We start from the raw sequence: 72,089 nt of genomic DNA on the forward strand, positions 1-72,089 counted from the left end.
TCAGAATAGGTGGTGTTTAAATACAAAACTGAAAAACACAGACTACAGATATGACGTAGACGATTAACAAGAAGTACGAATGGTCAAGTGGCCATTTTTCAGTTTTGTATTTAAACACCACCTATTCTGATTCTGCCAAATCTGGGCTATCTGTTACACTCTGTATTTCTTGAGTTTTCCTTTTCAGATTTTCTCTGTATCCTTCACCAAAATACAAATCACTAACTTTCTGTTTTATTTATTTCCCTTGAAATTATCTCAAGTCATGAAAAAAACCAAAACAATTAGCACTGTGATGTTTTGAATTCCTTTATGCAATTGACACAGAGAGGATAAATTATCATATAGGGATTGTCACAAAATATGCCCACAGAGATATTCTGTATTACCAGATAGAGGAAGCAATAGTTTCAATAGTTTATTGTATATAAATTATGGCTGAAGTTTTCCAATAAACATCGGTCAAGGCATAAATAATCCTTAAATTGATATTTTAACAATAAATTCTAAAATAATAGTTCTTTCTGATCTAAGGACAGTGAATAATTTTGGGTTGGTTAAATAAAACTTAACTTGTGTCCAAGTCACCAGATATTTGGCTTACATCTAGGGTACGTACAATGATTCAAAACCACCACACTCAGAATCAAGCAATAAAGTCAATGAATGTGTCTTAATAAATTTCATTTTCTAGACTGTTCCAAAGAATCCTGAAACTACAACTTACCAGCTCTCGAGATAAGGTAAGGTGACCAGTTTTCTTCCAAAGCAAATTCAGGAGTCTCCCCAGGTATATTTTAAAACTCAGTAGAGGAAGAAACTGATGTCTTCAGCATTTATCTTGGCAACTACTCTTTATCGCTCCTCAGATAGCACTTTATGGCATTCTCCGGGGGAAATGAAAACAAAGACAATACACATGGTTCTTGTCTGATTCCAAAACGGCTTTACCTGGGAGATACCTAACTTGCAGAAATTTATTGCAGTGTATCTGTGAGGTTACAAATTCCCATTGGGATAATTTGACCAATGTGAAGCTGAACTTTTATTTTTTAATGTTTAAAAATGTTTTAACTTGGGGCGCCTGGGTGGCACAGCGGTTAAGCGTCTGCCTTCGGCTCAGGGCGTGATCCCGGCGTTATGGGATCGAGCCCCACATCAGGCTCCTCCGCTATGAGCCTGCTTCTTCCTCTCCCACTCCCCCTGCTTGTGTTCCCTCTCTCGCTGGCTGTCTCTATCTCTGTCGAATAAATAAATAAAATCTTTAAAAAAAAAAAATGTTTTAACTTTATTCCAATACCTAAAAATAATTCTGTTAATCAAGTGAAATTTTTCCTGTGTGTATATGGAAACGAAGACCAGCTCATATTCCATTTAATATGGGTGTAGTTATACAGAAAATCTGATAACCTGAAAGACCTGGCACTTCAGAAAAAATTAGAAAGCAAAGAAAACTCTGGGTTGTAGATAAAAGGAAAACATTAATGTTGCCTCGATTTACAGTTTGCAGAGGACGCTAAATATTTCAGCAGGCATCTCCTGTTGTCTAATAAAAACTTTTTATTTTATTTTTTAAAGATATTATTATTCACTTGAGATAAAGAAAGAGAGAGAGAGAGAGAGCAAGCAAGCATGTGTAGGGGGAGGGCCAGAGGGAGAGGGAGAAGCAGACTCCCCACTGAGCAGGGAGCCCAATACAGAGCTCCATCCCAGGACTGCAAGATCATAACCTGAGCAAAAGTTAGATGCTTAACCATCTGAGCCACCCAGGCACCCCTAATAAAACTTTTTGATAAGTTACCACAATCTGTTGTCTTTTCCTTTTCCTTCCTTGGCTGTTGACTTTTCTGTCAAAAATTCATCCAAGCAATCCCCTTATACACCACATCCCTGGAATGTAAGATATTCCCAAGTCTTTTTTTGTGCTTTATTTATTTTTTAAAAGATTTTATTTATTTATTTGACAGAGAGAGAGACAGCCAGCGGGAGAGGGAACACAAGCAGGGGGAGTGGGAGAGGAAGAAGCAGGCTTCCCACTGAGGAGCCTGACTCAGGGCTCCATCCCAGAACTCCGGGATCACGCCCTGAGCCGACGGTAGATGCTTAACGACTGAGCCACCCAGGCCCCACTTTTTGTGCTTTATTTTTGTCTTACAATTGATTTCTCAGTAACCATATCCTCTCTGATACAATTTTTCTCAAGAGCCATAGGCCATATTCCTCAAATTTGAAATTTGGCAGTTCAGCAACTTTCGGTGCATAATTCAGGAGCATTAATTACATTTACAGTGTTGTGCAATGACCCTTACAGTATATTTCCAAAACTTTTTCATCATCTCAAACAGAAACTATGTACCCATCATCCTTCCCTCTGCCCCTGGTATCCTCCGATTGACTTGTCTCTATGAATTTGCCTCATCTAGATATTTCATATAAGTGGATTCATACAATATTTGTCCATTTGTGTATGGCTTATTTCACTCAGCATGGCATTTTCAAGGTTTATCCGTGTTGCGGCATGTGTCAGAATTTCATTCCTTTTTATGGAAGAATAGTAATCCATTGTAGGCATATAGCACATTTTGTTATCCTTTGTCTGTGGGTGGACACGGGTTGTCTTCACCTTTTGCCTATTTTGAAAAATGCTGCCAAGAACATTGATATATAGAAATCTATTTGAGTCCCTAATTTTAATAATTTTAGGCATATCACTAGTAGTGTTATGTGGTAATTTTACTTACAACATTTTGAGAAACCAACAAACCCTACTCTATGGTGGCTGGACCAGTTAAATTCCCACCAGCACTGTATAAGGGTTCCAAATTCTAGACATCTTTGGCAACATCTGTTTGTTATTATCATTGCTATTGATATCTTAGTATGGAGTGGTTTCTCATTGTGGTTTTCATGCGCATTCCTCTAGTAAATAATGATGGTGAACTCCATTTCATGGGCTTTTTTTCCCATTTACACATCTTCTTTGGAGAAATGTCTATTCAAGACCTTTACCTACTGTTTGTTTGTTCATTCATTCATTCATTCATATATGAGCCCTCCTATAGTACATCATTAGTTTCAGATCTAGTATTCAATAATTTATCAGTTGCATATAACACCCAGTGATCATCACATCACATGCCCTCCTTAATGCCCATCATCCAATTACCCCATCCCCCCACCCACCTCCTCTCCAGCAACCCTCAGTTTGTTTCCTATACTTAAGAGTCTCTCATGGTTTTTTTTTTCCTTCTCTGATGACTTCCCAATCAGTTTTACCCTCCCTTCCTCTAGGATCCTCTGTGCTGTTTCTTATATTTCACATATGAGTGAAACCATATGATACTTGTTGTTCTCTGATTGACTTATTTCACTTAGAATAATACCCTCCAGTTCTCTCCATGTCCATGTAGATGGTAAGAACTCATCCTTTCTGATGGCTGAGTAATATTCCATTGTTTATGTATATCACATCTTCTTTATCCATTCATCTGTCAGTGGACATCTCAGCTCTTTCCACAGTTTGGCTATTGTGGACATTGCTGCTATGAACATTGGGGTGCAGGTGCACCTTCAGATCACTACATGTGTATCTTTGGGGTAAATACCTAGTAGTGAGATTGCTGGGTAATAAGGTAGCTCTATTTTTAATGTCTCGAGGAATCTCCATCCTGTTTTCCAGATACCAGTTTACATTCCCACCAGCAGGGAAACAGGTTTCCCCTTTTCTACATCCTCGTCAACCTTTGTTGTTTCCTGTCTTGTTAATTTTAGCCGTTCTGACCGGTGTAGGGTGGTATCTCATTGTGGTTTTGATTTGTATTTCCCTGATGCCAAATGAGGTGGAGCATTTTTTCATGTGTCTGTTGACATTTGTATGTCTTTGGGGAAGTGTCTGTTCATGTCTTCTGTCCATTTCTTGACTGGATTATTTGTTTTTTGGGTGTTGAGTCATCTGATATGTCATTTGCATATAATATCCCATTCAATAGTTTGCCTTTTCGTTTTCTTGACTGTTTCCTTCACTGTGCAGAAGATTTTTATCTTGATGAAGTCCCAATAGTTCAGTTTTCCTTTTGTTTCCTTTGCCTTCAAAGATATGTCTAGCAAGAAGTTGCTGCGTCCAAGGTCACAGAGGTTGCTGCCTGTGTTCTCCTCTAGGATTAGATAGATTCCTCTCTCACATTTAGGTCCTTCATCCATTTTGAGTTTATCTCTGTGTATGATGTAAGAAAATGGTCCAGTTTCCTTCTTTTATATATGGCTGTCCAATGTTCCCAGCACCATTTATTGAAGAGACTGTCCTTTTTCCATTGGATATTCTTTCCTGCTTTGTCTAAGATTAGTTGACCATAGAGTTGGGGGTCCATTACTAGGTTCTTTATTTTGTTTCATTGATCCATGTGTCTGTTTTTGAGCCCGTACCACACTATCTTGATGATTAGAGCTTTGTGATATAGTCTAAAGTCTGACATTGTGATGCCACCAGTTCTGGTTTTCTTTTTCAACATTTCTCTGGCAATCCGGGATCTTTTCTGGTTCCATACAAATTTTAGGATTATTTATTCCAACTCTGTGAAAAATGTTGATGGTATTTGGTAGGGTTTGAAATTGAATGTGTAGATTGTTCTGGTAGCATAGACCTTTTAACAATATTTATTTTTCCAATCCACGAGCATGGAATGTTTTTCCAACTCTTTGTGTCTTTCTCAATTTCTTTTATAAGTGTTCTGGAGTTTTTAGAGTATAGATCCTTTACCTCTTTGGTTAGGTTTATTCTGAGGTATCTTATAGTTTTTACTGCTATTGTAAATGGGATTGATTCCTTCATTTCTCTTTCTTCTGTCTATGTGTTAGTGTATAGAAATACAACTGATTTCTGTGCATTAATTTTTATATCCTGCCACTTTGCTGACTTCCTGTATGAGTACTAGCAATTTTTAGATGGAGTCTTGAATTCCTGGGATGTATCATACTTGGCCTTGGTATCTAAGACTTTAAGTGTGCCATTGAATTTGGTTGCTAGTATTTTGTTGAGAATTTTTTCATCATATTCATAAGGAATATTGCTCAGTAATTTTCTTTTCTAGTGATTTTTTAATCTTTCTCTTTGGTATCAGAGTAATGGTCGTTTCTTAAGATGAGAAAGAATGTTCACTTTTTTCCCCTTTTTTTCAGAAGAGTTTGAGAAAGATTGGTGCTCATTCTTTAAATGTTTAGTAGAGTTCACAGTAGTTGAAACTATGATTACGGCTTTTCTTTCTTGAAAAGTTTTGGTTATGGATTCAATCTCTTCACTATTAGGTCTTCAGATTTTCTACCTCCAGAGTTAGTTTAGACAACTGGGGTGTTTATAAGAATTTGTCAATTTCATCTAGGTTGTGTTACTGTTGGTGTATAATTGTTAATTATATTCTCTTGTAATCCTCTTTATTTCTGTAAGGTATTAACACTGTCCCTTCTTTCATTTCATTTCTTTTTTTCTTTTCTTTCTTTTTTTTTTTTTTTTAATGAGAGAGTTTGCATGAGCAAGAGGGTAGGCAGAGGGACAGGGAGAGAGAGAATCTCAAGTAGGCCCCATGCTCTGCACAGAACCCAGTGTGGGGCTCAGTCTCACGACCCTGAGATCACTACCTGAGCTGAAATCAAGAGTCGGAAGCTCAACCAACTGAGCCACCCAAACGCTGAGTCCCTTTTATCATTTCCGATTTTAGTTATTTTTGTCTTTTTTTGTCAATCTACTTAATGCTTTTTTGTCAGTCTACCTTTTTTTTTTGTCAGTCTACCTAATGTTTGTCAATTTCATGGATTTGTGTGTGTGTGTGTGCACACATGTGCACACACTCACATTTCTTCTATCTTGCTTTTAGAGGATTCTTAATTTAATTTATTTATCTTACTCCTCCTTTCTCTTAACCATTGCAGCTCTAAGGTTACTGTCCTCATTTTCCTTCCCTCATTTCCCTTAGAAAGAATTTCTGACAAATTGTTCACCTCAAGTTCCATACAATAGCTACCCTTTCTTCTATAGCCAATGATGTTTCTTATGGGGCTTTGGATCTGTTTGCAAATTTGGGTTATGTAAGTGGGAGTTCATTATTGATTTTATTTGTTTCGTCCTACTAATAGAACCTCCACTTCTCTTTCTTCTGTTCTAAACTGATGGTTCAGATTCTCCACCATGTACACATAGAATTATGGTAATGTGACATCCAAAGATAGTTAACTTTTGATAAATATTGCTCTACTTCCATGTAACGTCTGCTTCAAAGGATTATCTTCCTCAACGTGGTGTAAAACGTGTGGGTTATTTATTCGCTTTCCCTTGTCTGAATGGTTTGTGGGACAATGGATGGAAAGATAAAACTTTAAGAATTGTCATTATCTTAAATGCCTTTTTCTAAGGCTTGTTGAGTGGAACAAGCCTTTTATTTATTTTCATTTTATTGATATCAATATGCAATACCATGTAATTTCTTCTTATAACTGCCTTATACAGTAATTTTGCAGTTATGGTCTAGATTATTCCACTGTCAATATCTAATGACATGCTTTTACATTTTTAAATGGAATGCCTTTTTTTATAAACACTGTTATTAATTTATACTTTGCTTTAATAGTGTTCAAGGAATGCTATTTACATTTTTATTATTTTGTTGCATTTATTGTGTTTTGCTGATGGGTTAAAATTTGGTCAATTTTTATAAGTGCTCATGTACAATTGAACAGATTACAATTGAGTGTCCATGCACTCAACAATAGGTCTTCAAAAGTTCTAAATGACATAATTTGTATATTTGACTTAACTTTTATAGAGTAGGACTCCCAACAAGAACAGAACACACACATGTTTCTCAGTGCACAGAGAAAATCTATCACAATTGAGCATTTGCGGGATTACAAAGCAAACCACAGCAAATTTCGAAGGACTCGAATCAGTCAGAATATTTTCTGTGAAAACAAAGAAACTAATTAAGAATGTACTAATTTATTCCTTAATTTTAACTTTGCTGAATCTCTTTGCTTTTGAGTTTCTCTGGTATATAGAACAGTGTTGGATTTAACTTTGTCATTGAATCTATTAATATAATCAATATGTTCTGTTTCCATTCTGTAGTATTGTATGTCAGACTTGGTATTTTACATCATATTCATGCATATACATATATACGTGGACATGACACTCATGTGTATATATAAATAGACAAATGTTTTTTCACCATTTAGTTTGTTTTGTTTGCGTTTTATTTTTAGGAAGGTTTCTATTTTTGTAAGGATTTTTATCTTTATGCTAAAATCCTTATATATTCTTAATACCCTTTGGATTTGTGTATTTACTCATTACAAATAAATTGCAATAAACTATTAACATTCTTTATTCTTCAGACTCAATGATTGTGTAAGTAATCAAAAGTTAACACATTACTTCTAGCTCAAAATAAATAAATGTAAAAAAAAAAGGATAAAGGCGAGTCAGTGCTTAAATGTTGTCAAGTGATTTACCATCTTTGAAAATTTGTTCCCTTGTCTCTGAAAGTAAGGTATGTGGAATGAATAATCCTCAAAGTATATTCAAGCTATGAACATGTTTTCTCTTTGTTTCTCTTACTCTCTTTAAAGCAATTAATACAGAGATTTTAGTGTCTTGATTTAAATTTTGGTGTCACCCTGCCATCTAGTGGATATTCTATTTGTTTCACTTGTAAGGAAAAGAAACTGCTATTTTGACCATATGAGAAAAAAATCCACCAATTGCAATGTAATTTGGTTGTAAACAAAAACGCAAATAGATGAGAACCAAATTTGCAATGTTGGAGGAAATTGAAACCAACGTTTCTTTCTCATTATGCCAACTTAGGATCAATTTTTTTTCTTTTTTTTCTTTTTTTATTGTGATATGTTAGTCACCATACAGTATATCATTAGTTTTTGATGTAGTGTTCCATGATTCATTGTTTGCGTAGGATAACCTTTTTAAAAGAGTGCCTCCTGTGTAATAAGAAATAATACCAGATTGGGATTTAAGAGATTCATTATCGAGTTTGCCTTAACTCTTTAATCGTTTCTGAAATATAGGCCATACCAGAAACCCCGTTTAGATCAGGGAATGATGAAGAAAATTGCCTGTAATTACTATAATTAAAAGTTATCCTAGATAGAGAGTAGTCATGGGCATATAATGTATATTCCCATTCTCAAAGGTATCTGTATCTATAGATACCTATTTATGTCTACATCTGTATCTATATAATTATATTATCATAGATGGATTTGGGAGGCTATTTTGAATAGAACTCCTTACTTCCTTTAATATGCTATCTTTATATATTTATATGCATTTGTATGAAAGGTCTTTTCGTTTACAGACAAAAATTAACAAAGCTTGAATTGAACCACATCTTTATGTTAGCAAGATCAGAGTATGCCTATTTAATTACTGTAATCATTACTTTCATTGGATGGGCAGTTAAACCAACCTGTTAGTATAAGTTCTGGGTTTTGCAAACCATAATGATAACTTAAAAACAATAGAGTATTTTGAGAACACCAAAATAAGTGACCTTTGTGAGAGAGCTCGACACCAATCTGAGGATTAGTCACAGAATATGGAAAATACAGAAAGACATCGTGGAGTTTTATCAGCATTCTTGCTCTAAAGTCACTCCTGCTGTCAAGAACATAAAGCTCCCTTCCTCCATCTGTCTACATGATCCATCAATGCAGCCAAACTGAACGCTGTGATTATAATGTTAGAACTGCATCAGTTTTATTCACAATACCTATACCTTCAATGCCAAGCTCTTCAGTATTCCATTCTTGCCCTGTTGGCATGAAACCCTATTGCAAGGTTCAACAACCCACACTAATCCCAATTGCATTCTTGACACAATCTGGCTCCTCTGATTCTCCAGTCTTATCTTGTACTGCTACCTGCATAAACTATTTCTACTCGATAGAAACATGAACATCCAAATTCCTACCTAGGCTCAGACTACCTCCTCTGATTAAAAAGTCTTTTATTTTTATTTTTTTCTCTTGTCCCTGTAATCCCATCCTAACATCACAGTTCAGACTGAAGTTCAAAGTCCTATTATGATTTTGCCAATCAGGAAAGATGTTGGAATTATACAATTATCTCAACTTCTAAAGAGTACCTCTAGTGTGCTCAACCCAAGCTTAAATTAAAACCAAACCAAACCAAACCAAAACAGAAAAACCTTATGCATAGTAACAATGCAGAAAAGTGCAGTATCTTTTCAAGCAAATTACTGTTTCCCTCATTATGTTGTAATTACATTATTATAAGTCACAATCTGGAAGCAGCCTAGGTCTCTCTATCGCTATGCAGAAGACATGTGCTTACTGATCTGGAAATAATTTTGAAATTTACACAATCAAGAAATAAATTTCTATTGCATAAATATGTCCCACACATCAAATCTGACTTACTGTTTTTTTCATAAATAAAATTTTAGGGCTGCCTGGCTGGCTCAGTCAGTAAAGAATGGGACTCTGTATCTCAGGTTGTGAGTTTGAGCCCCTCATTGGATGTACAGATTACTTAAAAATAAAATCTCAAATAAATAAAATTTTGTTGATACAGAACCATGCCTATTGAGTTATGCACTGCCTATGGCTGCATCCATGCTGCAACGCTGAATAGTGGAACTTGGGACTCTATGGCCCACGAAGCCTAAATTATTAACTGTTTGGCTCTTTACAGAAAAAGTTTGCTGACACCTGTCCTGTCACATCAAGTCACTGAGATTGAGATGTTTATATGTTAAGACACGGCAGCATCTGAAATAATAGATATATTATTCTTTCCATAAACCCAGATTATAAAATGAAAAATAGCGTAATAGCTTTTTTCAGTTTTAATAATAAATGTAAACATTGAAAAGTACCATGGTCCCATTTGGAAGAGTGATGCAAACTGTTAGTAGCTTAAGAAAATCAGCGGTTTTCATAGAAAATGAAGTTCACAATATAATGCTAAATTTTTAGAAGGATAATAAACAATATAACTATATAATATGATACTTATTGTATAAATTTTATATCCAGATACACACTGATATATAGTGTGTATAATTATGTGTGTATAACCTTATGGAGAGGGAAATCCACAAATACAACAAAGATAAGAGCATTTATCTCTGGATTGTTGCACAGAAGCCGACTTTGGTACATTTCTGTATTTTACAGGTATTTCAAGACATATTGTCTGGTTCAACATCTTTAAAAGACTGATGGAGAGGCACCTGGGTGATTCAGTCGTTAAGCATCTTGATCTCAGGGTTGTGATTTCAAGCCCCATGTTGGGCTCCATGCTGAGTGTGGAACATACTTAAAAAAATAAATAAATAATAAACAAATGACCCATGGATTAAAGTTCATGACGAAATGACTCCCCAGTCTTCAGAAGAAATCATATATGACCAAAATGTCACATGGGACGTTACTTCGTCTAATTGCCATGTTTGTGCCATCCAAGGCAACATTAGTATATTCTCAAGGGTTAACATCCCTAAGGTCTTGGCGGCATATATGTAGTTAGATAAGTTTGGTGTTAGGATTTAGCTTTTTGGTCTCCCTTTCTCTCTGTCATCTCCGAGTTTATTTTTAATAGATTAGAGGGAAAAAGCATTTCCCTGAAATATTCATTACAATGTCCTGAAGACTTCTTTTACTTTATTTTCAGGTTTGTTACTATTTTTTTTTTAAGTTGAATTCTCAGCAGTAAGTTTCCTGGAGTCTTTTTCAGTAAATGAATAAGCCAAATTATTCTGCACTCAGGTGAGTTGATTCATTCCTATTTTGTGTTACTTTAGAAAGAAAATAATGTGTGCTAATAATCTAACTGTCCTGAGACTTAGTTCAGATAAGTAGAAATACTCAGTTCTTTGTCTTTAACCACATTTATTATTATTCACTGTCCTTAATCACTAAGAAGTAGTTTTAGTTTTTCTGGATCATGATATTACCTGTCTTTATAAACACAAATTAAATTTTAGTTACAATAAGAATTGTATGTTGTCATATATCATTGGTAGTATGTATCATTCCTCAGATTAATTCTCAGAAGAAGAACAATTTTGAAGATAAGGCCCTATTTTATAATTTTATAGTTTTTAAATTGTCCCTTAGAGTGCTAGGTACATAGTGGATGCAATGAGAAAGCATGACAGATGTCACTGGAAAGGAAGGGGACGGTATGCAGAGCATACTGTGCTGTCCGTCAGCTGAACTTGGTGGACACCTCCCAGAGCTAAATGGGGGACTGTGAACTTTTACCCCAAGTCTGTTGGTATAAATACAGAGTGCGGGAGGTGGAGTGGAAAGTTACATGTGTGGAAAAGAGATGTGCATGAGAATGAGCTAAATATACATTAGAAATTACATTTATCTTTATCTTTTTTTTTTTTGAGTATAGTTGACACACAAGGTTACATTGATTTAGTGTGAGGTGTACAACAGAGTCAACATCTCTGTATGTTATGCTGCGCTCACCACAAGCGTAGCTACCCTCTGTCAACCATACGATACCATAACAATATCATCCGTGGATGGAGCTTATGCTAAGTGAAATAAGTCAGACTGAGAAAGACAAATACCATATGATGTCATTCATACGTGGAATCCAAAAAACAAAGCAAATGAGTAAACAAACAGAAAGTAAAATGAGACCTATAAACACAGAGAACAAACCGATGGTTGCCAGAGTGAAGGGCTGGGGGTATGGACAAAATAGGTGAGGGAGTGGGAGATACAGACTTCCGGTTATGTTTGTATTTGATGGGGATGATTTCCCTCTCAATCCCGAGCTGCTCAGACTTTCTTGCCACAGCCATATGGAACCAATACAGATTTTGGAGGAAGTATGTTCAGTTACAGAATTTGTATTTAATGAGTTTTATATTAAATTGAAAAATATTTTCAGGAGATGATGATAAATGTGGTGGAAGATGAAGTCACAAGTATCAAAGAACTCTTAAAAGAGCAATTGGAGAAGAAAACGTGCAGGGGTGTGGGAATGATATCTTTGTATATATGTTTTCCTGCATACTTGTAAGTCCTATATACGGTCCTGGAGGGTAAAATCATAGCAACTGAGTGAAAACCACAGAGACTTTAATTTCAGTTCATAATAAGACATAGAATTTTCACAGAATTCTATGTGGAATGGTCTTCCCTTCTATGCTTTGTGCTATTTTAGATTTCAGGAAGTAGTCAGGAAGTGACTCTGAGAATAACTAATTGCATTGGCAGAAAAAGGTGATTCAGTCATTTTGGAGGAATATGGGGGCAATTTAAGAAAAGAATCTAATGCTTCCTTTCTTCCCCCGAATGTCCTCATTTTATGCTAATTGAGGAAGTTTAAGTCCCTTGGAGCTTTGCTATTTCTACTTGTTTTGTAGGACTCAAGATGTGTTTCAGCGCATTCTGTGCGAAACTGATTTAATAGGGAAGCCTAAGTTCTTCAGCGTTATTATAAGCTTTTACCTCAATACATGTGTATTATATGCCTAGAGTTTACTCATTCACATACTCAATAACATTTACTGAATTAATAAAATACGAGTATGTGTATGTGTATCAAAAAGTATCACTTTTTGATAATGGTATAAAGAGTATGACCATGGCCATCAGTAAAGGATCAACTGGGGGTAAAATTATTGTAAGAAATTAAGAGAATAGGGTATAAGAAGGATTACATTTATGTTTATGAAACCAGCTCAATGCCAAAAAGGAAAAAAAAAACAAAAAACCCTAACCAAGTAACAACCACCCTGTACACTTGAGGAAGTCGTGACCCATCTTTGGAGGTTTTGTGGTAGACTAAGTTTGATGACAACATGGTAGAAAGATCTCCAGCACAATAAAAATAGTCTGTACACGTTATAAGTAAGTTTGTTTCTTCACACATTTCACCAAATACCTGGAATTACAATATACCCAGAAAGGGTAATAGATTTTTATGATTTTCCATAATTAGGTAAATGTGGCTGATCGAGTATGTTATTCATCCGCAGGACATAGCTAAAATATGGGGAGAGAAATGTGTGACTGCATATAAGTTCTCTGGAAAGGGAATTCAAAAATAAATGCAGCTTCAAGAGTAAAAACAAATGTAACTTGGTCATTTCTTTGGGTCATTAATTTTCTTTTGAATTCTAAGTTTTCATAGTTAAACAGGTTAAGCAGGGAAGAGATTGTAGACACTTATGATGTATTTCCTCCAAGACAAGCGTTTTAAGTAAACTCCGATTCATGAAAAACTAGACAGGTCCTTCTCAAAAAGCCAGCTGTCTATGAGGATCCTGAGTCTGATCATCTGAAATTTATCAAAGACAATTCTGTTTTTGTTCTTTCACCCCTGACTGCCTTCTTTTATTATTCTATTTGCACAAACTTCATATTCATCTTGTAATGGCGATATTAGTAAATTCTAGCTATTTTTTTAGTTTTTATTTAAATTCCAGCTAGCTAACATACAGTGTAATATTAGTTTGAGGTGTACTATTTAGTGATTCAACACTTACATAACACACCCGGTTCTCATCACAATTCTCCTTAATCCCCATCAACTATTTAACTCATCCTCCCACCCATCTCCCCTCTAGTAACCATCAGTTTGTTCTCTATCATTAGGAGTCTGTTTCTTGGTCCGCCTCTATCTTTTTTCCCTCTTATGATCATTTGTTCTGTTTCTTAAATTCCACATATGAGTGAAATCATATGGTATTTGTCTTTCTTTGACTGATGTCACTTAGTATAATACACTCTAGCTCCATCCATGTTGTTGCAAATGGCAAGATTTCATTCTTTTTTTATGACCAAAAATATTTCATTGTATATAGATCGACCACATTTTCTTTATCCATTCATCAGCCAATGGACATTTAGGCTCCTTCCATAATTTGGTTATTGTTAATAATCCTGCTGTAAACATGAGGGTGAACGAATCCCTCAAAATTAGTAATTTTGTATCCTTTGAGTAAAGGCCTAGTAGTGCAATGTCTGGATCAGAGGGTGGTTCTATTTGTAACTCTTTGAGGAACCTCCATATTGTTTTCCAGAGTGGCTACACCAGTTTGCAGTCCTACCAACAATGCAAGAGGGTTCCCCTTTCTCTGCATCCCTGCCAACACCCTTTTCCTGTGATGTTAAACTTAGCCATTCTGATTGGTGTGAGGTGATACCTCATTGTAGTTTTGATTTGTATTTCCCTGACGATCAGTGATCGTCGAGGATTTTTCATGTGTCTGTTGGTCACCTGTATGTCTTCTTTGGAAAAATGTCTATGTCTTCTGCCCTTTTTAAAATTAGATTGTTTGTTTTTTGGGTGGTGGATTTGATAAGTTCTTTTATATTTTGGATACTAACCCTTTATCCAATATCATCTCCAGCTTTAAAAATAAAGGTTAATATCAAGTATTTTCTACAATACTATTTATGGGTAATCACTAAGTTTCTCACCATTTCCTCACTGTAACCTGTCTTATCCAGATTTTCCTTCACATTTCTCTGAATCAGGTTTCTCGTTTTGCCCACAGGAACCAAGAAAACCAGAGTGCTGAAGCCACTTTCATTCTCTTGGGCTTCTCAGAATACCCACAACTCCAGATGCCACTTTTCCTGATATTCCTGACAATCTACACAGTCACTGTGCTGGGAAATCTGGGCATGATCGTGATCATCAAGATCAATCCTAAACTCCACACCCCCATGTACTACTTCCTCAGCCATCTGTCCTTTGTTGATTTCTGTTACTCCACAGCAGTTACACCCAAACTATTAGAAAACTTAGTTGTGGAAGACAGAACCGTCTCTTTCACAGCATGCATCATGCAATTCTTCTTTGCATGCATATTCGTGGTGACAGAAACATTCATGTTGGCAGTGATGGCCTATGACCGATTCGTGGCTGTTTGTAACCCTCTTCTCTACGTGGTTGTCATGTCTCAGAAGCTTTGTTCCTTGTTGGTGGGCACATCGTACTCCTGGGGTATAGTCTGTTCTCTGACTCTTACCTACTTTCTACTGAAATTATCCTTCCGAGGAAATAGTATCATAAATAACTTCGTCTGTGAGCACGCCGCCATCGTCTCTGTGTCCTGCTCTGACCCCTACATCAGCCAGAAGATCATTTTAGTCTCTGCCACATTCAATGAAGTAAGCAGCTTGATGATCATTCTTACCTCCTATGTTTTCATTTTTATCACTGTCATGAAGATGCCTTCAACGGGGGGACGCCACAAAGCCTTCTCCACGTGTGCCTCCCACCTGACCGCGATTACAATCTTCCATGGGACCATCCTCTTCCTCTATTGTGTTCCTGACTCCAAAAGTTCGTGGCTCATGGTCAAGGTGGCTTCTGTGTTTTACACCGTGGTCATCCCCATGCTGAACCCACTGATCTACAGCTTCAGGAACAAAGATGTGAAGGAGACAGTCAAGAAGTTAATCAACATTGAATTGTTCTGTAATAAAATGTAAAGCCACAAATGCTCAATAGTTCTTTTTGAGAGTACGTAAGAGTTGTTCAGTAATAGTATCACACAGAAGTCTATGATAACCCTTCACTTGACAGTCCACTATCTGTTCACACTAATGTTAAGTAAAATAACTTTAAAATTACATATATTAGGGATAAAAGATCAGACTACTTACACCGAGTTTTTGATTCATAAATTGGAATACAAAGGTTTCTGTGTCAATATACATGACCACATAATTGCTCAGGCCAAATTTCAGTTCAGTTTAAGTCACTTGAAGTATGAGATTTTTGAGATGGTTAGAAGAGTTATGGCTTATCACAAGGGAGTTTACTTCTTCATATAAAAGTAGAACATTAAAAGCTGTTCAACATAAAATCTAAATTTCTTTTTTTTTAAAGATTTTATTTATTTGGGAGAGAGAGACAGCGAGAGAGGGAACACAAGCAAGGTGAGTGGGAGAGGGAGAAGCAGGCTCCCCACTGAGCAGGGAACCCGACACGGGGCTCAATCCCAGGACCCTGGGATCATGACCTGAGCCAAAGGCAGATGCTTAACAACTGAGCCACCCAGGTGCCCCATAAAATCTAAATTTCTAAAAACAGAAATCATATTTAATTCCACAAGAACCATCTTGGTATTGGAAGATTCCCAGAAAAGCAAACATAAATAAGAAATATAGCTCCCTTAAAAGATCCATAATACAATGTAAATTATAATTGGTCCTATACCCAATTATAAAATATTTTCTATATACCAGCATTAGAAAATAATATACATTTTGGAAATATATGCCCATCACTCTAGTTTTTCTATTTATGTCAATGTGGTTCTGTTTTATTCATTTTTTCAAAATTGTATTGGAATAGTTTTAGATTCATTTTAGGTTGTAAGAAATGATATAGAGAGATCCCAAGAATTTTTTACTCATTTTTCCCTACGATCATATAATACAACCACCAGGTGATTAATAATGGTACAATGTATAGCTCTTACCCAGGCATCAATTATTTATTGATAAAAGAAGCAATCATAAATTCCAGAGGGTTGTAACAATAGCAATCCTTTAGAGGCAGTGACTACTGTAGCCCCACTGATACAGTGATACGAAGTGAGGGTCCCTTGAGAGTCAACACTGACCTAAGCAGATCAGCTAAACCTCAGTCTACAGGCCTGTATGTAGGTCATCTTTATTGCACTATTTGGCTGATGGTCTATGTTGTAAGTAGAGTCACAATAAAGTATGAAAAAGAAAAGCATATTTTAAGTGCCTGTCTGAGTCTCACCTGTTAACATTTTATGAGTTAAACAAATCACATGGCCAAGCCCAAAGTCAAGGTGTGAGAAAGACATCTGCCTCTTGTGAAATGGTTAAGTTATAAGTCAACAGTCAGGGTATAGGGAGAAGTGAAGAATCTGGCTCAAAATCCACCAAAGATTGATTAACACATTTCCCTCGTTGAACACATTCTTCCTTGATAATGCCAGGTAACTTTATGGCTTATAACAGATAACCCATGACTGGGGTGGGTTTCACCTAAGTTTTCTAACAGTCGACAGGTCACTAGATTGCTTTTAGCAAACGACTGGTTGAGATTAAATATAAGAACTCCCCTTTTCTTTTGTGCCTTACTAATCATGATTAAGGTTTACAAGAAAGAGTGTGGAGATGTCCATGTGTGGTTGGTCTAACTCAACCAATTGAACATTGCTTGTTTTCCTCGATTATTTATAGTTCTATTTTCATATGGAAATTAAGTGCTCTTTACCTTAATAATTTATGCTGAATCAGGTATCTTTCTTTTTTTTTATAATAATATTTTTTATTATATTATGTTAGTCACCATACAGTACATCCCTGGTTTTCGATGTAAAGTTCCATGATTCATTAGTTGCGTATAACACCCAGTGCCCCATGCAATACGTGCCCTCCTTACCACCCATCACCAGCCTATCCCATTCCCCCACCCCCCTCCCCTTTGAATCAGGTATCTTATGTAATTAAGGATGTGTAACAAAATTACCAACACTCATGGTTTAGCACAACAGTAACAAAGGATTTACTTTACTTTTTAATTATCAACCGGGGATCATAAGTAAATGATCCTATCAGGTACATTTAAAGTGTGTGTGCTTCTGTGTGTGTGTGTGTGTGTGTGTGTGTGTGTGTGTGTGTGTGTGTAGTTTAAGAAAGATCTTTTAAGAACACAAAAATAAGTTAGGAAGCTTGAGGGTGTATCATGAATATTTGGTATATTCAGTAAGGTTTCTAAGATTAAAAATAAGAATATATTATTTCTAAATGCTGTTTTTGAAGTTATGTAACCTGGAGTTTGGTACTTTAGTTAGTTTTCTGTCTTTTAGTGGAAAATAAAACAAAAACAAGAAAAAGAGAAGAGTTGCAAAATCCTTTTAGAACAGGATGTTCTTCTATTTTGTAAATGTTCTTGCATAGCCAATTTATTTACACAAATATAATGCAAAATGCATTTCAAAAAGCCTCAGGTTATACTTTCAGCCTGAAAGTTGACATTCTAACCATGAAGCTAAACATATGTTAAATACTATGTTAGTTCACCAATGGTTGTGTGAAGTGATGGTTCTGGGCTATTTTTCTTTCTACCAGTGGATTTATACAGTACTCTTCCTTTAAAATTTTGGACGCAGTAGGCATAAGTGTGACTTTCTCTTCTCTAAGTCCTGTGGCAGAACAGGTCAATATTTAATGCGATTTTCTTTCTTTCTTAATATGTGGCCTAGAAAGGAGGTACAGGAATGATATCAATGGACTTAAAAATATCAACACTATTGGGGCGCCTGGGTGGCACAGCGGTCAAGCGTCTGCCTTTGGCTCAGGGCGTGATCCCGGAGTTCTGGGATCGAGTCCCACATCAGGCTCCTCCGCTAGGAGCCTGCTTCTTCCTCTCCCACTCCCCCTGCTTGTGTTCCCTCTCTCGCTGGCTGTCTCTATCTCTGTCGAATAAATAAATAAAAAAATATATATATCAACACTATTATGTCTGTGGCTAAACTAAAGAATTCAGCTGGATCTATAGCCAAGATCAGGATAACTCACATATCCCCACTTTCCCAAACCCCTGCTGAAGGCAAGCATATCAACATATCACAACAATAAGTCTGAATGGTTGAATATAGAAACATATATAGTGTAATGTTAAGTATGCTTTTATATAAACACATGTAGAAGCACATAAGCAAAATTAAGAGACTAATAAAGCATATTATAGCAACTCTAATTATGCTGGGGTCATTGGGATATGTAGGATTATATTTTTTTCATGATTCTAATAAGTATAACATCTATACTGGGGCAAATTATTATTTTATTATTTTATTTTATTTTATTTTATTTTATTTTATTTTATTTTGAGAGAGAGTGCATGCAGGGAAGGGCAGAGGTGGGGGGGAAAGAATCTTAAGCATGCTGCATGCCCAGTGTGGAGCCCAAGGTGGTGTGGATCTTATGACCCTGAGATCATGACTCATGACCTGAGCTGAAATCAAGAATTGGACGCTTAACTGACGGAGCCACCCAAGTGGCCCAGGAGAAAATTATTTTTTAGGACATAAAGATCAACATGTCAATGATTTAGAAGAAATTAGAGTCCAAATTGCAGAAGAGAAAGTTCCCTCTAATTATTTTGTTTGTAGCTCATGACAACACATGCTGTCAGGATTCTCTGGGGTCTGCGTCCCCAAGGTTGGGTACTTAGAATAAAACAAACATCGTCATGGAGTATAGTTTCCAGGTCTCTCTACTCCTGAAGGACATCCCCAAAATTTCTTGACCATTGCGAGAATGAAATGTCTTGATATCTTTTTTGAGTGATATTTTTGCAAGAATCATCAACCCTCTGATTAAAGAATTAAAACATGTAAACGAAAATTTCAGTTTCAAGACAAAGTACACGCAGCTGATTCATACTAGCAAAGAAGCCTTCAACAAAAATGCATCAGGAAATCTGGCCTTTGGTGAGTTGAGTAAACCTCCATCAACATCATTCTGGTGTGAGGGACACTGGCATCCAGCACAATGTAGGCAGGAGCAACCGATGTGAGCTGAGTAACAACAGCATCTACTTGGTTGATGTTTACATTCAACCGGCTGCCTTCTGCTTGCATTATCCCCAGGACCATTGCCCTGAACTTGAAAATATGTCGCCAATTGCTACGCTAAACAGGTTAGGGGGTCATAGAAGAAATGCGAAATACAAGTCTTATCCTAAAGAAGTGATATTCTTCAGGGAAAAAGCTAATGCACACACACACATGCACATACATGTAGTAAATATGCAAATGTGTAGCATTGCACACACATTGTGGTAATGTAAGTGGAAAGAACACAGAGTAAAAGACATTTAGATTAACCAGCATTTTCTTTGGAAGAGCTCCATGGTACCTCATGAAATGGTGACACAATATGAAACAAGGGTAAAGATGCCATTTCAGAGGGATGAATGGTAGATTAGAAGATACAAATGCTTATTTTTGTACAATAAAGATTTAAAACCCTACTATGAATGAAGCAGCATTGTAGTGGCAGAAGGATGTGGTTATACGGTGCCTGGGGATAGTAAAGACATCCAGGCAGAGGAGTTTCAATTTGATTCATTTACTATAAAATGCCCTCAAAAACATGTACACGGTTGCATTCCAGGCTAAGTGAGAGTCAACAAAAATTAATCTTACAGATTGGACTGTAGTTTGACAGCACAGTTGGAAACCTTATATCCAGAGAAGTGGATAGTGGATATAGTGGAAATGAAGAGGGAGGTACACTTTGACTTTCTCTCTTTCCATCTTTCCCTGATTGCCTTTCCCACAGTCACAGATACAAGATGGCAGAAGAGTCAGAAAAAGCAGGCAGGGTTAGGGAAGCAAAGACAAATTGAGATTATTTGTTGCTGGGTTACAAATAGACACAATTGAGAATCCCAGATTCAGTGAAAAATCTAAAATTAAAAGGAGTCCAGGACATACTATTCTTTTCCAAATATGCACTGCAAAAATATTTAAGAACTCAAATACATACTATTTTCATGGAGATTAATTAACAGTATTAGACAATTAAGCTGGAAGGAAGCTGGTATTTGTAGACACCTTAACCAAGTGCAGGATGTGTTCCCATATATTTTAAAGTCAGACCTCAGTTAAGACATTCACACTAAACCTTAAATGAGCTAGCATAGTGTTATTACCCACATTTTATAGATGATACAATTGTAGAATTTGCTAAAGCTGCTTGTGTGATACGGGACATAGGCTGAATCTGAACTGATGGGATTTGTTTCCTAAACCCATGCTCTCTATAAAATAGCAGCATGTGAGGTCGCCTTTTCTCCACTCATTCAAATTAACCCCTTCTTCTGAATGAGGAGAAAAAGAAAAGGTTGATAGTAGAGCTTTATAAGAGAAGTTTCTGGTGAGAAATGGTAAGCTGGGGGGTGCGAGGGTGGCTCAGTAGGTCTAGCGTCTGCCTTCGACTCAGGTCATGATTCCAGAGTCCTGGGATCGAGTCCTGCATCTGCCTCTCTGCTCAGTGGGGAGTCTGCTTCTCCCCCTCCCTTACCCCTTCCCCTGCTCATGCTGTCTCTCTCTCTCTCTCTTTCTCTCAAATAAATGAACAAAATCTTAAAAAAAAAAAAAAAGGAAAGAAAAGGTAAGTGGGGTATTTTATTTCCCTTCTTCTGTGCTGTGAACAAGGATATAGTTTCTTTATTCAACCCCAATCATACTTTCAGATACCAAGCTAAGATAGTTAAAAACAATACCCAAACTGTTTTGATGAAATCATCACCATAACATTATCTTAACAATTATTATCTTGTTTATGCATTTTTTTTGTACCTGTATACTTTGTGAACTAACAAATAAATATGCAGTGTGAGCCTGACCCTCCAAAGGATTGTGGAATGGGTGAAGTCTCACATTCATTGTAAGTGACTTTGAACTCTTCTAGGTCGTTAAGACATCCTGTGATTCTTTCACTTGAAGTCTATGTGGGGTACGTGTCGAATACAACATGCACACTCTTCAGAAGTGTAGGCAAAAGAATATTTACCAAAACTTTAACAAATAGCCCCAGTAGTAACATGAATGGGATGGGCACTGGCGATCGGTACTAAGAGCGGAACACGAAGGTATTCTGGGCAGACAGAGTGGCCTGAGGAAAGGCAAGCAGTAGTGTCGTCTATAGCACAGTCTAACAGTCGTCTTTCAGTTAGACTGAAAGGCCATGCCAGCAGGGAAGAGAAGAAAGGAGTCAACAGTGCATTACATTTCATAATAAATGCACAATCCTCAACTTTGAACATTCCAAGTGCACAGTCCGAGTCTGGGATTTGTTGCTTACTAGTAAATCCTGGACAAAGAAATTTACTATTATGTTTTTCTGTATGTATTAAAAGTGTTTAATCTTCCCAAAGCCACTTTGGCCATAGTCATATGACTGCTAACATACGCTCAATGTTTCTCTTATTTTACTCTATGTCTCCTTTGTTCTCATATAATTCTATCTTGGGAACGTTCAATGCTCTGAGGATCATATATATTTACAGATATGTTATATCACATACTACTGGCAGGTCCTATTTTTGTTTTCTTATTTTCCAGATGAGGAAACTAAAGTGCTGAAGGATACAGCTAATTGCACAAAGTCAAAAAGTCAGTAAGTTGCCAAGTAAGACTCCAAAGGGAAGCAGAACACCCGTGAGTACCCGCTGACTGCATTGACTGGCTTACACTGACCTGTCCTGATTTCCTTTTACTCTTCCTTCTCAAGTTCTGCTGCTCAATTCTCTTTTCTTCTCCTTCATTCATTTTTTAAAATCAAGAGCCATGGCACTGGGTGAGGGAAATCAGAGCTCTGTGACCACATTCATCCTCTTGGGTTTCTCGGAATACCCACACCTCCAGACGCCCCTGTTCCTGGTGTTCTTGACCGTCTACACAGTCACTCTGGTGGGGAACCTGGGCATAATTGTGGTCATAAGGATCAATCCCAAACTCCACACACCTATGTACTTTTTCCTCAGCCATCTATCCTTTTTGGATATTTGTTATTCCAGCGTTTTTACACCTAAACTGCTAGAAATCTTGATCATGGAAGACAGAACTATCTCCTTCAAAGGATGCATGGTGCAATTTTTCTTTGTTTGTGCATTTGTGATTACGGAAATGTTCATGTTAGCAGTGATGGCCTACGACCGGTTCGTGGCTGTTTGTAACCCTCTGCTCTACACAGTTGCTATGTCTCACACACTCTGTGCTCTCCTGGTAGCTGGAACCTACGCATGGGGTGGAATATGTTCCTTGACACTCACATATTCTCTTTTGGAACTATCCTACTGTGGCTCCAATGTTATAAATCACTTTGGCTGTGAATATTCTGCCATCCTCTCCTTATCCTGCTCTGACCCCTACTTCAGTCAGATGACATGTTTGGTCATCTCTACGTTCAACGAGGCTTGTAGCCTCCTCATTATCCTGGCCTCCTATATATTCATAGTTGTCACCATCGTCAAGATGCCTTCTACTGGTGGGCTCCAGAAAGCCTTCTCCACCTGTGCCTCCCACCTGACCGCCATCACCATCTTCCATGGGATCATCCTTCTTCTCTACTGTGTGCCCAACTCCAAAAGCTCGTGGCTCCTGGTCAAAGTGGCTACTGTGTTTTTTACTGTCATGATCCCCATGTTGAACCCCCTTATTTACAGCCTGAGGAACAAAGATGTGAAAGACACAGCCAGGAAGTTAATCCATACCAAACTGCTTTCACACTCAATGTAATTTTGATTTACACACACACACACACACACACACACACACACACACACACACACTTTTAAATACTTTTTATACATTGCATTGATGGTTATTAATTTTTTCTTGAAATAACTGGAGAAAATTTATTCAGAAAATTAGTTTATTTATATACATCTGTGATTATTAAGTCTCACTGTACTTTAAGTCATCATTTGCAGGGATGCCTGGGTGGTTCATTTGGTACAGTGTCTGCCTTCAGCTCAGGTCATGACCCCAGGGTCCTGGAATCAAGTCCCGCATTGGGCTCCTTGCTCAGCAGGGAGCCTGCTTCTCCCTCTGCCTGCCACTCCCCCTGCTTGTGCTCTCTTGCAGGGTAATTGAGATATCTTTTGATCCTTACCTTTCCAAACAAATTTTAGAATCATTCTTGTTTGGATTTAATATAGAACTACAGTAAAGTATAGATCCAATTGGAAAGAAATGGCACATTTGTATCCTTAACCAAATCATGAGAAAGCTGTATTTTTCTGTTTGTTTAGATTTACTTCAATTTTTCAATGAACATTCTACCATGTTGTTTTTCCATAAAGTTCTCGCGTATATTTTGTGCAATTAATCCCTGAGTGTGTGATATTTTTTGTACTATTTTAAATTTCATTGGTAAGATGTATGTTGTTTTTAGATCAGATTCTAATTTATTATCATATTGATTTTACTTTTGGCCACTCTACCGAAATCTCATTATAATTTTAGAATGTTTTGTGGGTTAGTTTGGATTTTCAACTTGCATACTGTATAATCTCTGAGTATATTCTGATTTGGCTGTTTCCAATATTATTCCTTTAAATTGTTTTTTGTTTGTTTGTTTTGTCTAACTACCTAAGGACTTCAGTGTAATTTTGAATAAACATAGTAAAAATGGGCATCCTTGATTTCCTCATTTCACAAGGAAAGCATTTAATATTTCATACTTAAAATGGTGTTTTTAGGGGCACCTGGGTGGCTCAGTCAGTTAAGCAATTGCCTTTGGCTCGGGTTGTGATGCTGGGGTCCTGAGATGGAGCCCTCATCAGGCTCCCTGCTCAGTGGGGAGCCTGCTTCTCCCTTTCCCTCTGTCCCACATTTTCACTCTTGCACTCTGTCTCTCAAATAAATAAAATCTTAAAAAAAATAAATAGAATGGTGTTTTCTATAGGCTTTTTGCACATTCCTCCTTTTTCCAGATTAACAAAGTTACCTGCTCTATTTTTCTGTTTTTGTGATGTTTTGGTTTTTGGAGAGTAGATGTGGAATTTCGGTGAGCTGCTCTTTCTTCATCTGATTTCCTCTAATATTTTCATAGGACAACTTATATTTTTTGGATTTTCTAATGTTAAATCAAGTGGTTTTCGTCCTGAGAACATAAATTTAAATGCTATGTAATAAATTACTGTTTCTATTAGTTCATTAGTTTGTGTCCATATTCTCACACTGCTGGTGAGAGTAGAAATTGGCGGAATTACTTTAGAGAGCAATCTGGTAAAAGTCATCCTAAGAAAATGTACATAGCAACAGTGCTTCTTAGAATTTTTCCTAGAGATATTTTGAAAAACAAAGAAAAGAGATATACAGTTGAATATTTTTGAAGTATTATTTATAATAGCAAAAGACTAAAGAATCTGGAATACTCACTAATATGTATTTGGCTTATAAATTATAGTATTTTTTTAAAAGAACATAACATGTAACCAATACAAATGCTAAGTCATTTTTATATATACTCATATTGACAAAATAAAGTGTTCCAGAAAAATCGAGCAAGAACCACACAGTAGTCCTAATTTAACATCATTTATGTAAGGAGTACATATGCATGTCTGTGTATATATGAACATATAAATGCACTACTATTTCTTGGTGATTCAAAATAAACAAATAAACAAAGAAAAATAGGTGGCAGATGAAAAACCTGATGGGATGACAGGCAGAAGGGAGGGAGGGAGGAAGATTTCTTTTTAATCTACCTCTGAAATTACATTAGCTAAATGTATTATCAAATGAAAGACCATTACATTTAATTTATCATGAATGGTTTTAATATAGAAATTCATGTTTAAAAAATGTTGGCATGGGGGCGCCTGGGTGGCACAGCGGTTAAGCGTCTGCCTTCGGCTCAGGGCGTGATCCCGGCGTTATGGGATCGAGCCCCACATCAGGCTCTTCCGCTATGAGCCTGCTTCTTCCTCTCCCACTCCTCCTGCTTGTGTTCCCTCTCTCGCTGGCTGTCTCTATCTCTGTCGAATAAATAAATAAAATAAAATCTTAAAAAAAAAATGTTGGCATGGTCTCTTGATTCTATAATCACCAAGGTATCTGCTTCTATCTTTCTTTTTTTGGTAGATGGATTAGTACAGATACAAATACACATTATACAGATAATAGATATTAATATATCTGTGTTTTGTGTATTTCAATACTTACATTTTTAATCTATGTATTTTAGATGTAAATATATTATATTACAAATATCAGTGTATTACTTTGACAGCCAGATTATATTGACCCTGTAAAAAATGAACTAAAATTTCATTGAGATTCATCCTCCCTCTTTTATTCCATGATTTTAAAAGAAGGGTTATTGCCTTCTTTGAACTGTAGTATGATGGATGCCTCACTTTTGCTTCAATAATTATTTTAACCATTTCTGGCAATGTTCATATTTTACAATCTAAGCTTGTTTCGTGAAATTATAAACTTTTGATCCTTTTTCAGGTTTTGGTTATTTTGTTGCTTATAATTAGGTTAGATTTTCAAAATTTTCCATTGTGCTGTATTGTGTGAAGAGTTACAGGGGGTTCCAAATACCACAGAGAGTTAATGGCCTGGGGAATGATCCAATTCTTACTTCTCATTAGCAACACAGGCTTGGGGTACTTACAATAACTCCCAGATTGTTAATATCCAGAATGCAATTATCTTTATGAAAATCACATTCTATGATAGGGTAGACATTAGACTCTCATGCTAATTCCATTTTTATTTCAAGTAACAAGTGAGAAAATATGTATAGAATTGCTTTGTAAGTTGTAATTATAATCTGCAAATATAAATGGCTAAAACTATACTATGAGATATTTATTTTCTTCTTTTCATTTCACAACTATTGAATATATAATTAAACTAGACACTAAATAAAATACAGTGGGGGGTAACTGTGATTAGGGAGATACACAAGGAAAGCAATCAAATTAAAGCAGAGCCTTAAGGTAATTGCTATAATGAAATATGTCCTTAGTCTGTTGTGATTTTATAGTATCTCTTTACATGGAGGGCTGGAATTTGAATCCTGATTCTTCTACATACCAAATTTGTGACCTCGAAAATTAGATGTTTTATGTTTAGTTTACTTCTTTGTGAAACATGTGCGTTATTAGAAAATAGTATGTAGGTTTGAATTCACTAAATAAATTCTATTTTGTTAGTAATTAAGAGTTTGAAAATGTTAATCACTACCCCTTTCAACTCCCACCCCCTGCCCCCACACCCACAGCCACAGACACTAGCAACAAAGTGGCAAACAGTGTAGCAAAATGATTCAAAGTGGAGGCAAATGTGTATGTTGAGAGGCTACTTGTTACCTTTATACTATTTCAGGTGACAGTGTCTTGGCAGCAATGGTTGTGATGGTATAGAGTCAATGAAATGGGCCTATTACTGTGAATGTTGACATTTTAAAAATAAGTTTTAAAATTTTTAATAATTTCCACTCTACAAAATAAACTGTAAAGATTTCAGAGTTTCCATACATACCTTACTCAATTGTCCACATGGTCAACATCTTATACAATTACCATGATGCATTTGTCAAAAGCTTCTGCACAGCCTAGGAAACAATAAATAATAAAAAGGCAACCTATGGAATGGTGGAAAATATTTGCAAACCATATATCTGATAAAGGATTAATCTCTAATAGTTACAAATAAGGAACTCAGACAACTCAATAGCAAAAACAAACAAGCAAATAAACAAAAAGCAAAAACAAAAACAAGCAATCAAAAAAAAACAACTAATAATCCAGTTAGAAAGTTGGCTAAGGACTTAATTTAGACATTCCTTCTAAGATACACAAACAGCCAATAGGTGCACACACACACAAAAAATGCTTGATGTCACTTAATCATCAGGGAATTGCGAATCAAAACAATAAGACTCACCTCCAACCTGTATGTATGCATGTATATACGCATATACACATATTTGTATTTATATATTTTGATGAGGATAGGAAGAAATAGAAACCCTTATACACTGTTGATGGGAATGCAAAATGGTGCAGTTGCTAAGGAAAACAGTATCGAGGTTCTTCACAAAATTAAAAATTTAACTAATATGTGATTCATTAATCTTGTTTCTCAATATTTATCCAAAAGATTTAAACTCAAGTTTTCAAAAATATATTAGCATTCCCATGTTCATTACAGAATCGTTCACAATAGTCAAGATGCGGAAACACCTAAATGTCCATGGGTAGATAAATGGATAAAGAAACTGCGGTATAGATATACGAAGGGATACAATCCAGCCTTAGAAGTAAAGGAAATTCCACACTGTGTGACCAGAAGGATGAACTCTGAGGACATTATGTAAAGTGAAATAAGTGAATCACAGAAAATAAATTGCACTTACATGAGGTGTGCAAAATAACCAAAGTCTTGGAATCAAAGAGTAGAAGGATAGTTGCTCAGAACTGAGGGAAGGGAAGAAAGGGAGTTACCAGTCAATGGGTATAAAGTATACCCTTTCAGGATGAGTGAGTTCTAGAGGTCTATTCAAAATTGTATTTGTAGTCAACAATACTGTATTCTACACTTAAAAACCTATTAAGAAGGTAGACGTCACATTAAGTGTTATTACCATGATAAAATGAAAATTTGAAAAGAAGCATTAGTACATCACAGGGTAGCCTGGGTGGCTCATAGTTGAGCTTCCAACTCTTGATTTTAGCTCAGGTCATGATCTCAGGGTAGTGAGATTGAGCCCTGTGTCAGGCTCCACCTCAGCACTGTCAGCTTGAGACTCTCTCCCTCTCTCTTTGCTCCTTCACCCACTGGTGCACATGCTCTCTATAAATAAATAAATAAATAAATAAATAAATAAATAAATAAATAAATAAACAAACAAACAATATTTTCTTTTTAAAAAGAAGCATTGGTACATTATGATCACTAAAATCTAAACTGTATATAGATTTTTTATTTTATTTTTCCCATCAGTGCTCTCTTTCTTGTCTGAGGTCCAATTGCATGTAATTGTTGTGTGTCTTCAGTCTACTCTGGTCTGTGACAGTTTACATTCTTTTCTTGTTCTTCTCGACCCTGACAATCCTAAGGAATAATGGTTAGGTATCTTGTAAAGTGCTTCCAAATATGAGTTTGTGTAATGATTTTCTCATTTTAGCTGGGATTATGGGCTTGGGGGGAAGAATATCACAGAGTTGAAGCCTTTCTCATCACATTGTATCAGGGGATAAATGACATCCTCATTATATCATTGATGGTGGTCACCTTCATCCTTTTGCATAAGGTAGTGTTGACCAAGTATTCCACACTAATGTGGAATCTTAAATGCAGTTGAGTTAATAACACCTGTTTCTGGGTTGTTCTTTTCTTTTCTTTTTTCAAACTCAACAGTTCATGTGTTCTTCAATTAACACATATTATTTTAGGGATGCCTGGGCGGCTCAGTCAGTTAAGCATCTGACTTCAGCTCAGGTCATGATCCCGGTGTCCTGGGATCTGGCCCCACATCGGGCTCCCTGCTCAGCAGGAGTCTGCTCCTGCCTCTCCTTCCGCCTGCCCCTTCATGCTCTCTCTTGTGCTCTTTCTCTCTCTCAAATAAATAAATAAAAAATCTTAAAAATTAAAAATACATATTATTTCAATAATTCAATATCTAAAAGCAATTAGTGGAATAAATGTGGTGATGTAATTATCCCTAGTGCTTTAAAAGGAAACGCGTATACCACAATGACACAAGAGACAGTGTTTGAACTGATTGTATGATTTGCAGTGCACTGAGAAACACTCCAATTATAATTTTCTGTAGTCTGTGACTTCACAGTCATGGAAGCAGATATAAAACCCAGAGTTTGGCAGAGTTTAGATTGCGGATTCAACTTTCAGGTTTTCTCTTTGTATTTCCTTAGACTTGTTATGTCCTGGAAATAAACTGCCATTTTACTGGCATACCTATTGAAATTTACTGCTGCTGTATTTCAAACCTCAAGCCTGTTGCTATTTTTAAAGAATATTTTATTACTAAGAAGAAAAATGCCTGAGATTCATTAATTGTGAGAAGAAATTCTCAGTAAATTAAATAAGAACTTCTGGTTTCAGGTCAGTTCATTTCTCTTTGGGTAGCTTTCAATTTAGGCGAGAAACATGGAGCTCCAGGTCATATAGATTATTCCAGAAATTATACATGGCCCCTTTTTGAGGACAGAGACACTTTAATTTTCACTCACGAGGCATGACGTATTTCTGAGAACTAAATTCTGTATTACAGAAACCGGCAGCAGTGAGCAATGGGGAAGTCACAGAAAATTATGGGGTATTTGTTAATTTTGTAATCCCGTAGGCCTAGCTTCAGTTTGAATACAAACCGAATCTTAATCCGTTAATTTTCACCAAAGCCATTTGAAATTGGTAGGGTCAAGACACCAAGTCTTTTTCTGACTATCTTTTTGTTATTGTCCTCCTTAGTGTCCCACTAAGCCAGAACAGTAGTAGCAATCTCCCTAATAAGCCAGGGTTTTGCTAACTGGTTCAAATGTTGAAGGGAACTCATTTATTAAAATAACCCAAACAATACATTGTATGTTTACAATGTATCTGCTCAGTCCCACTTGCTGTGGGAAAGGATATGCCAGTGATGGATGCTCTAGGCGTTGGGTTGCTTGGGGTACGTGTAAACGTAGGCACTTGTGTTGAGTCTGACACTTGTTCCAGGCAAAGCTAGTAAGACGGAACAGATAACATCTAATTCTGTGGCAGCCTCACATCAAAATCTTGAAACTATTCATTTTATGTGGCTTCTCCTCTTACTTCCTAATCTTCCCCAAGTTTGCATCATCATAGGAGAGGGCTTACTTCTACTGGTCAAGAAAATGTGTAATTTTCATTGTATCATAGAACATATTTTGCATGGAGCTATTGTTGGTAAATAGGAGATGCTTCTGTTCTGTTTCTCAAACAGTTATGTACATACAACTTAATTACATATTTATAATTTTATAATATATAATGGAACGAATGACCTAAGACACATTAATAAATGGCTAATGAAATATTAATTAATTAAATTTAATCAATAAAATAATATATGTTGGGAAGATCTCAGTAAAAGACCTATAAGACTACCCCTGGAGGCAGTACAGCCTCAGTGGAAGTTTTGATGGAAGCCAGATGATTATTTCATGAATGAGTCTATAATGGATTCTCCAGCACTAGGTGGATGGCACAGAATAGATACATTTTAAGGTTTACTTCAACTCATAAATTCCATGGTATTTAATTCTGTATAATGTCTAGAAAATGTTGAATATATTAAAAGAATTACTTCTAAGATATACGTGGCACCATTTGCGATGCCAAGTGATGTTGATCCTTAGTATAATTCTTAGAACCACAACAAAGGACTCTGTGCTTCTTTTCTGCCTCTCTTGCTCCTGTTTGTACAATTACTTTTGTCCTCTAAATTTATATTTCAGTTCAATAGTAATACTAACAAGAGCTGAATTTTAAACAATAAAATGATTTATATATATGTATATATATATATTTAATATACACACACACACACATATATATATACACGAGTGCTTCCCATAATTTAGCAGGCATTGAAATCACCTGGAGACCTGGTTAAATCAAGAATTGTGAGCCCCATCCTAGAGATTCTGACTCAGAAAGCTGGTGACGGGGCTGGAGATTTTGTATCCCTAACAACTGCTCAGGCACTCATGCTGCTACTGGTTTGGGGACTATACTTTGAGAGTCACTGATGTATGTCAACTTGGCAGCAGCCTATGAAGCCTCTTTCTTCTCAGTTTCTCTTTTCCATTCAGTTCTACTTTTCAGAACTAACTCTTGGTTCTTTATTCAACAGGAATCATGATGTTATCTGAAGGAAATCGAAGTATCATACCCACTTTTATTCTCTTGGGTTTTTCAGAATATCCAGCACTCCAGGTTCCACTCTTCCTGGTTTTCTTGTCTATCTATATGGTCACTACTGTGGGAAATTTGGGCATGATAATAATCATTAAGATCAATCCCAAACTCCACACCATCATGTACCTTTTCCTTAGTCACTTGTCCTTCGTAGATTTCTGTTTTTCCACCGTAGTTACACCTAAATTGTTGGAGAACTTGATCGTGGAAGACAGAACCATCTCCTTCTCTGGTTGCATTATGCAATTTTGCTTTGCTTGCATATTTGGAGTAACAGAAACGTTTATGTTAGCAGCGATGGCCTACGACCGTTTTGTGGCAGTTTGCAACCCCTTGCTCTATACCACCACTATGTCTCAGAAGCTTTGCTCTCTGCTGGTGGCTGGGTCTTACTCGTGGGGTATAGTGTGTTCCCTGACACTCACGTATTTTCTTCTTGCATTATCCTATTGTGAGTCTAGCATCATAAATAATTTTATCTGTGACCACTCTGTAATTGTTTCTGTCTCCTGTTCGGACCCCTATATCAGCCAGATGCTGTGTTTTATTATTGCCATATTCAATGAGGTGAGCAGCCTCTTGATTATTCTGATGTCCTATATACTCATTTTTATCACTGTTATGAGGATGCCTTCCACAAGTGGGCGCCGGAAAACCTTCTCCACCTGTGCCTCCCACCTGACCGCCATCACCATCTTCCATGGGACCATCCTTTTCCTTTATTGTATTCCCAATCCTAAAACATCTTGGCTCATAGTTAAAGTGGCATCTGTGTTTTACACAGTGATGATTCCCATGCTGAACCCCTTGATCTACAGCCTCAGGAACAAGGATGTGAAAGACACATTCAGAAGATCAGTTGTTGCAAAATTGCTTTGTCACTCAATATAATATTGTTAGAGTCATTATTTTATTTCTGAAAAAAAAAGACTTATTTACTATGCTAGAGATTGTTCAACTCTTGTAGTGCAGTTGATGACTCAAATTACTTTTCAACAGGCTATCAGTTCATATATCAATGGCAGTACATTTTATGATTATTGATTTTTATGTACATTAATTTTAGTGAAATAGCTCCAGACATGCAAACCAAAGTTAAAAAAAATAAAATTATTTGATCGTATTATGTAATATTTGTAAGTTATTTTAAAGTATTTTATCACTTAGTGTAATTTTATATGTATGTTTCCAAAATAAAACCAATTGCCCATTCACCCAATATGTGCATGCCTAGAACGGTTCCCCTAAAATTGAAATCAGGCTGCTCCTGTTCCAGAGGTGGTTTTAGCAGGTGTTTCAGTTCACTGCACCTTATACAGAAGTGGACCTTTTGCTATTTGTTATATTGAATGGCAGAAGTTGACTTTTATTTGAGAAAATTTTAATGTACCCAAGCGTACCTGGTCATTTAAATTTTAGCAAACATGTCATTATAATTCAATGGAAAAAGGATGATTTTCAGCAAGCAGTGCGGAAAGACTGGATATCCATTTTAATAAAGGAGGCTTAACTCTAACCTCACACCACACACAACCATTAACTTGAATTCAATGAAATGGATCCCACTTCTAAGCATAAAAATTAAAACTAGGAAATTTTAGAATAAAACACAGAAAATATCATTTGAAATTTGGGGTGCAAAAAATTTTTTTAGATAAATCACAAAAAGGATGGATCCTCAAAAAACTGATAAAAAGAACTTCATCAACATAAAAATCCATCGTAAAAGTTTTTTAGTGGTAAAGGACCTTGTTAAGAAAATAAAAAATGTAAGATACAGGCTATGAGTAAATATTTCACATATATATATGTGTGTGTGTGTGTGCATGTTTGATAATGGATTTGTTTGTAAAACATATAAAAAGCTCTTTACACTCAAAACAGATAAACAACCTAGTTAAAGGTGAGACCTTTATGCAGACACTGACAAAGCCAGACATACAAATCAACTATAAACATACAAAAATATAATAAACATCATTAATCATCAGTGAAATTCTTACTAAAACCACAGCGAGCTACCACTGCACACCAGTATGAATGGCCAAAATAAGTAAGACTGAAATGCCACGTATTGGTGAAAATGTGCAGCAAACAGAATGCTCACACATCTCAGATGGGGGTAAAAGGTAAAATGACTTTGAAAACAGTTTAGCCGTGTCTCCTGAAGTTGTGTGAACACTTTCCACACACCTCAGCGATTCTCTTTTTAGGTATTCATCCATGAGAAGTGAAATCCCACTTATTTTAACTGAAGAGAAAATCGTTCTCTCTGGCATACGCAATGGAAGAGTAAGAAAAGTAGTGTGTACGGGATATGTTTCCCTTTTATGAACTTTTTTGACTTTGCTCCTTTAAAAAGTTGTTTTTCTGGGCGCCTGGGTGGCTCAGTCGGTGAAGCGTCTGCCTTCGGCTCAGGTCATGATCCCAGGGTTCTGGGATCCAGTCCCCTATTGGGCTCCCTGCTCAGCGGGGAGCTGGCTTCTCCCTCTGCCTGCTGCTCCCCCTGCTGTGCTCTCTCCCTTTCTCTGCCAAATAAATAAATACAATCTTTAAATAAATAAGTAAATAAATAAATAAAAAGTAATTTTTATAGGAGTAACTTTGCTTTCATAAATAGCCTTTTCCATAGGCCACTGAAAGATAAACAGAAGGCAGGAAAGATCTGGAAAGATTTTGTCACTTTAAGATTGAGAAATTTATATTTATATACGTAAATAAAGTATGATACTATATAGATATAGTTGTTAACGTATGTAAATCTTGTCCTACATTGTGCCTTTGATGACCTTCTCATTGGGCCTCTGACGAATTTTTATATCAAGACTTTGAAAACCCTACGGATGAGGTTTAACAGCCCTCATGGAATTGTCCTTTTGAGAGTCGAGGTAAGGGTGTAGTTCGTTTATAAAAGAATGGTTTTTAAATTGCTATTAATTGTGAGAAAAGACAGACACGACATATATGAGTACATTATCTGGTCAAGGCAAGAAAACAGGTATTCTTGGCTTTAAACAGAGGACAGTTAGAAGAATGATTTCTCATAAAAGTCCTAGAAGGCCTGCTGATATAAAAGGGGGACGAGAGGTCTTCCAGAGCTTAGTAAAGAAACCGTTAAAATCAACCATCCGTGATTCATCCCTGTTGCTCGAGTGTGGTTGGCTTTTGCCTGAGACCTAACCGGTAAGTACCTCCCTCCGATCGGAAAGCGCGCAATGCCCAGGCTCCACCCCTCCGGTGTCGGATTTAGCTCTTTCTTCTGCCGCCCAGTGCGGCTTAATAGCCAGACAAACATTGTGAGGGGGGAGATGGGAGATGGTCAAGCCTTTGTGGAAGGTCTCAATTCTCTAGTGAGATTTTTAATTTTTTTTCCATTAAACACCATGGAATTTCTATAGGGCGTTTCAGTCTGCCTCTCTGGTTCAGATACCCAGCCTCCGCAGCACCCTAGGACACAGCAAATGCCCTGCAGGGAAAATTGGTTGTGGGTTTAGGCTTTCTTTAGTTTTCAATTTATCACTAAATTCTTAAATAAATGGATCAAATGAATTTCTTGTGTGTCCACAAAGCACTGCTAGATTGTTTTCTCGGTATTTTCCCTCTGCAAGGGCCAAACTTGCTCAGCCTGTTCCCCGAACAAGCAAAAATGTGAATGTGAAGGAAAAAGCTGGTGACTGCCAGGAAAAGAAGTCATAAGAGTTCTTCAAGCAGAGGGAAACCAGACTGATCTTGGAGAATAACCACAGACCATGGAAAACTCAACGCAATAGTTGGCCTTGTGCAGATGAATATGGCTTAAAGTACTAGCATGCGACCATTGATTTGATGGATGTATTCTTCCCTTTCCAATTTATTTATTTATTTATTTATTTATTTATTTAAGATTTATTTATTTACTTTTTGGAGAGAGAGAGAGAGAGAGAGCATGTGAGCAGGGAGAGAGGCAGAGAGAATCTCAAGCAGACTCCCCGCTGAGCACAGAGCCTGACACAGGACTCGATCTCGTGACCCCAAGACCATGACTGGAGCTGAAACCAAGAGTCAGACACTTAACCAACTGAGCCACCCAGGTGCCCCCTTTTCTAATTTTAAAAGGAAATCAGAAACAATGCACATTCCTAGGGTGCGGGGGTGCCAGTGGTGGGGAGCAGAGGCAGTGTGGACCTGTTGCCAGTCCCCATGGGAGAAAATCAATGCAGACCCCTGGGATTCTGTGCAAGGCCATGTCATCTACAATAAATAATTCTACTCCTTGTGATAAAACAGCCTCTGTTATGTTAGGGGTTCCTGGTAACATCTGGCAAGAGCTGGTCAGGTTGTGAGGCGCCCAGATACAATGCTGAATGGATCTCATTGGGTGGTATTGGGGTAAAGTAGAACCAATGGATTGGTTGACACCCACTGGTTTTAGAGAGAAACATTCCTCCAAAATACATTTGTCATTTTTAAGAATGTACAGACACAAAAAGATTATAATATTCAATTGTGTTAATATACCCTTGAAAGAATAGATTATCTATATTTGGAAAAAAACCCACAAATTAGTTTTAATGAAGTAAATCAATGTTTCCATGGACAAAAAAATGATCATTTTATGTTAATTGAAAAAGCTAGACTCCAAATTATGTTGTTTATGCATCTCAAGACAACACATTTTTCAGAGAAAAATAGAAAAATCACACAGCAAATGTTAACAGCAGTTATCTCTGAATGGTTGTATATTAGATGATTTATCCTTCTCTTGTTTACTATAGTCACCATATTTTCTAAGTCAAATTGTATATTTCCTATAATTACATTTTAGAGGAAATTCATGAGGTAGGCTTGATGAAACATTGTCTTCTAAATAGTGATTTAGAAGAAATTACATTCTTGTAAAATGCCACACAAGCTAAAATTCAATCTAATTGCTGTTTTTTGATGTAAAAAAGAAATTGTTCAGTACAAATTCTCTAGGGTCTAAGTTCCCGAGGTCATGGAGGCATACATAAACCCTACGCTTTGTTCCTCGGGGTCAGATTATCTCTCTTTCTCTCTCCCTCTCTCCCGCTTTCCTGCCCGCCCTCCCTCCTTCCCTCTCACCTTTCTCTGAGTTTTTCTAGATCCTAAGAAAGAAATATATTCCTGTCACATTAATTAAAAACTATTGTCTACTCCTGCAATATTTACCAACTTCTTAATATTTTTAATAATGTTTGAATTCTGAGTGGAAACTTCCTTGGATACTGTTAATAACAGGAAAAGGATCTTCAGGTCAGTTGGTCTCTTTTGTGTAATCTTTCATTAATAAGGGGGACACTGAAGTCTTACAACCTTAGAGACAGGGAACAGTCTTCTTAGTCTAAATGCCAGGCTATCTCTGGAGACCATGTTTCTGCAAGCTCACATTGTTGAGCTTCGATTTCTTCCCCCTTTCCTAGGGTATCATCTGTTTTTTAACCTTGAGGATATCCACCATGTGCCTAGCAAGCATAGTGTGGTCATACTGAAAATATAAGAAGAATATTATAAAATCTGAGATTGTCCTCAACATCTCAAAATCTTATAGAAGGACATTAGAATTGTATGTATAAAGTCATAGTGAACACAATAGATCATGAAATTTTGATTCCCTGAGAGTAATGTCTGTAGGTATAACAAGAATGTGGAAAATACTGCAGGAGTGAAAAGGGAAAATTTCTTTGGGATAGTAGTTTTCATTTAATGTTTCATATATTACAAGTGTGGCATCAGTACACCAGAGAACAGGAGGTTATTTCAGGTCAAAGAAAAGAAAAAATCAAATAAGCCACAGTATACGAGCATCTGTTGTTGATTATCAGATAGGAATATTGGCTTTAAGAAGGTTGGATGCAGGGGAATGGCTTGGGTCAGGCTTTGGGTAAAACTGAGCAGAGACATTAAGATTTGATAAATTAACTGATGGAAAGAACTCCAAGTTTCCAGAGCTAACGACTGTCCTAATAGCCACAGTAATCAAGTGAAGAAGAATTTGATGTTCGCCCAGTGCAAGCTGGCAGCGCCAAGGGCAGCTGGCTGTGTCTTGGCTACTATAGTCCACTGAGTAATGATTGCAGTTTGCTAAGTCTTCTTTGGTGCCAACCTGAGGTTGGATAGCGAAGACAAGAAAGAGTCAGAAAACAATGAGAAAGCAAAGGGGGAAAAAGAGAGAATTTATTGAAGGACAGTGATTGGCAAAATAAGATGAACAGAGTCAAGAGGAGATTCAGAAAAGAAAACTGGGCTTCCCCGTGGTGCCCCAAATTGTACCCACATGTGTGTTGCTGCCCACTTTGGCCCTTGATCTGTTTTCTTTTTTTTAAACTTAATTATACTGACAATATAAGGGTTTAAAATAATATTAGTTAGTCATAGCACTAGGAATGTTTTTAAAAGGGTGAAAGTGCATAAACCTGCATCTCCTGGATTCCGCAATTTTTAGACTCTGTGCTAAGTGCATGAACATTATTTCCTAATTTAAGACTTGGACACCAGTGCAGTATGTATCTTCCCGTCATTATTACTGACGAAATCGAGGCTCGGAAAATTTGAGTCATTCACCAAAGATCACATAGTAACTGACAAAGCCTGAAATTGAATTTAAATCTAGGTTTCAAGCACATGCTTCTTTCATTAGCTCTTTGTCACTTTCCCACCCATTCGTTTTCTGCACGTAGAAAAAACATTTTCATGAGTATTAACAAATAGCAGTTAGCCATGAAGGAAATAATAGTTTCTTTCTACCTTGATCTGGTCAGAAAGAACTAAATGGTGTCTTTGTTTATGAGATTCATGCTAATAGTTTTTCTTATTTTTAATCTAAACATTTCAAACATGTGCCTGTTACTGGTTAATTTATTATTTTTTAAAAATTATTGTTAAATGATTAAAGAAAGATACCTCTGTGGTTACAAATGGTTTGTGAATACAGGATGCTTTGCTTTCTCAAAATAGCAGGTACAAATAAACAAAGACAATAATCACATAATAATAATAATAATAACCACATATGTAGCTTTAATTGAAACCAATGTCCCCACTAGAAATTTTCAGGGTGATTATGTAGCCATAGGTGTTTCTTGCTATATTCTCTAGCTTGAGAGGCTTGAGCAAAACACATTTTCAGTTGCTGCCCAATTCAGATATTCCATCAGTATTTAATATTATGCATGCCTGATAAAGTTATCAGATTAAAAATGAATAGAACGTTAAAAGGTATAATTACAGAGTATGCAGAAAGCATCTGTGACACTAAGTGAGAAAATAGTTAAGTAGGAAAGCAAACACAGGAGTGAGGGAACCAACATGACACAAAGGCAACGTTATTTATTTTACCAGGTTGCTACATTGTTTGTGGACCACTGAAGCGATTATTGTAGCATTTGGATGAAATCAGTGGACAGCTTGAGGATAGGCAGCCGGGGCTATGTTCTGTCACCTTGTTGTTGTTGTTGAAAACTTGAAAATTCTTGCGGTGGCTTCTAAACACTGCCCTTCCATAGAGTTTCAGTTTGACCATCCTAACTCAGGAGGTGTGATTGCCTCTAATGTTTTACTCCCGATCCTTCCTTTATAAATTTGAGTGCTAAATCTATCTTCATTGTTATGTTAGTGCTCTGAAAAAGCACAGATCTTCGGAATGATGGCCCTGTGAAAGATACATGTTTTCTACAACAACGCACAGTAGTTTTCTATCTGTCCCAAACTTAATTCGTGTTCTGTCACTCAGGATCAACTTCCAAACCCATCTCATCACTAATAAGCTGTGTGACCTCAAACAAGTTCCTTAACTTACACATGCCTCCCCAACCTTAAGCAAAATATGAGGCTCCTTATTTTATAATTCACAGTGTTATTTGAAGATCTGAATCAATATATTTTAAAGTTGTAGCACAATGCCTGCCACATGGTAAATGTCATAGAAATGGGCTGTCATTATTATCATTGCTACTATTTTTATTTTATCTCAGGTTTTCCTCCAGCTGCGATCATGCTGTTAGCAGAAAGAAATCGGAGTGCTGGAGCCCCATTCACCCTGTTGGGCTTCTCAGGATACCCACACCTCGAGATTCCTTGCTCCTGGTATTCCTGACCATGGACACAGTGCCTGTGGTGGGGAACCTGGGCATGATCACAATCATTGGGGTCAGTCCCCAACTCCACACACCCATGTGTTTTTTCCTCAGCCACTTGTCCTTCGTGGATTTCTGTTATTCCAGCAGTTACACCCAGACGGCTGGAGAACTTGGTGGCAGAAGACAGAACCATCTCTTTCATGGGCTGCATCACGCAGTCCTTCTTGGCTTGTATGTATGTGCAGTGGCAGAAACATTCACGTTGGCAGGGATGGCGTACGACCCATTTGTGGCTGTTTGTAACCCTCTTCTCTACACGGTTGTCATGTCCCAAAAGCTGTGTGCATCCTTAGCAGCAGGGCCCTATGCATGGGGTATAGTCTCTTCCCTGACACTCATCTATTTTCTCCTGACATTATCCTTCTGTGGGTCTAACATCATAAATAACTTTGTCTGTGAGCACTCGGTCATTGTCTCTGTCTCCCGCTCTGACCCCTACATCGGCAGAGTGCTCGTTTCGTTATCACCATATTCAATGAGTTGGGCGGCCTGGTCGTCACCCTCACTACTTATGTTTTCATTTTTTTTTTAAAGATTTGATTTATTTATTCGACAGAGATAGAGACAGCCAGCGAGAGAGGGAACACAAGGAGGGGGAGTGGGAGAGGAAGAAGCAGGCTCATAGCGGAGGAGCCCGATGTGGGGCTCGATCCCATAACGCCGGGATCACGCCCTGAGCCGAAGGCAGATGCTTAACCGCTGTGCCACCCAGGCGCCCCTATGTTTTCATTTTTGTCACAGTCATATTACAGTATAGGAAGTGATGTGAAACATGATGACTTTGAATACCAAATCAAAATTATTTTACCCAAATTTACAAAAGGATTACCAAGGGGACCAAAAACAAAAAATTCAGTTATTTATCTCACATGTCTCACAACTCGATGCATCAAAAATGATTCTGTAAATGCTATTTACTAACACAATGAATATTGTAATACATTTCAAGCACAGTTTGTATAATTCCTGTTTTGCTTTTTAAGGTTAATCTTTAGTTAATTATACATTTTACCTGCTGGCATAGCTTTCATTTGCCAGACAAATATGGCATGGTTGCAACTCTTTTGATTGAAATGTTCTCTAACCTTGATTATTCAGGGGCTCCTGGGAGGCTCAGTCGGTTAAGCAAGCATCTGCCTTCAGCTCAGGTCCCTGCCAGGCTCCCTGATCAGTGGTGTCTGCTTCTCCCTCTCCCTCTGCAACTCCCTGGCTTGGCTCCTGCTCTCTCTCTTTCTCTTCTTCACTCTCTTTCTCTCAAGTAAATAAATAAAGATTTTTAAAAAAATAAAACAAAATTGATTACCCATTTGTTGGTCTTAACCCAGTGACTGACTTAAAAAAAATCAAAATGTTCTGTTTCTTTCTTGCTAATCATGGTTTGAATCACACAAGGTTCCCAGGACATGCGCTGTGCAGACGTGCAACGTTGTTCTACATTATCTCAGAAATTAAACAATAATTGCATCTCCGAGAGCAAGTGTGTTTATCATAAATATGACTTTTTAACTTCATCTTATGCTGTAAAAGTAACACAAACCTTGGTCTTACATGTGAAAGTAAACAATTATAAAACATAAAATAAACAGGTATCCAAATTTTAGTTTTCCTCAGTTGTAAATTAGGGATTCCACATAACTTTACCTTATTATTCTGAGCAATTACTAATATACTATATTGCACACTTTCCAGATAATGCAACTCAGGGTTTGCTCACTCTGTGAAATGAAACAATTTTCTGTTTTATTTCTGCCTGGGAGGACTGTATGATTCTCTTTCTCCGTGTGTGTGTGCAGAGTTGTGTTTTTAAAGGATACAAAATATATACACTCCCTCTTCCAAGAATTAATTGATTCATTATCTACATCGTGGCACGTTGGCTTGTGAATAGAGAAGGGATGAATTCTCTTTGGACTTACATTGCTTGTGAATAAAAGAGGAAAATAGGTGATCAGCAACCATGGAGAGAAAGGCAGAAAAAAAAATATTTGAGTATATTCATTCACTTATTTTTAGTTTAGTGGAATATCTTGCCAAATCACCAGAATTTCCATTAAACCAAAAGTATCGAAACAGTGATTTTCAAACTTTGTTATTCATACAAATCATCTGGGGGTGCTATAAAGTGCAGATTTTGGTGCAGTGGGGATGTAGGGGGTCCAAGATTCTGCATTTTTAAAAAAAGATTTTATTTATTTATTTGACAGACAGAGACAGCCAGCGAGAGAGGGAACACAGGCAGGGGGAGTGGGAGTGGAAGAAGCAGGCTCCTAGCAGAGGAGCCTGATGCGGGGCTTGAACCCAGAACGCTGGGATCACTCCCTGAGCCGAAGGCAGATGCTTAACGACTGTGCCACCCAGGCACCCCAAGATTCTGCATTTCTAATAGACATCGAAGTGATGCTGGTGATCCCAGCCACTGGACCAGACTCTGGGTAGCAAGACTTTAACCCAACAGATTTTATTTTAAATAAAGTTCAGCTGGTATAGACTCGTGTCTGTGTATTGAGTCCATAGAGAGCCTATAGAATGAACTCCTTGTTTCTCCTTTCTTCCAAAGGCAACAATGTGAATCATTACTAAAATTATTTTGAAGATGTTTAAAATAAAATGATTTTAATTATGAAATTTTAATAATTGCAGAAACTTTACAACAAGTACAATTTTGTAAATACGTGAAACATTTAAATTAAAGAAATAAAGTTTTCATCGTCCTTGTGTTCCTAATATACTCCCCTTTTAAACTTCCTTTGAGTCATTCGAATCTTTGCAGACAAAGTGTCTGCAAGAGTGAGCCAGGTGAGGAACAGCTGGACAGGAAGTCAGAAAGGCAGGAGACATGATCACGCAGAGCTTTGTAGTACATTTGAAGAACTTCGGCTTTTATTTTGAGTGAAATGGGGAAACACCACAGGGGTTTACAAGAATGATTTGGTCTCACTAAAATTTTAAAAGAAAAACCCTGGCTGATGTTGAGAACAAGCTGTGAGATGAGAGAAAGGATAGAAAAGGTAGAAATTGTTTAGGGATCTCTATAGTGCTCAAAAGATGAGGGATTCCGCTGTTCTCTCTTGCTTCCTAAACCACATGCAATTCTCTCTCTCTATATATATGTATGTATATATGTATGTATATATATGTGTATTCTTTATATATATAATATTTATATTTATATTTTAATTTCTTAAAAAGATTTATTTTAGAGAGAGAGCATATTTGCAGGGTCCTGGGGGAGGGGCAGAGGGTGAGAGAGAATCTTAAGAAGGCTCCACGCCCCAGCATGGAGCCTGATGTGGCGCTTGATCTCATGACCCTGGGATCATGACCTGAGACAAAATCAAGGTGCCCTTAACAGCAGGATTCTTCTGCCAGTCTCACTTTGGCTCACCATGTGGCTGCAATCATTTGGGAGCTCTTCTGGGGCTTAAAACTAAATGAAGTCACTCTTTTGTTAGGTGGCTTGGTGCTGACTTGGGTGGAGTGCCCCAGTTTCTCTCACAGTGTCTCATTTGCTAGTAGGTTACACTGGCTTCCTTATGGTGATCTCAGGACAGTGTGTAAAGACAGGGAGAGGAAGCTGTAAGGTACCCCCGTGCCTCTACTCCAGAGCCTCAGAATCTATTTAACATCCCTCCTACTGCTTATCATTTATTTATTTACTTACTTATTTATTTATGGTTGAACAAGTCAGAATTCCAGCTTCATGGATCCATCACTGTGCTCCTTAGTGGAAACCTTACTCCTCTAAACCACTACAGCTCATGGTTTCTTACCGGAAGCAGAGACTTAGCAGGTGAATCATTAAGGATCACAGGTAGAAGAGCCACTTCCATTTCCACCCTGGACCCATGAATTCTGGGTCCCACAAATTATTGGAGAAATAGCAATGTATCCTGGTTTCAGGCTTAGAGCATCTATCACATCCTCTAGGTGATTACTCCATCCCTCTAAAGGATTGACAACAGAGATGGCCCATAACCCAGTGTGAAAAAAACTATTCCAATGTCCAAGGCATACTTTTTGAGTTTCTGAATATTAGATGAATTTTTCTTCAATGATGTTTTTCAGGAACACCCCAGGGCAGGATTGTAGAGCTACAAACTGGTATGTGTGTGTGTGTGTGTGTGTGTGTGTGTGTGTGTGTGGTGTGTGGTGGGCCAGCATATTGTGCAGAATCATCTGAAAACAAGGCCCAACGTTTTCTTCCCTATTCAGGCTGCCGTAGGGAATAACTCAGGAGGCTACAAGGCCAGGCTTTGAAGGAGAAAGCAATACAACAGGAGTATGGACCGTAGGTATCTGGATCACTTGCTCGTGCAGTTTACTTCTGTCTTCAGGAACAGGAGGGCTGTTAACTGCTGTGCAACCCTGATGCTAAGGATTGGTGAGATAGACAACATCCGGTTCATGATGGGGAGTGTAGGTTACATAGTAACTTGGTAGCCTGTTGTCAGATCATTCAGTCTCTATTAGGGTCCATGAAAAAACTGGAGGCTCTTTCTCAAAAGGTGAACAGTTTTCTGCAAAGGAAGTCAATGCTTTGTTTTAAAATCCCAAAGGCTTGATTTGTAATTCACTATAGAGGCTTATTCAAAATTCTACATAATTTGTTATTTGCAAATACACGTCAATGGCAATTGCATGTGCTGGGTCATACAGCAGCTGGCATGGTAGATGGGACTTGTTCAGAGTTCTCTCTTGCTCCAGGACCCACTCAAAATGGACAGACTTTTGGGTCACTTTTTAAGTGGGTTGGAATAACTTGCCTAAAATTGGTATATGCCCCCTGAAAAATCAAGGAGCCCATTGAATTTTGGTGTAGATGAGGCAGGATCGGGGAAATGCTACCTAACCTTAGTTTTATTCATCCAGAGGACATTTCAATTATGTGCCAACAAAGCCTGGTAGTCAATTTCAAGCTGCAATTTTTCCATGTAATTTCAAAGACTTTTTAGTCATTAAAAATTGTACACAACACCTGACATTGGCCTTAATTACCTGTTTTGATGCTTATGAGGAACAACTTGCTAGTGATTCTCCAGAGTTTGAGTCCCTAGGGCTACAGAGTCAGATATAACTGCCTTGGTGGCCCAGTTGTACTCAGCTTACAGAGAAACAGGGGGGTGGTGGCCTGTTTCTCTGTAGTAGGTAAGTTTATTCAGGTTTTCTATGAAAATGTGGGATTATTATTTTCCTGATATGGTAACGAGGGTCTTCTTTTATTTTGCTTTTCGTGTTAAGTCATCGTAAATGCTATTCAATTGTGAACACAACAATATTAAAGAAAGGTTACCATTCATGGAAATATTTGGCTCTAAGTCAATTTCCAACCATTTTATAAATAATGGAATTAACCTACCAGCTGGAAATGGATATTTATTCACACCCTCTTTAGATGCACCTGATATTGGCATATAAACATTCACAAATGAGTTAGTTCTGAGAGGACTCCTACCTCATAAATCTTGGGACCCGTAGACTTATCTATCCAATGCCTGGGCTATAAGGGAAGCTAACCCTTCAGGTCTAAACCCTAATAAAGTGTACACTCCACTCAGAAGTCAAAAGCATGCATTGTCCTTCTGAACCCCTCAGGAGCTAATCTATTCAGTGAGAGAAATAGCCTTTACTAAACAAAAGGTGTTAAAATGGGAGAGCTATACTGCTTTCCCAGATTTCTCTAGCATTTTGCTTTGACCTTAGAATAGAAACATATCTTCTTAAAGATTTTAATTGATTTGTGTATACAGGCAAAGTATAGTAGCAATGTATGTTCTGGGACAAGCATTGCATATTTTTTTAGACTCTTTCACTAGTTTATGCATTTATGTGCAAACATTTACTATTGGTTATGCACTTGTTACACTAGTAGCTAATGTGTGGATGTACACACTGCAATATGGTAATGTTTTCTTTTTATTTATTTATTTATTTGAGAGATAGAGACGGAGACAGAGAAGGAGCAGGGGGAGGGGCAGAGGGAGAAGCAGACTCCCCGCTAAGCAGGGAACCCCATATGGGGCTTGATCCCAGGACTCGAGGATCATGACCTGAGTCAAAGGCATAAGCTTAACCCACTGAGTCACCCAGGCAACCCTGGTTATTATTTCTTTGTGTGTGTGTGTGTGTGTGTGTGTGTGTGTGTGTGTGTGTAAAGGGATAGAAGTTTATTAAGTGAAGATACAGAAAAAGCTCTCAGGAGTGACAGGGGTTCCAACAGTGTTGAGACAGGATTGCCAATGAGCACCTCTAGGGCTGGTCTTTAATAGAAAGCTAACCAGGGAATTTAAATCCTTTTAACATCTCTATTGATAACACCTTAGATGGTTTACTTCCTTTTTAGGGGCTGGTTATTGTTTGTTGGTCACAGGTGATTATCTTAAAGAGACCCACCCCGCAGACTAGGGCAGAGTGGCCCTCCACCCCACATGCCTAGGGCAGTGTGCAAAAAGTGCCGTGGAAACGCACAGACATTTCAGAGACTCAGCTCAGAGACTCTCTTCTACCCATAGCAGTTATCTGCGTGAGGCATGTTCTGTATGGGAGAAACTAAGACTGATAACTCTTGCTTCTCTTTTTCTGTCTACCATAAGGTCCCATGAATATTCATTACTAACTCCATAGAGCTTCTCTTTGACAGAAACCACCTCTTCCGGTATCCCGTCGCCCTCACCTCCTTTCGAGGGCACTGTGGTGATGGCGGTAAGAAATCTGAGTGCGGAGACAACCTTTGCCCTGTTGGGCTTCACAGATTACCCAGAGCTTCAGATTCCTCTCTTCCTCGTATTTCTGATCATGTACATTATTACCGTGGTAGGAAATCTTGGGATGATAGTAATCATCAAGATTTACCCCAAATTCCACACTCCCATGTACTTTTTCCTCAGCCACCTTTCTTTGGTTGATTTTTGTTACTCTTCCATCGTGACTCCCAAGCTGCTTGAGAACCTGGTCAGGGCGGATAAAAGCATCTTCTACTTCAGCTGCATGTTGCAGTACTTCCTGTCCTGTACCGCTGTGGTGACGGAATCCTTCCTGCTGGCAGTGATGGCCTATGACCGCTTTGTGGCCATCTGTAACCCTCTGCTTTATATGGTGGTCATGTCACAGAGGCTCTGTGCCCTGCTGGTGTCTGGCTCATATCTCTGGGGTATGTTTGGTCCCTTGGTTCTCCTCTGTTATGCGCTCCAGCTAAACTTTTCTGGACATAACATAATCAACCATTTTTTCTGTGAATATACTGCTCTCATTGCTGTCTCGAGCTCAGACATACTCATTCCCCACCTGCTGCTTTTTGGCTTTGCCACTTTCAATGAGGTGAGTACATTGTTGATCATCCTCACCTCGTACATTTTTATTTTTGTGACCGTGCTAAATATCCGTTCTGCCAGTGGGCGTCGCAAAGCCTTCTCCACCTGTGCCTCCCACCTGACCGCCATCACCATCTTCCACGGGACCATCCTTTCCCTCTACTGCGTGCCCAACTCCAAAAACTCCAGGCAAACTGTCAAAGTGGCCTCTGTATTTTACACAGTGGTCAACCCTATGCTGAACCCACTGATCTACAGCCTGAGGAATAAAGATGTGAAGGACGCCCTCCGGAAATTAATAGACACGAAAGTCCCGTTTCACTGAGCTAATCTCAAAAGATGTTTTTAATCCCAATGAACAATGGGAACAGAGCCTTGTAAAATCTTTAGCATATATTTGCATGAGGTTTTTATATATGACTTTGATGTTAATATATTGTGAATTGGTAAGCTGAAATCCCCTGAAGGTGCAAGTTAATTCTGGGATGAATTTCATAGGATTTTGATCCATAGACCCTCAAATTCTTCAAATTGCCTAAAAACAAACACATCAAAGGTTGCAAAGCCCAAGAGATGTTTCGGGGTGGGAATGAAGTTACGGAAGAATCATTTTAACTCGCCATAGAAAAGGTCTTTCTGATTTGTTACTGCATAAGAAGACGAGTTACTTGCCTTAAAATTACATGTGTTGGAGTGCCTAAAGCATTGTCTGTGTTGGGAGATGCAGATGGATATGCGGTGTGGTAAAAGGAGAAGGTGCGGAATCTTTTCTGCTACCTTCATTCCTTGGGCTCTATGTGTTCTCTGAGTGGATGGTCTTACACTTCAAACAGCTTATGTAGGGAAGTACACAAAGCAAGGACCATTACACCTGCTGTGTAGATAGTGACAGAGTTTCAAGAAACCAGTCTAGAAATAACTGAAATGATCGATCTGTGATCAAAGGGTCTCAATTCTGTTGACTACAAATCCAGCACCCTTTCATGATAGTATCAAAGCTATTAGAGAGGTCACAGGAGTTAGTTTTGTCCTAGATTGTCTGCGACAATCTCTGGAGTTATTTCAATATTCCTACATTATGCTTGGATAGGATTACTTAGAAGGCTACAGTCCCAGTATTATCAGGTCTGGAACTCTCTACAAGCATTATCTAGTCTAATTCATATGTATTAGGCCTGGGATGAGGGCAATTTATGTTCTATTTGGGAATATTGAGGACTCATATTTCCAAGTTTCTGTTCTAATGTTTAAATGAATGAGTAAACAAGCACAAATATCTGGTAACAAACACCTTAAAAATTAAATTTTTATAGGAAGGCTAACCTTATTTTAAATTTAAAGTCATTGTTATTAAATGCAGTGTCATATTGGGACAAATAGAGAACCCTATGAGAAAAAAGATAAAACTAGATCTTTTCCTTATTTCACACACCAAAAAAGAGTTCTAAAGGTAAGTTTAAAACTTAGATTCCGTGAGGGGCGCCTGGGTGGCACAGCGGTTGGACGTCTGCCTCGGGCTCAGGGCGTGATCCCGGCGTTACGGGATCGAGCCCCACGTCAGGCTCCTCTGCTATGAGCCTGCTTCTTCCTCTCCCACTCCCCCTGCTTGTGTTCCCTCTCTCGCTGGCTGTCTCTATCTCTGTCGAATAAATAAATAAAATCTTAAAAACAAAACAAAACAAAAACAAACAAAAAAACCTTAGATTCCATGAATATACAAAACTTCTTGGCAAAACAACATAAAAGAAATTAAAATGACAAATGAAAAGCTGAGAAAAAGTCACTACTTATATCACATATCGTAGAGAAGCAAAAGACAATCTTACAGAAAAATAGACATAAAGTATAATTAAGTAGTCTATATAAAAGGAATAAAAATAGCCTTTATACGTTTGAAGAATTTTTCAAGCTGACTCAAAATAATAAAAATACAAATGAGATCTGCCCTGAGCTGTCACTTCTCACCTGTAGAATGACAGGACTCCTAAAGTTTAATGACATATCCTGTAAGTGAATCTGCAGGGAATTAGATATTGTATGCACTGGGCTCAGGAAGATCACGTGTTTCAACCTTACATACACATTCATCCTCTTTCAACACTCATGGTTCTAGGAATCATTCCCAAAGACGGAGTAGCAGAAAAACTATACGTAGCATACTCAGTAGCATTATTATAATAACAACAGATTGGATGAAATTCAATATAAAGGTGGTCGAATAACCTATGGGTCACAATAAAAAAGTATCTGGTTGTGAAAATGGAAAGAGGAAGGTTTCTATTTATTGCTGTGGAGGACATGTTTCATGTTCTCCAGTACATTTTCTTAAGTGAATAAAGACAAGATGTAGAAATATTTTTCTAGTATGGTAACTTGTGTGCAAAACAAAGGGAAGAGTAGGGGCGTCTGGGTGGCACAGCGGTTAAGCGTCTGCCTTCGGCTCAGGGCGTGATCCTGGTGTTATGCGATCGAGCCCCACATCAGGCTCCTCCGGTGGGAGCCTGCTTCTTCCTCTCCCACTCCCCCTGTCTGTGTTCCCTCTCTCGCTGGCTGTCTCTATCTCTGTCGAATAAATAAATAAAATCTAAAAAAAAAAAAAAAGGGAAGGGTAAAACAAAATTAATAGGGATAGGAAGAGATGAAAGAAAACTTTTAGGAATGTACCTTATCATGTAGCTTTGATTTAGGGGAATTTGATATTGGACATATTTTAAAAGACATACATTTGGCCAAAAGTAAAAATAAATCTTTAAAACTTGAAAACAGGTAATAACAAATCTGTTCATAATGTCGGAAACATGGTCACGTGGTGTAAAACATTTTCTCTAAAGGACAGCACTTTGAGTATACCTTCCCATTAAGCAATGTTTATTTTAGTACAAATAAATAGCTATTAAAATGTCATTAAAACTAGGCTCTCAGCATGAAAGAAAAATTACAACTTTAAAGTAAGAAAAGGTAAGTAAAAAAGCTTTTCATCTTAATTTGAATTAGAAATCTAGTTTGAAACTACCTTTTTTTTTCTCTTTTAAATAATACCACTAATATTGACAACCCAATTAATAGCAATGAATATCCTTATTCCCCAAATTTCTCTGAAAGGAAGTATTTGCTTTCTAAACAGAACTGGAGTTTTGGACCAATATCTGATCTGAAGTCTAAGGTAGAGATTTAATGAACATTGAGCAACTTGATTTTCCAGAAAGCAAGGGTTGTATTAGCAGCTAGTTGGATCATTTCAAAGAGACAAAGGAGGCAATTTGAAATGGCTCCAACTAGCTTATAGTTGACATACAAATGAATATTGACTGCAATTAATTTAAAGGCATCAAATATGTTTAAGTCTAAAAATTTAAATCTAGATGCTTTTAAAAAAGAAAAAAAGTCATTGGTTACTATTAAAGGTTGCTGGGGGTATCAAGGCATTAGTCTTAAAACTGGTAAACAAAGGAGATAAATATTTATTCTGTCTTTCCTTTATGAATTATATTTCAGGGTTATCTATTGGTTTATGAGGGGAAATTCAGAAAGAATAAAAGCAGAAAATAGGATGGAATTAGAAAATCACTATTTCTTTTTTTTTTTAATGATTTTTTATTATATTATGTTAGTCACCATACAGTACATCCCCGGTTTCCGATGTAAGGCTCGATGATTCATTAGTAGCGTATAACACCCAGTGCTATTTCTGATCTCTGAATAAGAAATATGGAGCAAGGCAGCGGCTTCAATCAGTATTAAAATCATTAAGCAAAATGTTGGCGGGAAACGCTAAAACGAAGTAATCTAGCTGACACTAACTGAATTCACAGATCACACTGAGGGATCACTAGAAGTCACAGACAATCAGTTAACCACTGCTTTGCAATTTGATGCAACGGGAGTCGTCAGAACCACATATGAAGAATTCTTGCCTAAAAGAAGCTACAAGAGTGACCCAGAACTAGTAAGAATACTTGGTGTGTCAGTTTAAAAAAACTGGAGCAGGAGAGCAGGAGCAAGTCAAGGGACACCAAACAAAGCAGTAAGCCAAAGGCAGGGCATGCGGCATTCCACAAATGGTCCAATTTTTCCACAAAATTACCTGAACGCACATACAGGTAGGAACACATGCACATGTGCGTGAACACACACACACACACACACACACACACACACACACAGAACTGTTACACAATACATGGAACATAATGTTACATAATACACTGAATGTTTTCCTAAGAAGGGAACTTAGTTGTAACAATCAAATCTGCGGGGAATTTTGTAAGAATATATTTTTGTTAGGTGCTATTTTGGCACGGATACACATCTTGTTTCCCCGAATATTTTCAAAAGACTTAAGTTTTAAAATTGCACAGATAAGTCTTTTTTAAAAAGTTTTATTGTCTCAGATTATTTCTGCAGACCTGAAATAATTCAGTGGTAATTTCTTAATGAAAATGTGCTACCAAAGTACTCAAATAATGTCATCCGATATTTTGTTAATGTTCTAAGAACTACCAACATAGAGGCATATAGAGGACTTGAAAGGACGCCCACAGTCATACCCAAGTAGGCTTCCTTCTCTTTCTTTCTGCCATAAATAACGTCACCCTGAAATATCCAAGTTACAGTTTTGCAAGCAGGTTTAGACAGCAGAGAACGTCACCTCAACTGCAGAATTATTGAGATGCGTAATAAAACCGGGTGTATATTTTTCAAGTTTTTATTTGAATTCCACTCAGTTAACATACAATGTAATATAAGTTTCAGGTGTAGAATTTAGTGAGTCTGTGCTTACATACACTACCCAGTGCTCATCACAAGTGCTCTCATGAATACCCACCACATATTTACCCCCCACCCCCACAATAACTCTCAGTTTGTTCTCTATAGTTAAGAGTCTGTTTCCTGGTTTGCTTCTTTTCCCCCCACCCAGGTACCCCTGTTTTGTTTCTTAAATTCCACATATGAATGAAATCATATGGTATTTGTCTTTCTCTGGCTGACTTATTTTGCTTAGCATAATACCCTCTAGATCCTTCCATGTCAGGTGGTGGTAAGGATGCAGAGAAAGGGGAACCCTCTTATACTTGATGGGAATGCAAACTGGTGCAGCCACTATGGAAAACAGTACGGAGGTTCCTCAAAAAGTTAAAAATAAAACTACCCTATGATCCAGCAATGGCACTACTAGGTATTTATCCAAAGGATACAAAAATATTGATTTGAAGGGATACATGCACCCTGATGTTTGTAGCAACATTATCAACAATAGCTAAACTATGAAAAGAGTGCAAATGTCCATTAACTGATGAATGGATAAAGAAGATGTGGCATATATATACAATGTAATATTCCTCAGCTATCAAAAAGAATGAAATCTTGCCATTTGCATTGACATATACATATATGACATATATACATATATATATATATATAATTTTACCATGCTGTACATGATCTTGAAAATTTCAAGATTTCTGTTATAATAAACCTGACTAGAGGTAGGAAGTTCAGTGGAGTGGATATTTGTTTTTGTTTGTTGATGTTTTGTTTTATTTTGACTGCACAGTTTCAAAAATTCCTTCTGAAACATTCTTAGCATTCTTTGTGAACTATCTCCTCTCTGCACTGAAATTCCTCATAGTTCTGGTAGTTTGGCTCTATTCCCAGTTCCTTTGGAAAGTCATATTTATTATTCAATAAAGATTCACGGTACACTGACTTTATGGCAGTCATTCACCTAGGAGTTTGGAATATATTTGTTCAGAGCAGTGAATGGGCTCTGCTTCCCTGGAACTTTTATCTTAGCATGGAAAAACAAGCAACATACAATAAAAGAAATAAATGAGGGTTAAAATATATTTGAATCATGTGAAGTACTTGAAACACTCAGTTGGGTAGTAGAGTAGCTCCTGCAAGAAAACAGTAAGTTCATGGAGGGTTTCACCGTACAGGTACATTTGAACAAAAACTTAAAGGGAAAGCATTTCAGCATGCAGGAAACACGAGTAGGAAAGACCATAGAGAAGGAGTGGGTAATGTTTTTTTGAAAAACAAAAAGCAAGGGACAAAAAAAAAGGAGGTCAGACTAGCTGGAGGAAGCAGGGNGGAAAGAGTAATAGAACAGGACAAGATCTCAAAGGGACTAGATCATTTTCTCAACTCAATATTTAACTTTGTAAGTATTTCTGCTTTAACTCTCAGTGAATCATAATGACCTAAAAGATGGATCTTCACTCTTCTCCAATAGGCTCAGAGTGCATGGTAGGGAGGAAGAGGGTTATGCCCAGCATATGGTAGTCACTCAATATTTGATAAGGATGATTTTTATAATTCCATAATATTGATAATGGTAGGAAGGTATGGGAGTAATCAGGGGTTGAGGAAGTGATTTTAAAATATGGATTTTGGGGGCGCCTGGGTGGCCTAGTCAATTAAATGTCTGCCTTTAGCTCTGGTCATGACCTCAGGGTCCTGGGATTGAACCCCATGTCGGGCTTTCTGCTCATTGGGAAGTCTGCTTCTCTCTCTCACTCTCCCTCTGTGCTTTCCCTCTCTCTCTTTCTCTCAAAAAAATAAATAAATCTTAAAAAATTAAAAAATAAATTAGATAAAATGTAAATGTTTATATAAAATGCTCCCAACGTTTCTTCAGGTTTTCAAGAATTACATCAGAGAAAGGTGATTAATTTTAATTGTTTATCTCATGACCTCAAGAGAATGGGGCAAGACATAATCCCTAGAGTTCATGTCCCAAAGGTTGTACTATACATATAAGAATATATCCATCAGTCCCAACGAGGAGAGGCCCTACCTTTGCCATCAGCAGGTTTGTTTTAAGATTCTAGAGACAGATTGATATTAACGTCAGTGTAGGGTATCTACAAAACAACACGGGAGGGGGTAACTTACCCTTTAGATCTAGACAGTCCTTGAGAAATACTTAGTCACTGCAAAAGTAACATGTTTGAACATGCAAGGAAGAGAAAGTGCATTTATTCACATAGTTTTGTATTAGAGGAACTGGTTCAGATGAACAAGGGGTACCTGGAGTGGGAGAATCAAAAAGGTCTGAAAACTTTGGGGATGTGCACTGTCTTGTTTCTACAAATTATTGAATAAATAGCCAAAGTAGAATAGAGAGGATTTAAATAAAATAAAACTAGCAGAGTTGTAACAGACTCTCTTGTGAAAAAAATTGAAAGGGACCAGCTTTAATCGAGATTATAAAACAGGAAACACATGTGTCTAAGCAAAAATTACAACAAAATGGGGAAAACATAAGTAAGATGACAGCTATCATATTTTTTGGATTCAATGATATAGAAAATTTTTACCAACAATTTAATAATAGCATTTGAGATGCAAGGACCATCACATTAAATGTAACATTAGTTTAAAATAAATTCTTAAATGCTTTAGATAAGTTAAATATTGTATTAAGCAAAAAATGTGATAATTGGAATGTCTGGCTTCATGATGAATTGTCTTTTGAGATTTTCTTTAATACTCAGAGGTATGAGTATAGGGACAGAGAGGGTCGTTGAGAGCCCAGTCTTGAATATGATCTGACATCTTTATTGAGGGGCCATCTAAAACTATTTCTTGGGTTGTGGGACCAGAGATAACCTTACCAGAGAGAAAATTAAGTTTCCTGGTATGGGGTGCATAAGTGGCTCAGTCAATTAAGCTTCTGACTCTTGATTTCAGTTCAGGTCATGGTCTCAGGGTCCTGGGATGGAGCCCTGTGTCACACCCTGGACTCAGCAAGGAGTCTGCTGCTCCCTCCCCCTGCCCCCCCCCCCCCCCCCGCCCCGCCTCTCAAATAAATAAATAAATAAATAAAATCTTATAAAAAGAAAGAGTTTCCTGGTATGGTAGGATTTCAGAGGTGTTGGGCACCAACTGGAGAAATAGAATGATTCTTTCGTATTACTATTTTCTCCTAAAATGTCTTCATAGTGCATTACTACCTCAAGTTTTTAATCTTTCTCCTTACAGATAATATTGGAACACAATGAATATCCTCCATGTCTTGGAGAGAGAGGAGAGGTGAGGAGAGAGAGAGAGAGACTGAGAGAGAGTCAGTCCTAGGCAAGGAAAGTTTCTAAGTCTGTCTTTAGTACACTTAGTTATTTCTGGGAGAGAACATTTCCCTGAATGCCGTTCTCATTTCATCTTGATGCTGCTTTCTAGTGTAGCTCTGTGGTCTGGGCACTGTCCGCAGACTCTTTCCCATAGGTCCAGAGACTCTGGTTCGTCATAAATTACAGATATGATTATTAATAAAGGAAATACTTTAGTATCTAGACCAAGAACATGGGTCAGAGTCTGATGTGAAGGAATGGACACATGGCTACGATTCCAATCAGGGCTCTCATGGATGTGTAGATTGGTCCTCATTTGCATGTCATTGGGAAAGTCAAGTTTTCTCCAGCTTCTGTTTTGTTACCTCTAGAATAAGGAAGTAGACAAGATTATCATTATCATCTGCTCTGATTTTATTATTCATCAAGCAATGTGGAAGAACTGACAGGAGCCCACTGGTTGAAAGGCTTACTCTGAAAAAACTAAGATTTATTTTTATATCAGCTTTACAGAATCAGAAAAAAAAGATTAAAGTGTTATATGAAATTAATGATAAAGGCACAAATATAAAGTGTTAGGGGTGTTTATTCTTATTTTTCCAAATTTAAGTTCAATTATTCAACATATAGTATGTCATTAGTTTTTGGTGTAATGTTCAATGTTTCATTAGTTGTTTAACACCCAGTGCTCATCAGATTACCTGCCCTCCTTGGGGTGTCTGCGTGGCTCAGTCTTTAAGTGTCTGCCTTTGGCCCAGGGCGTGATCCCAGGTTCCTGGGATTGAGCCCCTCATTGGGCTCTCTGCTCTACTGGGAGCCTGCTTCTTCCTCTCCCACTCCCCCTGCTTGTGTTCTTTCCCTCTCTGGCTGCCTCTCTCTGTCAAATAAATAAATAAAAATCTTAAAAAAAAATCACCTGCCCTCTTTAATGCCCATCACCCAGTTACCCCATCTTCCCACCTCCCCCCACCCCCGTGCAACCCTCAGTTTGTTTCCCCGAGTACAGAGTCTCTCATGGTTTGTCTCCCTCTCTGATTTCTTCTCATTCAGTTTTCCCTCCCTTCCCCTATGGTTCTCTGCACTATTCCTTATATTCCACGTATGAATGAAACCATATGATAATTGTTTTTCTCTGCTTGACTTATTTCATTTAGCATAATCCCCTCCAGTTTCATCCATGTCGATGCAAATGGTAGGTATTCATCCTTTCTGATGGCTGAATAATATTCCATTATATATGAACCATATCTTCTTTATCCATTCATCTGTTGAAGGATATCTAGGGCTCCTTCCACAGTTTGATTATTGTGGACATTGATGCTATAAACATTGGGGTGCATGTGCCCCTTCTTTTCACTACATCTGTGTCTTTGAGGTAAATACCTAGTAGTGCAATTGCTGGCTCATAGGGTAGCTCTATTTTTAATGTCTGGAGGAACCTCCATACTGTTTTCCAGAGTGGCTGTACCAGCTAGCATTGCACCAAACGTGTAAGAGTGTCCCCTTTCTCCACATCCTTGCCAACATTCGTTGCTTCCTGTCTTGTTAATTTTAGCCATTCTAACTGGTATAAGGTGGTATTTCATTGTGTTTTTGATTTGTATTTCCCTGATGCCAAGTGATGTGGAGCATTTTTTCATGTGTCTGCTAACCATTTGTATTTCTTCTTTGGAGAAGTGTCTGTTCATATATTCTGCCCATTTCTTGACTGGATTATTTGTTTTTTGGGTGTTGAGTTTGAGAAGTTCTTTATAGATCTTGGATATCAGCCCTATGCCTGTTATGTCATTTGCAAATATCTTCTCCCATAGCATAGGTTGCTTTTTAGTTTTGTTCATTGTTTCCTTTGCTATGTAGAAGCTTTTTATCTTGATGAAGTCCCAATAGTTCATTTTTGTTGTTGTCGTTTCCCTTGCCTTTAGGGATATGCCTTGCAAAAAGTTGCTGTGGCCGAGGTCAAAGAGGATGTTTATTCTTAATGTCACAGTATGAACCTATGATGTAAAAATTAATTTGTTTGAAAATTTCTCATTTTTGTACTGATTATAGGGATAACATGATCAGTCATTATATTATGCTAGCCATATCTTTTATGAACTTATAATGTTCAAGGGCAGCTGAAAGCGTTATAGGAAGATTTGATTTAAAGTAACCATGAATTCCGTTATGTCATATTCTTATTTGTAAATATTAAACATTACAGTTGAGAACTTATGAATTTTTAAGTCAGCAATTGTATTGCTTTTTTACTTAAAGAAAAATTTTTAAATGATTTTCATGTTTTAAAATCTTAGACATTTAATATATCTTGTATAATAAGCACATAGCATAGAGAAATTACAAAAAGATATTTTGCTTCCTCTTCCACTCTTGCGAAGTGGTAGCTAAGCAATCTTCTCATATCCTCACTTTCCTTAATATTTTTGTTTTCAGGACTGATTCAGATTCCGACAATCAGAAACCATCATGTTACTGTCAGAGAGAAACAAAAGTGGGGCTACATTCACTCTCTTGGGCTTCTCAGATTATCCAGAACTGCAAGTCCCTCTCTTCTTAATTTTTCTAACCATTTATAGTGTCACTGTTGTAGGGAATATTGGGATGATAGTTATAATCAAGATTAACCCCAAACTGCACACCCCCATGTACTTCTTCCTCAGCCACCTCTCATTTGTGGATTTCTGCTACTCTTCCATCATTGCTCCCAAGGCCCTGGAAAACCTGGTTGTAGAAGACAAAACCATTTCATTTCCAGGATGTGTAGTACAATTCTTTTTCTTTTGTACCTTTGTGGTAACTGAATCCTTTTTATTAGCTGTGATGGCCTATGACCGCTTTGTGGCCATTTGCAACCCTCTGCTCTACACGGTCGCCATGTCCCAGAAGCTCTGTGCCATGCTGGTGGTCGGATCATATACATGGGGAGTAACATGTTCCTTGATACTCACATGCTCTGCTATCAAATTATCTTTTCAGGGTTTCAATACAATCAATCACTTCTTCTGTGAGTTCTCTGCATTGCTCTCCCTGTCTTGCTCTGATACGTACATCAGTCAGTTGTTGCTTTTCATTTTTGCGACCTTTAATGAGGTCAGCACACTGCTCATCATTCTCTTGTCTTATGTATTCATCATTGTCACCATCCTCAAGATGCATTCATCCAGTGGGCGCCGCAAAGCCTTCTCCACCTGTGCCTCCCATCTGACCGCCATCACCATCTTCCATGGGACCATCCTCTTCCTCTACTGTGTGCCTAACTCCAAAAACTCCAGGCACACTGTCAAAGTGGCGTCTGTGTTTTACACGGTGGTGATCCCCATGTTGAATCCCCTGATCTATAGTCTGAGAAATAAGGATGTCAAGGGTATAGTCAGCAAGTTAATGGACACCAAAGTTTTCTCTTTTTGAGCATAATATTTTAGTAGCATTTATCCCTGAAATGTAAATAAAGTGTGCCCATAAAGGTTGATTGTAAAGATATCTTTAAAATTAATGAAGAGTTAATGTACAATGGGGAGGATGTGGGTTTTGATTCAAAGAGACTACACTTGTCTCTTGCTTACTGGAAAAAAAAATCAGCAATATCTCCCATCTTTGGATTTTAATCTACAAAATTGTGGTAACATAAACTAGCTCCTAATCCAATTGTGAAGACTAAAAGATAATATAGATATCATATGGAATACCTTGTATAATCTCAATAAACATTAATTTCATTCTCCTTTCTTATAACACACCTGGAGTAGACTGGGCTCTCAATAAACACATGAATCTATCTCATAAAAGTACAAATAGCAGTTAAATTGAAACACAGTCTTCATCTTGAAGGAATGCAAAATCCAGTGTCGACAGTAGGGCAGGGAAGAAAGAGGCCATTGTGTTTGAAAGAAAGAAAAGCTCAAGTCCATTTGGGGGTTTTAGAGTAATGCCTTCAAAAAATAGGTATTGTTTGAACTTGGCTTTGGATAACAGGATGGGCAGAGTTTTAGGAGACAACAAGGTACGAGTGGTAGGTAGAAATAAGACACCCAGACACGTGCCTCAAACTCAGGGAATTATCAGATGACTCAATCTTAGGAAAATGCATGAAGGTTATTGAAAATTTGGAAACTGATTGCCTGTAACTAATTACAGCCATGGAGCTGTTGAAATGTGTGATTTTATGCAAGGACACATACCACAGACAGTGGTTTGCAACCTTATTGGTTTAGGAGGCATTCTACAGCCAGTAAAGGAGCCGACCCGGGAGAAATCCTGGAGCCAATCCTGTTTAATGGCCTCCGGTGTCCAGCAGGGAGATGCCGTCCCGGCACCATTAGAAGCTCTGCTCTTTCTCACATGGTCTTATGGGTGACAGATCAAAATGCAGCAGATGGCCTCATGTTATCGGTGATTTGGGGTGTGATTTTGGGCAAGTTACAACGTCCTGTGCCTCAGTCACCTTATCATAAAGGTACATAACGGCACTGATCTCACTTTTTTTTTTATAAAGGTAAAATGTGTTAGAAGTTGTGTTCAGAACAGTACCTAGCACGTAGCAAGTGGTCGGTATATGTGAACATTTATTACTCTTCTCCGTAAAGGAGGTTGGTTATTCCCACCCATTTCCGGCATTTGGCAGAAGTCTGGTTTGACTTCAGACCTTAGGCTTTCCAGGAAGGAGCTTTTGACTACAACACAGGCAAAGTTTACAAGGCCTCTTCATATATTCCATGGCTACAGTATGATCCCCGGGTCTCAGGGCAATGCTTGGATGCAGCATACCTTGCTCTGCAATTCATCATGAACTCTGGAAGGAACCTCATTGGACTGTAATATGTACCAAGCTGGGATAGTTTCTACCTTGTTTATATGTCATAGAGGTCATTAGTTGTTTGAGTCTCAGGACAGTATGGTTTTCTTGATATCTCATTTATATCCCACAGAGATCAGTAATTATTTGGGGAAACTTAAGGAACATGAGTCCCAGAAATACATACACACGAAAACATAAAGCCTTTCCATGATAGCCTCTTCAGACGCAGAAGAAGCAATATTGACCCACAGGTTAGTTGCACTCCACTCTCTTTTCTTGGAAATGGACCTAAATGGTATTTTCTGGGAGCTGGAAGCTTTTTCTCCTTTTTTCTCATAAGGTATTATAGCCATGCATACAAGAAGGAGGAACGGAGAGCAGGGTGGTAGTATTAAACATATTTTTAAAAATCTGTGCTTTGCTCTTTCTTAATTAGAGAGTATTTTAAGAAATGCCATCTTTGGATCCCTCCTTTATGAAAACATTTATTCTTTGTGTATTGAGAAACAATCTCAGTGGGGAATGGAAGCAGTCTAATCTGCAAGACCAAATACCTTGTAACAGGTGCTGGAGTAAGAGGGAAAAGGCTGTAAACAAGTTGGTAAGAATGCTTGGTCCCCCCCACCATCCTATTCCCCCTCTCTCACACTGACTCCATAGGTGAAACCTGGAAAAGACCCCAGGGAGATTCCCCTCACAGTCACTCTGATGCTGAGAGCTGCAGGAAGGGGCCCTCAGGACTGTTCCTGGAGGGACACAGACATAGGGACCTCCTCTGAAGCAGAAAGGAGAGGAATTATTTTGTTCTCGGGCACCACACTTAGCTGTCTTTCCGTAGCAGCAGGTGTCTCAGCCTTGGTCCTATTGACCTTTTGGGCCACATACTATTGTGTTTGTGTGCGCCATACTATTTTTGGTATGTGTGTGGGGGACGTGGGGGTGGGGCTGCCTCCTGCATTTTAGCTGTTCAGCAGCATCTCCGGTCTCGGCCACTAGATGTCACTAGCACTCCTTTCTATTGTCACAACCAAAAATGTCTTCAGACAGAGCCAAGTGTCCAGGAGGGATCAACATCTCTCCTCCTTAAGAACCACTACTCTGTAAATAACCCAGCCTGATTTTTCATCTTCAGACTTGAAAACAGGCAAGGTTTTCAAATTATGTGCTACATTGAGCTCAGAAAGAGAGAATGACTTTTATTGGCTACTGAAGAGAGAAAACCGTATTATCAGAATAATTATTTGTTTTCAAACTGGGATTTTTTTAAGGCACATGTGCTTTACCTCTTTGAAATCATTTGAAAAAAAGCAAGAAATATCTGACTGCATTGAATTTTAGTGTAGACTCTCTTTCCTCCAGGAATAATCAACGTGGCTCCACGTCATGAATTAAGGCAAGTTTCTATATTTTTATTCCAAATGATTAGAATAAAATATTTATGTTTCATGGATTTCGTGAGGGTTAAATGTGCAAAGCAGCTTATGTATACATATATAATATTCTATCTGTGCAGTCAGGCTTACTATTTTTTAGCTTATCATTTTATCATAGTTATTTTTCAGGTCATTAAACGTTCTTCAAAAATATCCTCTGAATATCTTCATAGTTTTCCATAGTATATATGTACCATAGCTTTGACCATTTCTCTCTTGTTTGACACTTTATTTCTGAGTTTTACTATCATAAATAATGCTACATTGCGGCAGCAAACATTTAATACTTTCATATGTGCATCTCTGATTAGTTTTTCAAATAGATTTAAAGCAGTAAATGTATTCGTCAGATAGGGCATTATAAGGCTTCAGAGTCATAGTTATAGGGAGTTTGTTTCCAAGTGCCAATTCCCTGACAATGGCTGGCATTGAATAGCATAATTAACAAAATCACTATGTTAATTTTATAGAAAAAATGCTAGTATGAAGCATAAAAGCTACTTCTCCATCTAAAATACATTGATAAAAAATGAACACTTGTGGAATAACAATCTTCGATACATAGACTTTTCACCATTTCAATGGAAAACAGAGAAGAATGTTGTGTGTTTTAAAAAAATTATTTCCTCCTCCAGTGCCGTCCATGTTGTAGCAAATGTTGATAATGCTAAGTGAAATAAGTCAAGCAGAGAAAGACAACTATCATATGATTTCTCTCATCTATGGAACATAAGAACTAGAATGATCAGTAGGGGAAGAAAGGGATAAAGAAAGGGGGGTGATCAGAAGGGGGAATGAAACATGAGAGACTATGGACTATGAGAAACAAACTGAGGGCTACAGAGGGGAGGGGGGTGGGGGAATGGGATAGACCGGTGATGGGTAGTAAGGAGGGCACGTATTGCATGGTGCACTGGGTGTTATACGCAACTAATGAATCATCGAGCCTTACATCGAAAACCGGGGATGTACTGTATGGTGACTAACATAATATAATAAAAAATCATTATAAAAAAAAATTATTTCCTGAAATTTCAGTATTTCCGGTACTCCTTAAATATTCTGCCAGGAAAGAGGGATTTAAGTTTCACAAAACAATATGGCTAATTAAATAAGGTGTGCTGTCTTTCCAATGATTCGATTTCAAGCTCTGAATTGTGTAGGACTCCTCTAAGGAAACATATAAGCTATTATGGATGTGCAAGTTTTTGTGTGATCTGTGAATTAAACTGGTATCTTACGGATCTTTGTCACAATGCCTGCAAATTTCCTAAACTTCAGGAAAGCAATGCCCTATTTCTTCACTGAAAACATTAGTTATCTTACTTGTTATCATGTCTTTTTTTAGGAAACAGTCAAAACATGAATTTGGGATCATATAATAGAGAGTAACTTTAATATTTTTCTCCAACTTCAATAAAGTGGGAACATGGGGGAGGAGAACTGCACCTCTGTGACAGAGTTCATTCTTCTCGGATTAGCAGATGCCCCTGAGCTCAGAGTCTTCCTCTTCCTGGTGTTCCTTCTCATCTATGGAGTCACCATTGCAGGAAATCTGGGCATGATTGCAGTGATTCAGGTCAGCTCTCCACTTCACACTCCCATGTACTTTTTCCTCAGCCACTTGTCCTTTGTGGATTTTTGCTACTCCACCATCATCGTGCCAAAGATGCTGTCCAATATCTTAAGCAGGGACAAAGCCATCTCCTTCCTGGGATGCATGGTGCAATTCTATTTATTTTGCACATGTGTGGTGACTGAGGTCTTCCTGCTGGCTGTGATGGCCTATGACCGCTTCGTGGCCATCTGCAACCCACTGTTGTACATGGTCACCATGTCCCGGAATGTCTGTATGGAGCTGGTGTCTTGCTGCTATCTCTGTGGGGTGGTGTGTTCTCTGATCCACTTGTGTTTAGCTCTGGAGATCCCATCCTATAGGTCCAATGTGATTAACCACTTTTTTTGTGACCTACCCCCTCTGTTATCGCTTGCTTGCTCTGATGTCTCTATTAACGAACTCATGGAGTTCATTGTGGTCACTGTTAATGAAATCACCACCATCGTGGTCATCTTCACCTCCTACTTGCTGATTCTCATCACCATCCTGAGGATGCGCTCTGCAGAGGGAAGGCGCAAAGCCTTTTCCACCTGTGCCTCCCATCTCACAGCCATCCTTGTCTTCCATGGAACAATTCTTTTCATTTATTGTCGGCCCAGTTCTGGCAACAGTGTGGAGACTGACAAGGTGGCCACAGTATTCTACACCATAGTGATCCCCATGCTGAACCCCCTCATCTATAGTTTGAGGAACAAGGATGTGAAAGAAGCTCTCCGGAAAGTAGTGAGCTCCAAAATATTTTCCTAGAAAATATTTTCTTAGCAGGACTCAGGGTCCCAAAGTGGAGGCTGGTGGGGTGATGAATGGGCGGGCTGTAGTGTTCGAGTGGAGGGAAGAGCCAGGAGGTAGGTGTTTCTGAGTGATTCCTTTTGATTCCCTTGCTTTTGCGCTTTCAATTTGCCTCAAGGGTCGGATTGAGCACTTTTCAAACTTGAAGGCTATGTCTTTGTTTTCTTTCAATGTCTGATGTCTTAAATGGGTACAAGTAAGGGATTCTTCAGACACATATCATTTGCTGTATAACCTTCATGAGCTTAATGAAGAGCTCTTAGGATCACACTTTCGGTGTCTATTATGGAAACTTTGATCCTTTCCTAAGGTGAATTCCTCCTATTTTACAATGAAGAACACATCATTGTCCAACAGTTTATATACAGAATGAGAGTTCCACATGGCTATGTGTCTATTTTATGCTTATATCTATTTTTTAGATTTATTGCCTATATCTGGTTTTCTTTATTATATTTGTTATTGCTGTTGCAGGGTCCAGTGATCTTGTTACTTCAGATATGATCTCATCTGAAGATATGGAGATAGGACTAATTCCCATGAATGTTAGGAAAAGTAAATTACATAGCACGTGCAAGGAGCATAATCTTTGGCATACAATTAGCTCTCCCTTTCCCTCTTTCTTTTTCTCTTTCTCCTCCTCCCTCTCTTACACTGTACTTATATTTCATATCTGCAGCCTGTCTCATATATACACACTCAAATGCACACATCTGTATGAGTGTGGATGTATATAAAATCTCCACACACACATAAACTTGCCATCACCGAAGAACCACTACTACCAGTACCTGTATTTCTGACTTAGGTCAGTCATCACAATTTTTTTTTAAAGATTTTATTTATTTATTTGACAGAGAGAGACAGCCAGCGAGAGAGGGAACACAAGCAGGGGGAGTGGGAGAGGAAGAAGCAGGCTCCCAGCAGAGCAGGGAGCCCGAAGCAGGGCTTGATCCCAGAACCCTGGGATCAGGCCCTGAGCCGAAGGCAGATGCTTAAAGACTGAGACACCCAGGTGCCCCACTCATCACAATTTTTGTTTGCTTGTTTTACTTTGTGTCTCCATTCTAACTCTCCCTTGTGGATAAAATGCTGTCACATATAAGTGGAATTCCAACCTGCTTGTAGAAAACATAAATATTTCGTTTTCAAGGTAAATTATGGAAGGATCCCAACTGTCCAACAACTGATGAATGGATAAAGAAGATATGATACGCACACGCGTGCACGCACGCACACACACACACACAGGAATATTACTCAGCCATTAAAAAGAATGAAATCTTGTCATTTGCAATGGTGTGGATGGAGACAGAGTGTACCATGGTAAGCAGAATAAGTCAGTCAGGGAAAGACAGATATCATATGATTTCACATACACGTGCAATTTTAAAAACAAAACAAATGATCATAGTGGGGGAAGAAAGGAGGCAACCAGAAAACAGACTCTTACCTATAGAGAAGAAACTGAGGGTTGCTGGAGGGGAGATGAGTGGGGGATGAGTTAAATGGGCGAAGGGTATTAAGGAGGGCACTTGCGATGAGCACTGGGTATTGTATGTAAGTGAATTTTCACTAAATTGTACACCTGAAATACTACATTGTATATTAACTAACTGGAATTTAAGTAAAAACTTGAAGAAGAAAAAAGAGGTAAAAAATTCATTTTCAGGGTACACAATGCACTTCTTTTCTAGTCATCTTTGTGCTTATTGCATTAATACTATCTGCCATGATGGTGTTTGACAGCTTCTTGGCCATTCCCAACCCTTTCCACTACACAGTTGCCGTGTCCCAGAAACCCTGTGCCATACTAGTGGTTGTATCTTATGCATGGGGAGTAGCATGTTTCTTGATCCTCACATGTTCTGCTTTCAGAAGATCTCCTTGTGGTTCAACACAATCAATCACTTCTGTTAGGTCTCACTAAGGTCTTTTTCTTGCTCTGAGTCTTATCGCAACTAGTAACTTTTCACTGCCACGACTATTAATGAGGTGAACACACTGCTCGTCATTCTCCTGTCTTAAGTGCTTTTCATTGCCACCAGCCTGCAGATGCGCTCAGCAGGCGGGCACCACAAAATCTTCTCGAACCTGTCAGCTTCACATGGGACCGTCATCAGCATTTTCTGCAGCACCACTCTCTTCTCCTACCATGTGCCGTAACTCCCAAAACTCCAAGCACACAAAGTGGTATCTGTGTTTACACAGTGGTGATCCCCATGTTGAATCCCCTCATCTCAGCCTGAGGAGTAAGGACATCAAAGACAAAGTCAGAAAGTAATGAACACATTTTCCATACTGAATGAATGCACTGGTAAAAGCTTACTTCTGCTATTACTGAACATCTTTCTGTGGCTGTTGAATGACCTGAGTATCAAGCTCATTTTTTTATAATATTTTTTATTATATTATGTTAGTCACCATACAGTACATCCCTGGTTTTTGATGTAAAGTTCCATGATTCATTACTTGCGTATAACACCCAGTGCACCATGCAATACGTGCCCTCCTTACTACCCATCACCAGCCTATCCCATTCCCCCACCCCCCTCCCCTCTGAAGCCCTCAGTTTGAAACAGAAGGGGGAATGAACCATGAGAGACTATGGACTCTGGAAAACAAGCTCATTTTTTAAAAAGATTTTATTCATTTGAGAGAGAGAGAGAGAGAGAACATGCATGAGCAGGGGGACTGGCAGACGGACAAGAAAACTCCCCACTGAGCTGGGAGCAGGTGCTCAATCCTATGACCCTTGAAACCATGACCTGAGCTGAATTCAGACGCTCAACTGACTGAGCCACCCAGGAGCCCCAAACTCACTTTTTTTAAAAATCAGTTCAGATTTTCAAAAAAGTAAGGCATTTACAATAAAAAGACATGAATTTTAGGTCAGAGAAACTATACCTGGCTCTGATAATATAAGCCAGACCGGCTGATTTATCCGAGCCAGTTTTTATCGACAAAAGTGATATAATCTGATGCAGTTCGTAAAGTGGTATGTGGGACAACATGAAATGTAGACATCTTGTCTGGCATACTGTATGTGTGCAAAAAATGCTAGTTCTATTCTCTTCTCTTCCCTGATAACTGAGACGATGTAGGTGTTAAACAACGAATTTTGTATTTTAAACTTAGTGAACTAGATGACAAGGAAAGATATACATGGTCTCACGTTCAAGAACCTCACAAGCCAGTGTTATTAGTAAATATCATAATAGGGTTGGTGGAGAGACACAGTTCAAAATCATTTGTGGATAGCAGAGATTGTTTCATAACTGCATGCGTCTTTTGCTTGACCTTGAAGGGTGGGCAAGTTTTTAGGAGAAACAAAAGAGAAAGACACAGGATTTATTCGGGAGTAAAGAACATGAATGATGTTGAAGAGGTGAACATATATAGTTAAGTCAATGATTCAGCAATATTTTCGAGCTACTATTTTATGCCATAAGCACACAAGGTATCATGTTAGGTGCTTGAAGGAATGAAATTTTGCATAAGATAAAATTACTATTCTTAATTCTTTCAGAAAGAGTTCCAGTGTGGAAGCTACAAATATTTACAAGAATTTTAGAAATATTGTTTCTCAGAATACTGGGAACAAAAATAAAATATATTCATGTCCTATGTTTTATGCTTCCTTTTTATCACCTATCAATCAGCATAAATATATTATTAATTTATATGGCCACTTGATCAAATTCGTATCTGAATTCTCTTCATCAGCACTCCTTAGGCAGTCTTCATAAAGTAAATGAATAGATTTCTTGTAAATATTGAGAGCCATTCAGGGGCTCCTGGGTGGCTCAGTCAGTTAAGTGTCTGCCTTTGGCTCAGGTCATGACCTCAGGGTCCTGGGACAGAACCCTGTATCAGGGTCCCTGCTCAGGTGAAAGTTCGCTTCTCCCTGTCTCCCTGCCCCTCCCTCAGCTGGTGCTCTCTCTTTCTCTCTCTCTCTGTCTCTCTATCTCTCAAATAAATAAATAAAAATTTTTAAAAATATTGAAAGCCATTTGCTTTCCTTAAATGTCATTTTGGTTAACTTTCATTTTTAATTATAATCTATATGAGGATTACATTTCTCTAGTACTAGTAATAATTACTATAAGATGGCTTCATAGATACAGGTCCCTACTTTTCAAAAATATTATGACATCATATTTATCTTTCTTTTACCATTAATTTTGCTTGAAAATGTACATATCCTTTATTCTGTACTCGTTGTTTTTGGATAAATCCCAAATTAGTTCAGTAAATTACTGAGAGGAAAAAAATACTAGCTGTTTTTGTTGAGGGTAACATAAAAGCTGTACAATAATCTTATATTGGTTCATGAAACAATTCAATGGTGATATGATTTTAAACTTATAGCAATGAATTAAAATCAACTTGATTTCACAAATTTGGATACATAATTATATTCCGCACTATTTTATATATTTGAGTGTACTCACATTTATGAAACTGTTCTCCTTTACACATTGTCACTTAAGTGAATTTAACTTACATGGAACACTTGTAGAAAAGTAGCACGAACACTATATCACTCTTGATTGTAGTCAATGACTACATGAAATTTTAATAGATGCTTCCTAGTGTTTACAAGGAAATTTAGGTATTCAAATAACTATATTAAAAAAGGGGAAAACTCTTAAAAACTAGAAACTGAACTTCCACATTAAGAAATTTAAAAATTTTTTTTTTAAAACAGACAAAGTTAATATGATAATAAAGACTACAGCACAAGCCAATAAGGTAAGAAGATGAAGGACAGAGAATATCCATGAGTTTGTACTGTGAAAAGTTTAATATAATTGACAAAATTTTAGCTAGAATTACTAAGAAAAAAGGAAACAAAAAAAAAAAAACCCAAAATTAATACAATCACTGAGGAGAGTAAACTTGAAATTAAAATGAGTATAATGAATAGTAGAAGCAATTTTATGCCAACAATTTAGTCAACTTAGATGATACAGACAAAATTGAAAAAGATCAATTTACCAAAACTGACAAAGAAATAGAAAATCTGAATAGATATGTAACAATAAATTCAATTTATAATGAAAATATTCCCTCCCTCCCCATACTAATATTGAGACACAGACAACTTCACCAGTTGAATTACGAAATTAAGTATATAGGCAATAGTACCAATTATCAATTGCCTCATTTAGAAGATAGAGGACATGATGGTCTTTCCAGTTTATGTGATTATACTAGTATTTTCCCGATACCAAAGCCAAACAAAGACAAATGTAAAAAAGAAAACACAAACCAGTATCTTTTATGGATATAAACACAAGAATTCTCAACAAAATATTATATCCAATAAGGAAATAAAATAAATGCAATAAAACATATAACAGGATTATGAACCATGATCAAGTGAGATTTATCTCAGACATGCAAGCTCAGTCTAACATATGAAAAACAACGCAATACATCACTTACATAGAATAAAAGGAACAAAAAATCACATGGCCACTTTATAGATACAGAAAAATTATTTGACACCAATCAGCAGCCATTCAAGATAAAATTTACTAATAAGGTAGAAATAGAGGAAATTACTTCAATCTATGCAGGGTGTCTACTCTCAGTACTCAAAAACAGATTGAAAGATCATAGATGAGGCAGAGCAAAGGCAATAGAGGCCTGGGTCTCCAGGGCCTTCATGGTAGCAGGCCAGCTCCTTGAGAACGAATAGGCGAAGGCTGCTCCACCAGCCCATCCACCATGGCGCCTGCCTCCAGGACTAACAAGAGCCTACGCCTACCAAGCCTCAGCATTCAGACCACAAATTGCTGCCCCACCTTCCATGGCCAAGATGGCGGCGACCACTATAGAGGTAAATTTCAATCTTCCCTCACAACATTCACAGACATTAACTCAAACAGATCATAGACTCAAATTTGAGAGGAAAAGTGCAGGTACTATAGCCGAGGGAGGACTTGTGCTCAAAATATATAAAGAACACTTAGTAACAGAACATAGAAAACCAAGTAAAATATTTTTTAAATAATCCAAATATTTGACCAGACATTTATAGAAATTATAACCTGAAACAGAAATTGTGTAAGATGGAATGAAGGAGTTGCATGCCGTGAGTTACCGGTGCCCTGAATGAAGAATTAAACATCAAAAATGGCCTTAAGAACACCAACAATCACAACGATCACTTTCTTTTGACCCACAGATTTCTACTCATGGGGCAACTTAAAAAAGATAGTTGGTGAGAACATTTCTTCTCTTTTGTTAAATGTGAAAGGTGAATTGGGAATGGAGAACCAAACGGAATGTCTCCTCAGCCTTGGGTGCAGTCTTCCGCACAGCAATATTAGGAACATATGTATGGTACTTGAGAGTATACAAAATGTATTTACCTGAAATTACTTTCCGACCATATATATCTTTAAAATTTATGTGTACAGCCAGGGATGCACAGACACAAATAGAATACTGTGGTCTAGATTGATATTGTAAAGTCAGAAGAAGAACTCACCGAAAACAGATAATTGATGTCGTCCAATTCATTGGCTTCCAGCATTGGACATGCACTCAAAAAATGCCACCTCAGAAATCTCTCTGGGTTCATTCTTTTTTCCATACATTCATATGAGTGAAAAACCAGAAGGCCACCATTGCTTTTATTGGCAATTTATGTTGAGTTGATTCAAGTGGCAACTCTCTGTGTCTCCATCATCTCCTTTGTAAGATAGGCATGAAACCCAGAACTGTTTCCTGGCTGGTTACTAGGAAGCGAAAAGGAATGAATACTTGCATAATATTTAGAATACTTTCCAACACCTAGCAAGAGCTCAATAAGTGTCATCTACTGTATAGTTTTCTGGCCAGCTGGATCATTACTTTTACGGTATTTAAAGGAATTCTGATATACATTAGCCACTGTGTCCTACAGGAATCTAGGGCATTCTATCACGTTATAAGAAAGGAAGAATTCCTAAGAAATATTCACATTATTTCATAATGGCCTTATGAGCTGTGCCCCACACATCTGACACTTAGATGTGATAACATGGCACCAAGAAACAGAGAAAAAGGCATGTTTGGTTTTATGCCATTGTTTCCCAAATAGGGATAATTTAAAGGATAAATTTCCTGATAATATGCCATAGAGATTAATTTTAGTTGTGTAGTCTAGGTTTAATTTTTATATATTTTGTTTTACCATAGAGATTAGTAATCGTTTGGGGGCCTAAGGAGCCCATTTCCCAAGAGCTTAAATTACAGTATAAGTCTCTGTCTGCTGTACATGTCTTAACATCTTCAGCACCAGGGAGAAAATGTCTATCACTCAGGTCTGCTAGTTAGAACTAGCCTCTGGTTACTTGAAAATAGAAATGAATCTATGTTCCCTGTCAACAATTATTTTAAAAATGTATTGAACTCATCTCTCTTCTGATTAGAGAATGTTTTAACAGGACTTCTGTTAGTGTGCAGCTGCTGTTTAAAATGCCTTTGTGTTTTAGTATTCAGAAACACTTAATGGTGAATTTAGAACAATTTTCTCTGTAATACCAAAGATGTGTGTGTATGAAAGAATATAGAATAAGCAAATGGTAGCCCTCTTGTCTCTCTCTCTCCCTCTCTCTCTCTTTCTGTTTCCTCTTTACACCTTCTTTCAGACCAGTTTCTGTAATGAAATCAAGAATTTATGATCATGGAGGGCCTCCTTAATTGTCCTACTAATGCTAAGGGTTGCATTCCTGTGCCTGCTGGATGGTCATGGACAGTCAGGACTTGTGAACTCTCTCTGCTCATAAAATGAGATGAATTCTTTTGGATTTGATTTCGGGTTTCCATGAAATAGCTTCTGGTTATCAGCCTATAATAATTGCTTTATTTCTAACAGTTAACTTTTACGTTGTTAATAGTATAAACAGTACCACAATATAGTTTTGATCATAGTCTTTCACAATTTTATCAATGTAACCAAATATTTCTTACAACAGCTTATTAAGAATACAAGCTCTCATAAAATAAATACCATATAGCTTTTGTTGTTGTCAGGGTTAAGACTTTGGACATATGCTGCCAAAATACTTTCCAGAAATAATGTATTCAAGAGTTCTATCTTTCTGAGTCTTTTTCAGCATAGATCATTACTATTATAATAGACTAAAACACTTAGTTAATTTGATAGGTAAAATTCTCACTTTCAAAGTGTTTCTTAATCTCTTGTTTAATAATTCAAAATTATAAGGGTTTTTGTGAGCCACAAACCTTAAAAAAATTGTCACACTTCACCAAAATAGAATATTAGAAAACCTTGTTTCAAATTTATGTTCCTGATAGACTCAACTAAAGAAGAAAAGAATATTTTTTGAGAATCACAGTAGGTATCACTCTGCTGGACAGAGCTTATTAAGTTTCTGCAGAACAGAGATAATTCCTTTGTGGGTTTGAAATATATCATTAAATCT

At 37.6% G+C, this 72,089-nt stretch overlaps 6 protein-coding genes and 2 pseudogenes across 6 annotated transcripts; all 8 read left to right on the forward strand.

Moving 5' to 3' along the window:
* The first annotated feature begins 14,565 nt into the window (after positions 1-14,565).
* On the forward strand, positions 14,566-15,501 carry LOC103666201 (olfactory receptor 5D13-like). The gene has a single exon (XM_008694220.2). The coding sequence runs from the start codon at positions 14,629-14,631 to the stop codon at positions 15,499-15,501; it is 873 nt and encodes a 290-aa protein (XP_008692442.2). The 5' UTR covers positions 14,566-14,628.
* A 6,857-nt stretch (positions 15,502-22,358) lies between these two features.
* Positions 22,359-23,309, forward strand: LOC103666043 (olfactory receptor 5D18-like). Its single transcript, XM_008694075.1, has one exon. The coding sequence runs from the start codon at positions 22,359-22,361 to the stop codon at positions 23,307-23,309; it is 951 nt and encodes a 316-aa protein (XP_008692297.1).
* Positions 23,310-31,436: 8,127 nt separating this feature from the next.
* On the forward strand, positions 31,437-32,387 carry LOC103666044 (olfactory receptor 5D13-like). The gene has a single exon (XM_008694076.1). It carries the CDS (start codon positions 31,437-31,439, stop codon positions 32,385-32,387), a length of 951 nt encoding a protein of 316 aa, XP_008692298.1.
* A 7,099-nt stretch (positions 32,388-39,486) lies between these two features.
* LOC103666045 lies at positions 39,487-40,147 on the forward strand (annotated as a pseudogene).
* A 3,765-nt stretch (positions 40,148-43,912) lies between these two features.
* On the forward strand, positions 43,913-47,263 carry LOC103666046 (olfactory receptor 5D14). Its single transcript, XM_008694077.2, has 2 exons — positions 43,913-44,012; positions 46,269-47,263. Exons 1-2 carry the CDS (start codon positions 43,913-43,915, stop codon positions 47,261-47,263), a joined length of 1,095 nt encoding a protein of 364 aa, XP_008692299.2.
* Positions 47,264-57,476: 10,213 nt separating this feature from the next.
* On the forward strand, positions 57,477-58,418 carry LOC103666047 (olfactory receptor 5D18). Its single transcript, XM_008694078.1, has one exon. It carries the CDS (start codon positions 57,477-57,479, stop codon positions 58,416-58,418), a length of 942 nt encoding a protein of 313 aa, XP_008692300.1.
* Positions 58,419-62,667: 4,249 nt separating this feature from the next.
* Positions 62,668-63,603, forward strand: LOC103666049 (olfactory receptor 5L1-like). Its single transcript, XM_008694081.2, has one exon. The coding sequence runs from the start codon at positions 62,668-62,670 to the stop codon at positions 63,601-63,603; it is 936 nt and encodes a 311-aa protein (XP_008692303.2).
* A 52-nt stretch (positions 63,604-63,655) lies between these two features.
* Positions 63,656-67,341, forward strand: LOC121104725 (annotated as a pseudogene).
* Positions 67,342-72,089: the final 4,748 nt, after the last annotated feature.

The sequence above is a fragment of the Ursus maritimus genome, unplaced genomic scaffold (genome assembly GCF_017311325.1).
Source record: "Ursus maritimus isolate PB19 unplaced genomic scaffold, ASM1731132v1 scaffold_23, whole genome shotgun sequence".
NCBI classification, from domain to species: domain Eukaryota; kingdom Metazoa; phylum Chordata; class Mammalia; order Carnivora; family Ursidae; genus Ursus; species Ursus maritimus.

Excerpts from the sequence above, each read along its gene's own strand:
- LOC103666044 (XM_008694076.1), top strand. The coding sequence starts at position 31,437 with ATGATGTTATCTGAAGGAAATCGAAGTATCATACCCACTTTTATTCTC.
- LOC103666201 (XM_008694220.2), top strand. The coding sequence starts at position 14,629 with ATGCCACTTTTCCTGATATTCCTGACAATCTACACAGTCACTGTGCTG.
- LOC103666043 (XM_008694075.1), top strand. The coding sequence starts at position 22,359 with ATGGCACTGGGTGAGGGAAATCAGAGCTCTGTGACCACATTCATCCTC.
- LOC103666046 (XM_008694077.2), top strand. The coding sequence starts at position 43,913 with ATGGACCGTAGGTATCTGGATCACTTGCTCGTGCAGTTTACTTCTGTC. Across the intron at positions 44,013-46,268 it reads AACCCTGATGCTAAGGATTG|AAACCACCTCTTCCGGTATC; the intron begins GTGAGATAGACA and ends TCTCTTTGACAG.
- LOC103666049 (XM_008694081.2), top strand. The coding sequence starts at position 62,668 with ATGGGGGAGGAGAACTGCACCTCTGTGACAGAGTTCATTCTTCTCGGA.
- LOC103666047 (XM_008694078.1), top strand. The coding sequence starts at position 57,477 with ATGTTACTGTCAGAGAGAAACAAAAGTGGGGCTACATTCACTCTCTTG.